Below are 72,089 nucleotides of genomic sequence, written 5' to 3' on the forward strand. Positions count from 1 at the left end.
ATAGTTAAAATTTATTGAAAAATCATGCTCTGATACCACTAAAACATGTCACACCTCACCCCTCTATAAGGCATGACATGATCCCGTAGAATACCTAATGAACTACCAAACTTCACCTACCGATAATTCATTAAGTACACTACAAGGGATTTTAAAATAATTTTCTTACATTTTGAAAGTGGTGAGCATTTTGGTAGGAATTAAAAACCATTTATTCAAAGTTTAAATACTAGTAAAAATTTTTGTCCATTTTAATTTTGCTGCAAATTTTATAAAAATTTTAACAGAGTTCCATTTGTATTTGGAGAAAAGAGTTCTTCAAATACCTAAAAAAAATACTTCCAATAATTTTCTCAACTCCCACCCTTCAATTAATCTCAATTCAACTCAATTCAATTCACTTCAAAATAATTCCACAATCCAAATCAAAATTTATCATCTCAAAATATTTAATAACTTCATTCACAAGGCATAGAGTATGAAATTCATAAGTATAAATATTAATTTACAGAAGGAAATCCAAAAATAATATTATTACAATTTATTTTACAACTGCTCAACTTTACATTGATACATAAAGCGTTATAATATTTACATCAAAATTAACTACAAGGGTATAAAATAATACCCGTACAAAAGATCAGTGTGGTCCTCAACTCAATAGCAGCTCACTCTGCTGCTTTTTCCTTGCTCTTATCTGCGACAGCAAAATAAGCTATCGCTGAGTATAAAAATACTCAGTGGTGCACAATAATAAATTTAAAATACAATACATAAATCATTCATTGATGAAACACAATTTAAATATTTCTCAATCACATTTCACAAATTATTAAAGCTCATAATAACACAATTTAGTCAAATAATTTAATAAATACAGTGTTGTCAAAATCATACACAACTTAAGCCATGACACAAAATTTCCGATCAATGCCGTGTTGTACACTACGACAAAGCAATCTACAACCTTACTAATCAAAATCAATGAGGGAGGTGGCTAGCTAGCTAATGAGTACTCATCCGATCTCAACCTCAACTGGCAAGCCAGAGAGGGAGGAAAATAAACGATCTCAACCCCATAAATGGAGGAGGAATAATGTGATACTGTCATGCTAAGTGTGAACACAAAATCAATTCAAAACAATTTATTTAAATAATTTATGAGAAATCTGATCAATTTCCAAAGTCATATTTGCGATTATAAAATGGCAACACAGTACATAATTAATCAGAGAAGTCAAATTTTTTAGAATAAAATATTTAAACAAGAATTATTGTGCACAGACCTGACGTGAGTCGCCTCTAGGCCTTGACTCAGTCTCTCCGAGTTTCCAAGTCTTTTTCAGCTGAAACACACAGTTTCATAGTGTTTCAGTACCATAACTTAGCATAAATCCAAAAATAAATTTAACTTCACTTTTATCTAGCTCTAATAAATCCAAAAATAAATTTAACTTCACTTTTACCTAGCTCTAACGTGCTAAATTCGACGTTCTCGAAGTTTTTGTGTTTCGGGTTACTATTCACTATACTATTCCAGTCAAATTGTTGACTTTCTAAGGCTTAATAGGTATGGGAACTCTAACTTCACCCACATACCACATTTTGGCCATTAAATTTGTTGGTTTTGGTCATTTTCTCAAAGCTTAAGTCCTTTAGGCAAAATTGTCAAATTTTCAGTTTTGGTGTCCCTAGTTGCACTGTTCCATTGGTAATTTTACTGTTAGAATTTGGCAAAACTTCCTTCATAGAAAATGTTCCTTATTGTCTTAAGTTTATTCTCATTTTTGAATCACCCCAATTGGAGTTTTGTAGCTCAAGTTATGACCATTTGAACTATGGCTGCCGGATTGGAAACAACCCAGATTTTTTGGGCAATTTTGGTGCTGGCAGTTTTGGGTCACCAAATTGGGGTGGCCAAATGACTTGGTTGCTGGCAGAATTTGGGTTTATGTTCTTCATGAAAGATTTAGGTCTATATCTCATCTAACCACTGGTAAAATTTCAGGTCATTTGGACCTGCCTAGCTCGAGTTATGACCAAATGAATAAACACTGTTCATTTGGTCAGTTTGTACAGGGCAGCCTGCACTTTTCCAACTTTGGTCAATTTGTTCACTAGGTTTTGGTCACTTTTTGGGCATGGTTCCTAAATGAAAATTGTGTCATTTTATGTCTATTTTCATTCCCAATTGGTCCCATATCAATTGGACTAGTAAAATTTCATTTTTGGTCCTTCAAAGCTGCTAGCAGCATGACCACACTCCCTCCGAATTTAGCTTTAATTCCAACCATTCCAACACAACTCATTTAAATCCATCAAACCATGCAAATTATATTCCCTCTTCAAGCTGGCCGAAATTTCAGTTTGGTCCTCCCCACATATTTTTTTTTTTTAAAAGTTTATTTACAAGTTCTTGATGCCATACATACACTAATTAAACTAAAAATTTGAAGTTTGCATTACTAACCTTAAGTGAAGTCTTTGATCTTCACTTCCTCTCAATTTTCTTCAATTCTTCTCCTTCTAATCTTCCTTCCAAGATTTGTTTATAATTTTTCTTCAAGAAAATCAAAGGATTTATGGTGAAATTAATATTTAGGAAGCTTAAAAATAAACTTTCATGGAGGAAAAGTTTGAGAGAGAGCTTGGGAGAGAGAGGCGCAACTAGGGAAGAAGATAATGAAATTTATTATTATTATTTTTTCTTTTCCTTTCTTTATTTATTTTGTTTTATGGAAGACCCCAAAATCCCATTTAATTTAATTTATTAATTATTACTTTTATGACATCATGCATGATGTCATGCATGATGTCATCTTCCTACACTTTTTCTTTTTCTTCTTTTTATTATTTATTTTTCTATTAGTTCTTTAATTTAATTTCAAACTCCAAAATTTTCTTTTCTCCGATTTTATTTGATAGTTAGGTCAGAAGTCAGCTCTTAGGGTCAATTGACCAAATTGCCCCTTGCCAGTTCATCCCTGTTTGTAAATAATTCAATATTTCTTCCGGCTCCCTGACCTAATTATTTGACTGACTTAACAGTCCTTTTTCATGATTTTCTCTTTTCCACTGTGTTCATAAGGGTCCTAAGGACCACAGCGTCACATTTTACGGTTCGAAATTTGAGTTTAAAATGACTTCGCAGTCGTTCCCGAGAAGGTCACCCATCGCCGTGACTCTCAGCTCGTTTAACCTCTTATGTTCTGTTTTTCTTATTTATACTTAACTAATTGAACATTACTAATTATTTGTGTTTATGGTTTCTCTAATTGACTTAAGTGTGGTTCCAATCCCCTTAATTGTCCGGACCGACTCCGGTCACCGGAACAGTGAAATATACCAGGCTATACTAATAGGGGTGTTACACAATTTGAGGAAGGTGTCTAAAACAAAGTTGGAGCCCTATTTCTTAGGTTTCCAGAACAATATGGCTCATCTCAATTGGAGTTTCCTAGTGGGAGATATAACTAAAAGACTGTTCTGGGGTCAAGTGGTCACTTAGGCAATTTCTAGAATTTGCATACTAAATTGACCTAGCCAATTGACCTAGTTCCCTTGATTTCTGGGTTTTGGTCAAAATACCAATATTGTAGATTTATGTCTTATGGAAATTTTTGGTGTTATTGCATTTAGATCTTTGTAGACTAAGGTATGGCCTTTTTGCCAAAACTGGTCGGGTAAGCCTATGTCCAGCAATTTCTAGGCAATATGGTTCTGGACAATTTTGTAACTTAACTTGGGCAGCAAATTTGATTTGGTTAAAGGCATTTTTGGGCTCTGTGTCCTCCATGAAAGTTGTATTCCTATGTCTAAGCTTTTCAATGGTATAAAATTTAGGTCATTTGGATCTATCTAGAGGGAGTTATAACCAAATGAATGTATACTATTTATTTGGTCATTTTTCCGAGTTCATTGTATAGTCAGCCAGATTTGAGCAGTAATTAGGTCAAGTTATGGACAAAATTTGAGCATAGTTTCTTCATAAAAAATGGAGAATTTTGGGTCTAGTTTCATCTCTAATTGACCTCAAACCAATTGGAGCAACACAATTCAAGTTATGTCTCAAAACACATACTGGACTTATAAAGTCCCAAACCTGCTAAGAAATATGCACTTCCAATTTCATTTCCTTCAACTCCCAAACTATAAATTGGCATTTGTAGACCCTTATTTTGTGATGAGTATGTGCATTGAGGCTGTGGGAAACCCGATGATGAAAAATTATATGACTGTAAGATGTAATTGGAGGTATGGAGCTGAACTATTAATTCCATAGCATGATCTTGAAAATAATAATAATAATAATAATAATATGTTTTTTTGAGAAATTAATTTAATTAAATTTAAATAATTTTTTTTATTTAAATTTAATATGGGTAATTTTTAAATGGACCTAATTAAGTTTAATTGGGCCCCATAAGCCTAAAAAAGCCTAGTTATGAATTTTAAATAGGACTCACTTAATTTATTTTCTGAAAATTAAAATAAGAATATATCTTTTTTTCTCTATCCCTCTCCCATACAAACTCTCCCTCCCACTTGGCCCCACTCTCTTCCTCACTCCGTATTAGTGCCTTCCCTTTTTCCCTGTCTTTTTATTGGTTAGAATACCTCACCCATATCCTAGTCCCACCCAAATTCCTCAATCCCAGTCTCACCCAATTTATCTGAACTTTATCACACTAGGACTTCAAACCCTATCACACCTCTTTCTCACTCCCTATTGGTGCCTTCGTCTCCCCCTCTCTTCCCATTGGTTGAAACACCTCATTCATATCTCAGTCTTACCCAAATTTTGTAATCCTAGTTGTTTAAGTTATCTGAACTTTATCACCTTAAGACTCCAAACCCTATCACACCTCTCTCCCAAAACCCTATAAATACCCTACTGGAGAAAAAAAAAAAAAAAAAAAAAAAGGAGGAGAAGACAAAAAAAATTAAAAAAAAAGGAAAAAATTTAAAAAGAGAAATAGTCAAAATTTCTTTTAGTTCTTCTTTCATTCTCGCGATATTTCTCGAAGGTTAATTCTTTTATTTTCTTTTCAAGATCTATGTCATTTAATGTTTAACTCTATGTTCTTTGTTTTTAATTTATTTTGTACATTCATGTAGATCATGTAATCATGTTTATTTTGAAGGGATACACAAATATGCACATATTCAGTTTTCTGTCTCAATACTTTTATTATTTTTTGTTATTTTTTGAATCCATAAAAAAATTTGTAAAAATTATATTCATATTCTAAACAAAATTGTATTAATTTTAGGCTCAAGAATAACTAAAAAGCTTTAATATTTTGTAAGTTATGGCTCTTTGAATTTAGAGTTCCTGTAAAATCCGATTTGCAGGATACTCAAATTTTGGAGCCCATATCTCCCTTGTTTCTTAATATTTTTGTGTAAATATGGTATCTAAAATTAATTTTGGAATCTTGTGAATCTTTTTCAATTAGAAAACATTCATATCTGTTATGGTGAGTAAGTTATGAATTTTACAAAAAAGTAGTGCGATTTTGTCATCAGGAAAATTTATGATTTGTGTAGATTATTTGGCTAGGGTTTTGTTTAATCTATAAATTTTATGATGTTGTATGATGTTTTGGCTGTATTCTATAATTTTGTTATAATTTTTAGACGTGTCTAACTATTTTTCAAAAATCAAATTTCTTGCTACTATCAATATGTCAGAATCTAAGAATTGTATATTTATGTATGTTCTTGTATGTTCTTGAGTTCTAATTGATATTTGATTTATTTTTCTGAGTTTTCTTAATTCAAGAAGTATTATGAAGTGTTTGGATCATGTTAGAAGACCTGGACCCTTAGGTAGTTATAACTAATTAGGAATCTTAACCCCTTATGATACTAGAGTTAGAATCCAATATAAATTGTTATTAGTATTTTCTTATTTTCTTTAATTTCTTTACCTTTTAGTTTCTTTATTTTTATTAATAACAAAATTGGTAAGTAGCCTTAAGGTAAGTACCAAAGAGGGCATTTGCATGGATTTTATATGGATCTAAATGGGAGTAAGCCAGGGATATCGTTGCCATACTAGAAAAGAAGACCCTTTTTTAAGGGTAGCTTGCCTCAATGGCAACTGCAATTACTAACAGGTAAGTAATCCTAAATTCCTAAAATAACCATTGGTATGAAATTATATTAATAATAGAATTTTTATTTGACAAATTAAAATTAACTTTGTTTTTAATTTAACCGACTTTTACATTTAATTAATTTAAATAAATACTTTGTAAATTAAAATTAATCTTGTTTGTAAATTAAACTAACATTGACATGTAAAATAAATTTAATTTATTACTTGGCAATTGTAAAATAAATTTGCATGTTAGAAATCTTTATTATGTTGTGATTGTTTGTACCTTATGTGATATTAGAATAAATTACACATTTACATAATTAATTTAGTTTGATTATCCTTAGGGTAACTTAGTGAAAAATTAATTAATTAGGTGAAATAGAAACTTAGGGTTATTTGAAATTAAATTTGTTTGTAAATTAAATTCTCAATAATAAATTAATTTTAGTCACCTGGTAAATATCATTTAAATAATTAGCAATCCCATAGATAGGAATTACTTGTGCATAAAAATTATTTATAAACAACAACCCTTTGTGAATTACTTGCGTGTGTAGGATTAGAATTGCATTTTTAGGATAAAGTATAATAAAGGAATAATAAAAAAGACTTCTAGAAACATTAGTAGAGAACTGGCATTCGAATTAACGAGGTTAGACTAGGCGTAAGAGGTGTCTTACACCTTCCCCTTACATACTCACTATCTTGAACCTAGACATTGGGCTATGGTAATGATGGTTAAGGAAACTCTGCAAGGAGTAAGTTGCCATCCATGACCCTCAGAAGAAACACTGAATATATTCTAGTTATTACCCGGGTGGCGACTCTTATCTATTTATGCCTTCGTGGCATAAATCCTTAGTACCATGGTAGTGTTATGAGAAGACGGTACTTACCAATGGTTTTGATTCTATTAGGATTGTATGAAGTGCATGTCTACGAAATGTTGTCTAAGGAGATGGTACTTAAGTGAGACCATTGTGACTCCACCATCTTTCCTGGGCATTACCTGGTGCATTTTATGCAATTCTAGTGGATGATATTTCGCCTCACGTCTCCCCCCTCCTACAGTTTGGCGACTCCACTAGGGACTAAATGGATAGTTACTCCAACATGTTTTTATTAGTTTAATATTATTCCTCAGTTAAACTTTTTGCATTGCACTACACTATCACATAGATCACCCTTACCCTTTTTAGCCCCGTTGGTACTAGCCAAGGAGACTATAGTTCCACTCGAGCTATGACAAATTGGTGAGTGCTAGCACCCCTTGCCCGTACCTTTGAGTATATAAAAGAGCCACAGCTCCGGTCGTTGTGCTTAATGGACAAGCTCTCGCATGGGTGACCCTTTTCCTACCCAATGAAGCCCATGAGCCATAGATTTCAACCCTAGGTACCCCGTAGATTTTTGTTGTACTGGATTTATAACCTTACTGTTCAAACCATAAGTTCTAGTGGTAGTTGAGATGAACCCAGGCCTATGCATAAACCCAATGTGTGTATAGGCCCAAGTCCATTTAAAAACCCATGTTAAGCAAGAAGCAAGAGGATGCTTACTTATGGTTAAACTTTAAGGATATAAATCCTTTGTTTGTAAGGGAAGGATCGTCCTGGACCACCCCCTGTTGGTGTCTCCAGTGTACATTAACCTAGGATAGAATTTGTTTTTACCTTGCACATGAGAGTTGAAGGTATAAGGGGGCGAAGATTTAGTTTTGAAGATTTTTTTTTTCGGTTTTGATGAAGATTCTGTTTTCGAGATTTTTTTTTTAATTTTGATTCAGTCTTTGGTCCAATTTTAGTTCAATTTATATGGTTTGGTTTTAGTTCAGTTTTGGTTCTATTGGTATGGTTCGGTTTTGGTTTTGTAAAGGTAAAGGTAAAAAAGAAAGATTGTCCATTCATGTATTGCATTCATATACATAGTATGTTTAGGTTAACCCCTAAATTTTTTTTTTTTTAGCAAACATAGCCTTGAAATACACCAAAGAGACTTCCGACTAGGTCACTTGGGTTAGGAAAGAGAAGAGACTAATAAGGATTTCACCTACACTATTTAAAATGGAAGAAACTATGGTTGTGCTTGATAAAATGTTGAACAACAAAATGTTTAAGCTAGAAGAGAAAATTGTGGTCAACTTTAGAAAGAGACCTCAAGGTAGGCCAATTAAGTGGCATTAAAGTTATTGAGGTTCAAATTGTGTCTCACACCCCAAGGAGATTTTTTCAATTCAGTCAACCCTTATCCGAAGTTTTGGAGCGTCTCAAAGCTCAAGACCTCCTATAGCTCTTAGCACCCAGACCACTACTAAATCCACTACCACCTAGCTATTATATCAACCAATGTTGTAGGTTCTACCAAGGCCATAGTCATGACACCGACTGATTCTTTCAACTTAAGCATGATATCTAAACTTAATTAATGTCAAAAGGATAATTGACCCAAAAAATCAACCAAAAAGCCCCATGCCTAATCAAAATTTCCACCTACACCAGGTCTCTACATGATCTCCATCACCCTTAATAACCCTAACAGAATTATTGACTTTATCCAACCCATCCAAAAGCCCAATGAACCTATCCAACTCATCCAAAAGCCCAATGAACCTCAGTCTATAATGATTGTTGACATTTGTGATAATTCTAGCTATGATGAAGGTCCTTTGGATGTCTGGACTAATTCTGATAAGGAGATAGTTGCATTATAACTAGATGGTTCAGTTCCACTAATGTTTGATTTTCAAGTTATTGGGATCTATGAAAACTAGATGGATCTAAAAGTGGCTACTATGAAGAAAGGGATGAAGTTTTTTCTTAGCATAGGCCTAGGAGAAAGTATAGATGGTCTGGTAACTTTTATTGAGATGAAGGGGCAAATCACGAGTCATGGTTTGAGCTATGAGCCAACAGAAGAGGAAGAAGAGCCAAACCCTCCTAAGTTCTTGAAAGAGGGGGCAATTACCTTGACATATGATTAGGGGTTACCACCTGTGAAAGAATTAGAGCAGAAAGTTAGCACCATTGATCTAAAGACTACATGAAAGCCAAGCACCTAAAGCTACACCCCTAAGTTTGAGTTTGTCTTTTGTAATGCTCATAGTAGTGATACTGATGTTTCCATTTCTGATATAATTGATGCTGATTTTAAGGCGAAGATCAACAACATGACCAGTCCTTCTGCTTACTTTTTTTATGTTTATTCTAATGGGCATATACATGGCATTCATAATCATTTAGAACAGTTTCTATTAATGCATCAAAATCGATCTCTATTAATTTGGGTACACCAAATAATCCTAAAGACATTAAGTTAGCTGAAAATTTACACAAGAAGAAAGAGATAAATTTATAGCCTTGTTAACAAAGTACCAAGAAGCAAATACCTTGAGCTTAGAATTAGATGGCCAATTCCCAAGTCACACTGGTATCCCCATAGGAAAAGGGTGATCAAGAGTTAACTTAGCTAGTTATCCTAATAAGGAGTAAAATTTCGTGCTATGAAGGATTAGTAATAGCACATGTGGACCTAGAGGGAGAAGGAAAATGTTATAAAGACATAAGGAGGTCTCTGGAAGTGAGAGAATACTCACAATAAGCTAACAAAAGAGATAGAGCAATAATTTATAGATTAGCCACTCAACTTACTTTAGCTGGGGTGTAATTCTACAAACTCTTATATTTGATAGAAAAATAAACTTAGCAAATAATGAAAGAAGCACATGCAGGAATGTGTGGTCTCCATATGAATGGAAAGATTCTAGTTAGGAAAAAAAGTTCAAAACATATAAGGATTGGCCTGAAAAACTCCCTTATATTCTTTAAGATTATCATAGTACTACAAGGACATCCACGAGGGCAACCCCATTCTCTTTAGTGTGTGGGACTAAAGTAGTGCTATCCATTAAACAAGAGGTCAAATCCTTAAGAATAATGTTAGAAGCTAAGATCCTAGAAAATTAGTGAGCTTAGAAGAGATATAAAGAGCTAGCTTTGATTGATGAAAAGAGGATGTGAGCCTTGTATCATATGCAGGCTTATCAGAGGAAGATAGCTAGAGCCTTTAATAAGAAGGTCAAGCCAAGAAAGATCAAAGAGGGAGACATGGTTTTAAAACAAGCTCAGCCCGTCCCTTTTGATTTAAGAGGAAAGTTTAACCCAAGCTAGGATGGTCCATACATAGTGAAAAAGATATTACTACTGTAAGAATATCAGACCTGAATGGGAATGAATTTCAAGAACCAGTCAATTTAGACAGACTCAAATGTTAATTTGTGTGAAACTGGCCCACTAGGCTGAAAACCTGCAAAAGGCAGTCTAGGCAAAAGTAAGGGTCAAGGAAAAAAAAAAGAAAAGAGAAAAAAATGCTAAATTGAAAATCTGTAAAAGGTGGCCTAGGCAAAAGGAGAAATGAGAGAAAATTTGGATGGAAAACCTAAAAAGGTTATTCAGTAGGTTATAAAGCTTATTTCTAACTTTGGAATGTTAAAAATTTGGTAAAATAAAATGTAAGAGGGAGTAATGGTGTACCTAAATAAATAAAGAAGTTTTTAATTGCATTAACTAGGAATAGGTTTTATTTAATTATGATTGTAAATATTTGCGTCTTAAGGGATACATCAAATGATTAAGTGATTGAACTGCATTATTTTGTAAGTATGGCAGAATAGGTGCTTGATATGAATGCCCTGGTAATTGTCTAATTTCAAAAAGAAAAAAAAAAAAAGGAGCTCGCTAGGTGAAAAACCCGAAAAGGCCTCTTAGGCAAAAGTTAGAGCAAGCCCGCTGAGATGAAAATCCAAAAGGACATTTCAGGTAAAAGTTAGAACACAGAGAATGGAGTTCATGGAAGAGAAATGAGTTAAGGCAGCAACCATGAGGGGAGAGAAGAAAAAGAAAAATCAGAGGGAAATTGTATTGTGACCCTAAGGAAGTCTTTTTTTGGTGAATAGTTCTTCTCAAAAATTTTGAGGTTATAAGAAAGTTTTTGCAAAAAGAGGTCCCCCAGTGGACTAAGTTTTTTTAGAATCTCTAGCAAAATCAGCATGCCCATGATAGGAAGTAGCATACAAGAAGCACAAAAATCACAAAAAGAGTTCTGAGACCCAGTCATCCCAATTTTTTCAAATCATGAAATATATGTTTTTTGGTAAGTCCTTAGACATTGTTTAGGGCACATGACATAGTTGTGTAAGGCATAGAAGAACATGCATCAACATGTCACCTGTAGGTGTGTAAGGCATAGAAGAACATGTATCACCACAGTTTCAAGTGTCAAACTATGAGGGGGTCAGATTCTTCCTCAGGATAGCGAGGGGGATACGTAGGTAGTTTAGGACTACGGTCCTAAATACAAACCCATAACATTTCATAACAGATATTTTTTGGTAAGTCCTTAGACATTGTTTAAGGCATATGGCATAGTTGTATAAGGCGTAGAATAACACGCATCAACATGTCACCTGTAAGTGTGTAAGGCATAGAAGAATATGCATCATCACAGTTTCAAGTATCGAACTACGAGTGGGTCTGATTCTTCCTCAGGATAACGAAGAGGATACGTAGGTAGTTTGGGACCGCAGTCCTAAATACAAATCCATAACTTTTTAAATCACACAATTGCCATTGTCATGAGATGGTAGCTAGTCTCATGATGCAGAGCGTATCGACAGGGCAAGATGCACTCGATTTTCACATGAACAATTATCACGGCTATGAGATCATAGCTAGTCTCATAACATAAAGTATGTCGACCAAGCAAGATGTACTCGATCCTTATAGCCAATGTTTCATAGTTATTAGAAGATTGAGTTTTACTCTGACGAAACTTAAGCAATGTTTTCGCATTGGTTTCAACTTTCGCCAAAGTGGAGGGCAAACTGTAAACCCTTATTTTATGATGAGTATATGCATTGAGGCTGTGGGAAACTCGATGATGAAAAATTATATGACTGTAAGATGTAATTGGAGGTATGAAGCTGAATTATTAATTTCATGGCATGATCTTGAAAAAAAAATAATAATAATATGTTTTTTTGAGAAATTAATTTAATTAAATTTAAATAAAAATTTGTTTTGTTTAAATTTAATATGAGTAATTCTTAAATGGGCCTAATTAAGTTTACTTTGGCCCCATGGACCTAAGAAAGCGTAGGTAGGAATTTTAAATAGAACCCATTTAATTTTTTTTTGAAAATTAAAATAAGAAAATATCTTTTTTTTCTCTATCGCTCTCTCGTACAAACTCTCTCTCCCACTTGGCCCCACTCTTTTCCTCACTCCCTATTGGTGCCTTCCCTTTTTCCCTGTCTTCCTATTGGTTAAAACACCTCACCCATATCCTAGTCTCACCCAAATTCCTCAATCCCAATCTCACCCAATTTATCTGAACATTATCACACAAGGACTTCAAACCCTATCACACCTCTTCCTCACTCCCTATTGGTGCCTTCCCCTTCCCCTCTCTTCCCATTGGTTGAAATACCTCATCCATATTTCAGTCTTACCCAAATTCTGTAATCCTAGTTGTTTAAGTTATATGAACTTTATCACCCTAGGACTCCAAACCATATTATACCTCTCTCCCAAAACCCTATAAATACCTTACTGGAGAAAAAAAAAAAAAAAGCAGGAGAAGACAAAAAATAAAAAAAAAGGAAAAAATTTAAAAAGAGAAATAGTCAAAATTTCTTTTAGTTCTTCTTTCTTTCTCGTGATATTTCTCGAAGGTTAGTTCTTTTATTTTATTTTTTTCAAGATCTATGCCATTTAATATTTAATTCTATATTCCTTGTTTTTAATTTATTTTGTATGTTCATGTAGATCATGTAAACATGTTTAATTTAAAGGGATACACAACTCTGCACATATTCAATTTTCTGTCTCACATATTTTTATTATTTTTTGTTATTTTTTGAATCTATGAAAAAATTTATAAAAATTATATTCATATTCTTCATGAAATTCTATTAATTTTAGGCTCAAGAATCACTAAAAAAGCTTTAATATTTTGTAAGTTATAGCTATTTGAAGTTAGAGTTCCTGTAAAATCTGATTTGCAAGATACCCGAATTTTGGAGCCCATATCTCCCTTGTTTCTTAATATTTTTTTGTAAATATGGTATCTAAAATTAAGTTTGGAATCTTGTGAATCTTTTCCAATTAGTTTCGTATTCATATCTATTATGGTTGGTGAGTTATAAATTTTACAAAAAAATAGTGCGATTCTGTCATCAGGAAAATTTACGATTTGTATAGATTATTTGGCCAGGGTTTTGTTTAATCTATAAATTTTATGATATTGTATGATGTTTTGGCTGTATTCTGTAATTTTTTTTTATAATTTTTAGGTGTGTCTAACTATTTTTCAAAAATCAAATTTCTTGCTACTGTCAATCTGCCAGAATTTAAGAATTGTATATTTATGTATGTTCTTGTGTGTTCTTGAGTTCTAATTAATATTTGATTTATTTTTCTGAGTTCTCTTAATTCAAGAAGTGTTATGAAGTGTTTGGATCATGTTAGAAGACCTGGACCCTTAGGTAGTTATAACTAATTAGGAATCTTAACCCCTTAGGATACTAGAGTTAGAATCCAATATGAATTGTTATTAGTATTTTCTTATTTTCTTTAGTTTCTTTACTTTTTAGTTTCTTTATTTTTATTATAAACAAAATTGGTAAGTAGCCCTAAGGTAAGTACCAAAGAGGGTATTTGCATGGAGCTTATATGGAGCTAAACGGGAGTAAGTCAGGGATATCGTTGCCATACTAGAAGAGAAAACCATTTTTTAAGGGTAGCTTGCCCCAATGGCAACTGCAATTACTAACAAGTAAGTAATCCTAAATTCCTAGAATAACCATTGGTATAAAATTGTATTAATAATAGGATTTTTATTTGGTAAATTAAAATTAACTTTGTTTTTAATTTAACTAAATTTTGCATGTAATTAATTTAAATAAATACTTTGTAAATTAAAAATAATCTTATTTGTAAATTAATCTAACATTAGCATGTAAAATAAATTTAATTTAATACTTGGTAATTATAAAATAAATTTGCATATTAGAAATCTTTATTAGGTTGTGATTATTTAGGCCTTATATGATGTTAGAATAAATTACATATTTACATAATTAATTTAGTTTAATTATCCTTAGGGTAACTTGGTGAAAAATTAATTAATTAGGTGAAATAGAAACTTAGGGTTATTTGAAATTGAATTTGTTTGTAAATTAAATTCTCAATAATAAATTAATTTTAGTCACCTGGTAAATATCATTTAAATAATTAGCAACCCCACAGATAGGAATTACTTGTACATTAAAATTATTTATAAAAAATAACCCTTTGTGAATTATTTGTGTGTGTAGGATTAGAATTGCATTTTTAGGATAAAGTATAATAAAGGAATAATAAAAAAGACTTCTAGAAACATTAGTAGATGACTGGCACTCGAATTAACGAGGTTAGACCAGGTGTAAGGGGTGCCTAACACCTTCCCCTTATGTACCCACTATCCCGAATCTAGACATTGGGCTATGGTAATGACGGTTGTGGAAAATCTGCAAGGAGTAAGTTGTCATCCATGACTCTCGGAAGAAACATTGAATATGTCCCAGTTATTACCCGGGAGGTGACTCCTGTCTATCTATGCCTTCGTGGCATAAATCCTTAGTATCATGGTAGTGTTATGGGAAGACGGTACTTATCAGTAGTTCGATTCTATTAGAATTGTATGAAGTGCATGTCTAGAAAATGCTATCTAAAGAGGTGGTACTTAAGTGATATCATTGTGACTCCACTATCTTTCTTGGGCATTACCTGGTGCATTTTACATAATTCTAGTGGATGATATTTCGCCTCACGCCTCCCCCCTCCTTCAGCACTCATGGCACTTCTAAACATCATCAACTCATCTCAACAAAGTCAAATTCCAGCAATTACACGAAATCTCCAATAGTTAGGTCAAAACCCTAACTCAAACTGTCAATCTCAAACATACACATGCAATCAAATTTCTAGTATATGTAACTTCATCACTCAACATATAACTCACATGTACTTATTCATCAATATCACAAATTACCATTTACATGCATGAAGTTATCAAACTCCCATGTTTCCCAAGGCCGCCGAATTCTAGGGTTCTCAAATACTCATCATTTTCTTCAATTTTCTTATCATACCAACTCATTTCAACATACTTAGCATAATTAAAGAAGAGAGGTAAGATAATTAATGCACTAACCTTGTTCAAGAATTTCCCAAGCTTGTAAAACTTCAAGATTTCTCTCTTCCTTGGCTGCCTAGAGCTTCCTTAAGATGTAGGAGTAACTTTTAATGAAAGAAGGTATGAGTTTTGAGGTAGAATTGCATGGGAAATTAAGTGAGAAGAAAAGAAAAGCAATGGTGGAATTTTCTAGGGTGGTTCGGCCATGAGGGACTTAAGAAGAAGAAGACCATTTCTCTCTCTTTGAAATTCCCTATATATTTAGGAAGAAAAAGACCATTTCTCTCTCTGTGAAATTCCCTATATATATATATATTTGTTAAATTTTAATTGGTTGAAAATTTTAATGATGTCACTATGACATCATGCTCATGCCATAATTCTATTTCTTTTTCATTTCTTTTCTTTTCCCTTTTCCATTCCATAATTCATTATTTAAATTCATTTTATATATTTTAAAACTCCCTTATTTCACTTGGCATTTAGGTCAAAATTCAACACTAAGGGTGAAATGACCGAAATGCCCCTCATTGTGCCTATTGAGTTATATTTGTCTGTACCGATTGACTTAATTTTTTAAATTTTCTTTGACATTTTTAATGTCATTTATATATCAGTAAACCTTCAATTAAGTCCCAAAAATTTATTTCATAGGATTCCTCACAGGTTTAGGGTCAGCAACTATCTTCACAGTCGCTTCCCAGTACGGTCATCTATCGCCGTGGTCCCGACTTCTTTAACTTAGTTACATTTCATTTCTTTTATTTTTCCTTAATTTTTCTTGGTCTTTATTTCATTAATTTATATCTTCTCACCCTAATTTAAGTGTAGTTCCAGATATTCTAGCTGTCCAAACAAACATTAGTCATCAGAACAGTAGGATGTACGGACTACCTAAGGTAAGGGTGTTACAAAATCTATTTCCAACTACCACACCATAGAGACATTAGTGCCATTGGAATTTAATTTCATTTGAGCAATTTGTGATTGAAGATCTTCTATGCTTGAGAGGGCATTTTGATCATGTAGTTTACACCTCTTAGTAAGTTCATGTCTACATTTTTTCAGTTTAAAGAAAACCTTAGAGAGATTGGGACTTGCATATTGCATTTGCCAAACTTCCAAAATAATTTGTTCAATGTTGACATTGTGCTTCCATCGACTATCAAATCTAAAAGGAGTTTGAGATTTCAACCAAGGAGGAGAAATGGTGATTAACAATGGCCTGTGATTTTATCCTTGATCTTCTAAATGGACAACAATAACTGTAGGAAAAGATATGAGTCATGATGATGTAACTAAGCATCTATCCAATCGTTCTTGAATATTATCTATACCATCTCTCATATTGTTCCAAGTAGCAGAAAGTCCCAGAAAACCAATGTCTGCTAACCCCCATTCATCCACAAAGTCCTTAAATATTTGCAATTTGCATTGAGAATAAGGATTTCCACCCACTTTCTCATTAGCAAAGAAAATAGAATTGAAGTCCCCTGCCACCATATATACAGAAGATTTATCCTATAACAGCTGTTGGAATTGAGTCTTGGGAATGTCATCCTCACAACTTGCATACAATAGGATGATATCCCAAATTTTTTGGGGATGTGGTTCAGAAATGCGATAGTGAAAGAAGAAGATTGTAGAATTCATCGCAGTAACCTGACATTGATCATCCCAAGCTAAACCCAAATCCTCAGAAGTGCCACAAGGATCAATTAAATGCATATGATAAAAAACCCAATCTACTTAATTTTTCTTCACAAAGCCCATTTTATTCTTTGTTTCCATTAAAAATAGAAAGGCAGGAGAATGTTGCTGGGATAATCCTTTAAGATGGTTGAAGGTAAGTGTGTTGCCCAGGCCTTGGCAATTCCAACACATAATCTTCATAGTGAAACACAGCAACACAATATTCCAACAATTACCGCAGAAGAGTTTGCCTATTAGAGTCATGCAGACTCACTTAGGACTTTGATCAAAAACCTGGTGTGCATTCAAAATAAGATAGCTCCCATAAAAAAGATCCACAATAACACCCAAAATAATAAAGCTTCACAACAAATGCCCCCAAGAGAGATACAAACAGATCAAAGAATGCCAAACCAAAATTGAAAAGAAAATCCTATTTTGAGAATCTGAAATCGAGATGTGAGATGCAAATAGAGAAAAAGGAAAGTCTAATTTGCACTTGATACACTTGAAGATGAGAAGTTCACCCTCTCAGTGAGAATGATGCCCCGTCCCATTGACGAGAGTTCCTGATGTAAGGACAACACTCGAAGCTGGTCCTGTTGACGAGATATAAGGTCTTAATCACCAACTTTTACTTTCTTTGTTGCTTAAAAAATGTATCTTGCTTAGACATCTTATGATGTGATTTTTCACAAATATTTACAAGATATATTTTTAACATTTAACATATTTTCTATATTTTTTAAATATTTTTTTTCAAATTTTCATATCTTATTATTATTATTAATTTAAAATTTTAAAATACCCGCACAATGCATGTGAATGTTTAGCTGCGACATACTTTTAGGACAAATAATCACCATTTTTTTTTCAATGGTCACCCTATTTTAAATTCCTATTCTTCGGAAAGTTTGAAATTTTCATTTGAATTTTTATTTCTATTTTTTTCCTCACTTCTTATAATGTATCATTTTAGTCCTCATTTATCTCTCCCCACTTTCATCCTACCAAAAAAAAAAAAACGCAATCTCTCCCTTCAATTTCCTTCCCATTGCTTCCCAACCCGCAAAGCATAAGAATAAGGGAGAGCAAATATTGGCCCCTTCACCATACATAGTTTTGCCGAGGCTAAGATAAACGAGAGACAGGGTCCTACTCAGAAACAATCAAATGATGATCGCTAAAATAGATTTCCCTCAGCATAAAACAAGGAAACTAGGAATTACAATTCTCTTAACATTCCTACACCGTCTCTAGCTGTGGAAAGCTTAATACAAATTATCCAGCCAACATCTAAAATTACATACAGTATTAGCTTTTCCCTCTGAATTATAGATATTGGGAATCGCTACTATTTATATTGTATACCTATAACAAAGTAATTTTGGGCATCAAGGTTGAAAATTCACCTCTCTTAAGTAACAGCCTCAATCGTCGATGATTTTAAGGCTACTTGCTGACCTGGAAATCCCATTACCATTCTCAAACTTAAGTAGCTCAGATTCAATGGTTTCAGCGATTTTGGTTCCTTCAGCAGCTGCCTCAGGCAGATCAACATGGAAAGACCCCTGCTTAATTGGTTTGTCAGGTTCATTGATCAAGGACTGCTGCTTGATGTAGTTGTAGAGCTGTTGATGAAAGGGATGATCCAAGGAATAGCAACTCTCAGTTGCATTCTCCGCATGTTGTGAAGATCCAGATCCTTCCTTTGTACAGAAATGTGGAAGAGATGTCAAATCCATTATCTACATTGAAAATGAACAACAAGATCAGTCCTCAAAAAGCTATGCTGATAACTGTGGGGAAATGAAAAATGTGCTTGTAAGGTTTCTAGAGGTCACTAATCAAACATAGTGAACTGCACAGAACATGTAATAGTCAAGTTTCTGATACCTCAAGAATCATGGAGAAAATGTCTTACCTTCAACAACTCATCTCGCCCATTACCTGGTAACACCTGAACTTTTTTCCTTGTCCTCTCTTGCAGTAGGGGCTTGACTACCTGCCAAAAATTTCAGGTATCATGACACACAGTTCAATGCCATGGTCATTTTATATAATTCTGAAATCACTATTCCTAATACAGTAACAAGGGAGAGCTTACCTTCCAACATGCTGAAAATATATATGGGGCATTTACAATGTAATATGTTTTTGTTTTCTCAGGATAATTCAAGTCATCAACAGTTGATATGATTGTCAGCAACTGTAGCAACACAAAACAAAGAACTCAGTCAATGTGACAATGCAACCACATTGTCAGCACATGAACTTTTAAAATGCAACCGCCCATTATAGCAGTGATGATTTGCAAATATTATATGCTGGTCAGAAACTCCGCCTAAGTAGTTTGTGCTTAGCCGGTCCCAAGCCCGGATAAAGGAGGAGGGTTGCGGTAGGTGACAACCAGCGTAAAAATTTCGTCACACCCTATGATATGGATTCAAATGATATAAACGTTGGGGCGTCCTCTACTAACGACGCGCTACATCGGAGCCCGGGTGTAGTGATAAATATGCAAGGGTGTAGGGCGTTCACCGAAAGCGACGCGCCATGCCGGCGCCCGGGTGTGGTGTTAAGTGAGCAAGGGTTCCCAAATCATGGACGGGTGTGGGTAAAGAAGTTAGTCCATAAGACAGATAATAGAACAAATAGTGGAACAGAACACAAGATAGACATAGAAAATAATAGAAGATATCATAGAAGGAGACCAATTAGGAAGGAGCAGGATAGGAGGAGGATCAGGGTTGGTACTTGGAATGTTGGATCACTTACAGGAAAATTAATGGAGCTTGTGGATACCTTGGAAAGGAGAAGGGTGAATATTGCTTGCATTCAGGAGACTAAATGGGTAGGAGAGAAAAGTAAGGAAGTGGGTAATTCAGGGTATAAATTGTGGTTTACCGGAAAGGAGAGAAACAAGAACGGAGTGGGTATAATCATAGACAGGACATTGAAAGTGTGAAAAGAGTAGGAGATAGAATTATACTAGTAAAGCTAGTACTAGACGGAGAAACAATAAATCTAGTTAGTGCTTATGCCCCACCAATAGGACTAGAGAGTAAACAAAGGTTTTGGGAAGATATGGATGATTTAATGCAAAGCATACCGAATGAAGAGAATGTTTTCATTGGTGGAGATTTGAATGGACATGTAGGAAGTGATAGGCAAGGTTATGAGAATGTTCATGGAGGTTTTGGTTTTGGCAGTCGAAATGAGGAGGGAAAAAGCATCCTGGATTTTGCTATGGCATACGACCTAATACTAGCAAATACCTACTTTATAAAAAGAGTCACATTTAGTGACTTTCAAAAGTGGGCAACATAGAAGCCAAATCGACTTCCTCTTAACCAGGAAGACAAATAGAGCTCTATGCAAGGATTGCAAGGTCATTCCAGGAGAGGCTTTAACAAGTCAACATAGGTTGGTGGTCTTGGATGTCAAGTTTAGGAACAATTCAAGTAAGGTCAGAAGAAATAGTGTAGCTCGAACAAAGTGGTGGGAGTTCAAAGGAGTAAAGCAAGTGAAGTTCAAAAATGAGCTTCTTGAGTCTGAAGTATGGAAGCTAGATATGGAGGCCAATGATATGTGGATACAGATGGCATCAAAGATTAGAGAAGTAGCTAGAAAAGTACTTGGGGAGTCTAAAGGACATGGACCACCCTCAAAAGAGAGATGGTGGTGGAATGAGGAAGTACAAAGTCAGCAAAGAGAAAAAGGGAATGGTATTAGATATTTCCTTAATGTGTTAATAATGAGGCTTATGAACAGTACAAGATAGCAAAGAAAGAGGCAAATTAGCCAAGCAAGAGCAGCCTTTGAAAAGTTATATGAGAAACTTGGAACTAAAGAAGGGGAGAAAGATATTTATAGATTAGCAAGGAGTAGAGAAAGGAAATGTCAAGATCTCAATCAAGTTAGGTGCATTAAGGATAAAGAAGGAAAAGTGTTGGTAAAAGATGAGGACATTAAAGAAAGATGGAGAAATTATTTTAATGATCTCTTTAATAATAGTCAAAATGGAAATAGCGTAAATATAGATTATAGAACAATAGAAAAGAATGTAAATTATACTAGAAGGATTAGATCTTTAGAAGTAAATGAAGCACTTAAGAGAATGAAAGTAGGTAAAGCCTGTGGACCCGATGAAATACCAATTGAAGTGTGGAAGTATTTGGGAGATATGGGAGTGGCATGGTTAACTAAATTATTTAATAAGATTCTAAACTCAAAGAAAATGCTGATGAATGGAGGAAGAGTATTTTAGTACCTAGTTTTAAAAATAAGGAGACATACTGAGTTGCTCAAACTATAGGGAATTAAACTCATGAGCCATACTATGAAGTTGTGGGAGAGAGTTGTGGAGCATCGACTACGTCATGATACTTCTATCTCTCTCAATCAATTTGGTTTCATGCCTGGTCGTTCAACTATGGAAGCGATCTTTCTCATTAGAAGCTTGATGGAGAAATATAGAGATGGGAAGAAAGATCTACACATGGTTTTTATTGATTTGGAGAAGGCTTATGATAGTGTTCCAAGAGAGGTCTTATGGAATGCGTTAGAACAAAAGAGGGTATCTATTAGGTACATACAAGTATTGAAAGATATGTATGAAGGAGCAACTACTATTGTGCGAGTGGGAGGGACACAAGAGATTTTTCGATCTCAATTGGATTACACCAAGGATCACCATAAGCCCTTACCTTTTACATTAGTTTTAGATGAACTGAAACATATACAATAGAGTAGTCCTTGTTTCATAATGTTTGCGGATGTTATTGTTCTGATAGATGAGACACTAGTTGGAGTCATTAGTAAGCTAGAACTTTTGAGAAGTACTCTAGAGTCATAGGGTTTTAAGTTAATTAGAACGAATACATGCATTGCAAGTTTGAAGGCCAAGCGGTGATAGGGAAGGAGTTAGTTTGAATGGAGTGGCGTCCCAAAGTAATCACTTTAAATATCTAGGCTCTCCTTCAAGTAGATGGGGATGTGAGGAGGATGTTAGTCATAGGATTAAAGCGGATGGTTGAAGTGGAGACGTGCCACGGAGTTTTATGTGATCGTAAGATTCCCAATAAATTAAAAGGAAAATTTTACCTATGCTATATGGTAGTGAGTGTTGGGCACTGAAAGAGTCGTATGCATCTAAGATAAGAGTTGCAGAGATGAGAATGTTAAGGTGGATGAGTGGTCATACTAGACTAGATAAAGTCCGTAATGAAATATTAGAGAAAAGATAGGAGTGGTGCCAATTGAAGATAAGTTGAGAGAAGGGAGATTGAGGTGGTTTGGTCATGTGAAGCGTAGACATACGGAGGCTCCAGTTAGACAAGTAGAACACATTAGGCTAGAGGATAGAAAGAAAAAAAGGGGTAGACCTAAATTGACTTGGAGGAGAGTAGTACAGCATGACTTAGAAGCATTACACATTTCTGAGGATTTAACCCAAAATCGTTCAGAGTGGAAAAAGCGAATCCATATAGCCGACCCCAAATTTTTGGGATAAAGGCTTAGTTGAGTTGAGTTGAGTATATGCTGGTCAGAGGTTTAAAAGTAAAGATAAAATATGGTTGACCGAGTCACTTATCCTGCTGCTTCAGAAAAATATAGTTAATTAAGGTAGGAGTGCTGTTGATCTCTTGATACACAAGTCTACTCAAACTTGAAAGAAAAAACTGAAAGTAATTCATAGAAAGACCTGTGGAGAAAACCAAAAACTTCCAGAATGGCAAGTTATACCTTTATTTGGCTAAGTGCTGACAGCTTCAAACCAGTCATATCCAAAACCTTCACACAGGTGGTTATTGGTCGCCCATATTTTTTTGAAGCAGAAGGCTGCATAAATGCATACAGGTCAGATAACCTCTTAAAACGCTCAGTAGACATAAATCTAATACTCACCAGAATTATACGGTCCCGATATTCATTTATTTGAATGTGTGATTGAACATAGTAGTGGACCTGAGATGAAACAAGAAATAAAACCCAGTGTTATAATTATCATACTTAAAAGTCAGAATACTCCAAAAAGCCTGATTAATATTTAATTAAAGTTACTAAAAAATTTAACAGGTCATCACAATAAAACATCAGGAAGACATTTATCCTGATACTTACAGATGCTTTATCAAATGTGCTGAGCCCAACGCCGATAGCGAAGACTGGAAGCCCCTGCAGAAGATGGAAGAAGTTACTGGAATATCTGAGAGTATAGATAATCTTCTTGGAATGTAAACAAGCATTTTTGTGCATCATTGACAAGATACAGAATCATCAGAATTTTTCTAAACTAGCAGCTAGAAACCATAAGCATGATAAATTTGAACATAGAATGAGCACCTCTCTTGAGTAACCTGACATTCCTATGAGCTGTGAATCACGCACTGCTCTGTACAAATCGGTTGGAACTATAGGTTTCTGTACAAAGAAATAACATCCAGATCACACATTTAAGAATTCATTGACTATGTAATAATTAAAAATTCTAGCTAAAGAACCCAAAAGAACTTGATATAAGTGTAAAGCCTTCTCTTTCCCCCTAAACCACCTTGCAAGTAAAAAAGGAGATAAAATGGTTGTCTTTAATCTTGATAGTAAATATGCACATACACGGTGGGTAGTTGTAAGGGGGTGTGCGTTTTTGTGTGTGTTGAGGATCCGTTTGTGCAATTGTAATTTAAAATTTATTCCTTGTGGAAAACAAGTTTGAATTATAGCAGCTCAATAATACCAATATTGGAATCAGATGAACTATCAGTCTGCATTCCATGAAGTGAATAAGCTCATGAGTTATCCATTTTCATTGAAGGAACAACTATGAATCAGTCTCATACCATAGTGGTCCAATCTCTAGTTTCAATAGCCCATGTTGTCATGCAAAATTTCATAATTGATAATAACTGACAATAGAAGGTTATGAAGAAAGACAGAATGAACAACAAATAATGCTTTAACTCTAATGCAAACTTTGAGATGACAATTGATATCAGTGGCGAATGCGGCTTGTAAAATGGGGGGGAGATGTCAATTGACCCCTCTTTATTAAAAATATCTTTATGTGGGGTATTCTATGGTTACTTGGTTATATTACAAAGTAAAATTACTTTATTACAAAAAATGAAATGGTTTAACAAAATTTTACAATTTGTCTCGTGAGATTTTTGTAAACTAATTTTTTTTTCGTAAAATAGTTAATTACAAAAAAAAAAAAAAACTATTAACGAAAAAAAGTAAAGTTTCCTCGCATAAAAAGAAAAAGCATAAATTATCATATTTTTCGCAACTCTTAAATTTTAGTTAAAATCATAGATTTTAAATGTGAAGTGCTAGATAACTATACCATATTTAGTGTTCTCTATAATTAATACTTTTTTAATATTATTAAAAAATATTGTGTTTTTTTAGGTGAGAAACTTTACTTTTTTACCGTTAAGTTAATAAACATTTCATAATTAACTATTTTGTGGAAAACAGCATCAGTTTACAAAAATCTCATGGGACAATTTGTAAAATTTTGTTAAATCTTTTCATTGTCTATAACAAAGTAATTTTACTTTGTATAAATCCAACTGGAAGACACTGTTATATATGTCTATATTGACCCCTCATAAATTTAGTTATTAAACCCTCTTTTTGATAAAAGTTAAAAACTAGTTGATACAAAAAGTAGGCAGTGTATCCACATGTTTATTTATTTTTAAATTTTGCACTTATTCCACCAGTTGCCAACTGTGGAACAAACTTTCTCATCAACAAACTTTTTCAACACAAAATTGTGCAATTACATACGTGATCAATTGATGAAAGACTATTTAGTTATTTAAAAAAAGAGAAATGTATTTGATGGTATTAATAATGATATAATTCTTAATATTTTTTAGGATATTGGATCTCGTCAAGTTTGATTGTAAAATATTAATATTATATGTTTTAGTAATATTTTATCATTTACTGTCTATATGTTGATCCAATAAAAAAATTTTTTCTGGATCTGCTTATCCGTCACAATTTATTTAATTCCAGGCAATTGCCAAAGTAACTTTTGCACCACATCAGATAACAAAACACGGAAAAAGAAAATCACATAAAGTCCAACCTTTAACCAGAACACTAAGGCTCTATTTATTTCACAGAAAATGACTTGTTTGTATGAAAACAAATTATTTTTATGTTGTTTGGCTATATAATAGAAAATCAGCAGGAAAATATTTTCTGACTTTTGGTGCACATTAATAATAATCAATTTTCTGTATATGAAATTCATGTCCAAAATTAAACTAAACCATAATTTATCAATAGAAGGATGATATATATATATATATATTATAAATAGTGACATTTTTAACTTAACCCAACAACAACAACAACAACAATAATAATAATAATAATAATTCCAATTATCTTTTTAATTTTGGTAAAAAATAGAAAAATCGGTTATAGAAAAAACTAATTAAATTCATGACAAGATATCAATTAAATAAAAGTACAGAAAAAAAATAAATTCATTGTCAAAAAACTAAGTAAAAAGAAAAAGAAAAAAACAACTATCGACACTAATTGATCACTAGCCTCAGTGATCCAAAAGCCTAAGTGGACCCACAACCAAAACAAGGACCAATGATAGTAAAGTAGCATTTGGGAAAATGACTTCACAATCTTGAAATAGGAAGCCATTTTCCCAAACTTGTAGAGGATTTTCCCATGACCAGGAAAATGATTTCCTTTCAGTGTTTTTAATTTTTGCTCCTAAACAAGAGAAAACATGGAAAATATCTTCCATAAACGAACAAAGCCTTAATCACACAGCCATTCCATATTTGGGAATAAATAAATAATGATAAATGAAGCACCTAGATACAACGAAAAAAACTTACCATTAATATATTGTCAATCTCATTTTGTATCCTCCAATGCAAACAATCAATCAACTAGAGCATCATACGGGCACCAAATCAGCAAATGGTGATTGAATTATTTTAAGTATAATTCAAAGAATTAAAAATGAAAATCAATATATTAATGAAGCATTTCAACTGAAAAGGGAACTGCTAACCATTTTATGGGTCTTGGCAACGTTCCATTCTCTAGCTTTTAGGAAACGCATCAAAGTTTCGGTTTGATATCCTTGATGAATATTCTATAAATAAAGAAACAATAATTTAGACAACACAGAATCAACAACCAACAAAGATTTTCCCACAAGAAGTTCATAAATCTCCAAGTATACTAATAGAACATAAAACAAATCAAGAATTCTTCCACAGATCAGAACCAAAACAAATTCAAAGCTGGGTGCTCACGGTATCACTGTCATTTACTGCGAGGACCACTGTCATACCTTCAACCAAACATAAATTAAAATTTAACATAAAACTAACTCAGTGTTTATTCCATATCCCTCATGGCTGTACAAGCACCTAGGATGCAGTGCGTAAATAAAATTAAAATGGAAACTGTTATGGATAGTGATGACCCTTGCATATAATTATATAGATTTAGATTCCTAATTAGTTATGATAGCATAATTACACGTTTTGATAGGAAGACAGGTGTATATACATATTTTATGCAAAATCACTGTGAAATACAAGAGAAAATTTTCCCACAACAGAAACTAACTCTAATAAAATAGATATAGGAAAAAATGATAAACTCAAATTCTCTATATATTGAATTGGATACTTACAAAGATTGGTCCAAATGAACTTCTTGGTTACAAGCTATTGAAATGAAAAGAGGAAAACTATAGGAGTTTTAAGGTAAGAAAAGGACTTAATGCTAAAGGAAAAGCGCGCGCGCATGCGCGCACACACATATATATATACATGGATTAGGTCCTACCCTTCTTTTCCGTCAAATATACTCTTTATATGGATTTTTGAGAAGAACCTTCATCGACACTTCTCTTATTGTCTTTGGTCTTGTCCTTTTTAGAATTAAAATATAAATTTATGCTTTCCAAAGGCATCTTGATTTGTTTTGACTAGTTTGGTCTTCCCAAAAAAAAATAATAATAATATGCATTTGGTATTTAATTTTAGAAAATTAATAGGGAAAATTATTATTTAGTCACTGCATTTTAACAAAATTAACTACTTGGTCCCTATATTTTGAAAAATATACTATTTAGTCCTTATATTTTGCTTCTGTTAAATTATTTAGTCTCTCCGTTAATTTTTTGTTAGTCAATGCCAATCACACTACTATTCAGTCCTTTTATTTTAGTGAAACTAATTAGTTAGCCCCTTATATTTTTGAAAAACACATTAATTACTCTCTGTAATTTAATTTTATTAACTATTTAGTCCCATAATTATTTTTTATATCCAAACTATCATAATCCTCTCCCATTATTTCTCTCTTACTTTTTCTTATTTCTCTCTCATGTTTCTTCTCCTCTACACTCACACCTTTCTCCCACTCACTTTCTCTCTATTTTCATCTTTTAATAAAAATGGTATAAATTGTTTGCACAAAAAAGTTAATTAGTTTCCATAAATCTCTAAGTAATCAAGGAAAATTATTTTCCGACAGAAAAAACAAAAAATAATATCCAAGGAATTGGATGATAAATACTTGAACAATTTAAGAAAAATGTAAATTCAGATTTAGTCTTCACTTAGCAAAATTTTTATTTTTATCTAAGAATATTTTTTTTAAATATTATATTTTTAAAATACAGAGATCAACTAATTAATTTCAATAAAATAGAAGACTAAATGGTAGTGTTTTTCAAAATATAGGAATCAACTAATTAGTTTCCTTAGAATAGAGAGACTAAATAGTAGTTTGACTAGCATTGACTAACCAAAAATTTAATAAAGAAATTAAATAGTTTAATATAAAAAAAAATTAGGGACTAAATAGTTTATTGTTCAAAATACAGGACCAAATAATTAGTTTCATTAAAATACAGATACTAAATAATAATTTTCTCAAATTAATAATTACTTTCAAAAGCAATCATTTCATTGGCTTGAGCATAGGCAATGCTACTAACTTTAGAGCTATCTTCCTAATTTTCTTCATTTTCATCATCTTATTGAGAAAGAATCTATTTTCATGTTTGCCTACATAATTACTTGTTAAAATTATAGCTCAAAAATTCTAGTGGGATTTGGAGAAAGACCTTTTTCCTAATTTGAGTGGGAGAAGTATTCCTCAATAGGATGGAGGAATATTTTCTATTTAGAGTAGAACTCTTATTTTAGTGTTATTCCTAAATTGAGTGAGACTCCTAATTAGATTAGGATTGAGAGAATTAACACTATAACTAAGAGAATTGTGGAAAAGTTATTTGGGTTCATCTATTGAAGAGAGTGGCTTTGCCCATTAATAAGAGGCTCTTGCCCATTACAATCCATTGAGGAAGAGAGATTTCGGTCTAAGGTGGAGAAAAGACATACAATTCAAGAGGAAGGAATTCTTATCCATTAATAAAAGGGCTCTTGTCCATGTAGTTAAAGACACCCTTTGTGGTGTAGTAGTTAAAGTAGTAAATATATTTGGTTATGTCTAGAAGAGACTAAGAGGACTAGCTAATATATTTAGTATGAGCAGTTATGTACTGTGGATTCTCTTGAGTGTAATTGGGTTGATAGATAGTATCGCTTGAGCTTGTAATGATGATTTTTTGTTATTATTATTAGTTGAAAATGACATGCTCGTAGATGTAGCCCTATATAAAAAGGGTGAACCGCATAAATATTGTTGTTTTATATATTTGCTTTATTTCTTTACAGTTTATATGCTTCCACCGTGCACAATATTACCTTTATGGCTCTAACTAATTAATGCAATTATTGCAATTAAAACAAGCTTGGTGGAGTACCTTCTACGTTTAAAGGCATTTATGGTTAATTTACTTTTCTTATGGTATCGGTTTGCCTTTCTAAAGATATAGCTGATCCCAAATGAAACGAAAAAAAAAATGAAAAACAAATTCACATAGTTAATCTGAAATGGTTTAGGATTAATAGTTAGTTAAGTTGAGTCAAGAAATCTAATATTACTGTTATGGAAAGTCAATCACTATATTATTTCTCTGTATATTCTATATTCTCTATTCCTATTTAGGATTTCTTTCTAATTAGTAGAACACAATTATAGGAATCAATTGTATATATAAACCCATGTGCAGATTAATTGAAATTAAAGGAGAATCATCTCTTTCTACATGGTATCAGAGCAAGTCATCTATCTAGGGTGACTATTTGTTCTTACCACCCAGCTCAGGAGAGACCTTGGCCGCCGACCGGCCGTTTCAACTCCAATCAACATCGCCGGTATCGCCTCAACCCCCTCATTCCACCACTGTGTGCTGTTGCGTAATCCAGTACACCATTAAAGGACTTCTGAGGTTTGGCTCTTAGATCCTATTTCGGTATTTGCTTAATTTATGATTTTAGGTTATTTTGCTGCTGTAAGCACTTTGGATTAGCATTTCGGTTAGTTTTCTTTGTCTCAACAAATAACAGATAATAAGAATGTTATTTTTGATGTAATTCCGGTGATAACTAAGATCACGAAATACAAACTTAATGGTTCGAATTACCTGGAGTGAAGTAAGACTATTAGGATCTATTTGCGTAGCATTGATAAGGATGATCACCGTACTAAAGATCCACCTACTAATGATACATGACAAACTTGGCTAAGGAAGGATGCTCAGTTGTTTTTGCAACTTAGGAACTCGATTCACAGTGAGGTAATTAGTTTAATTAATCACTGTGAATTTGTTAAGGAACTGAAGGATTACTTAGATTTTCTGTATTATGGTAAAGGGAATATCTCCCGTATTTATGATGTTTGTAAGGCATTCTACCGTGCTGAAAAAAATGATAAGTCTCCCACGGCTTATTTTATGAATTTTAAACGGGTATATGAGGAACTTAATATATTGTTGCCTTTTAGTCCTGATGTAAAAGTTCAACAGGCCCAACGAGAGCAATTGACTGTTATGAATTTTCTTGCAGGCCTTCCTTCAGAGTATAAGACTGCTAAATCTCAGATTCTCTCCAGTTCTGAGATTTTCTCTTTACATAAAACATTCACACGGGTCCTTCGTACAGAGAGTACCCAATCTTCACAGCCTGCCAGTAATGGTCTTATTAGTCGTAATCCAAATGGACAACAGGATAATAGAAGAGGAAGTAGAGGAGGAATTACAGGCAACAGAAGTAATCAGCGTAATGGAGAAGCTAGTTCTAATCAGGACTCAAGAGGAGTCATTTGTTATTATTGCTATGAGCCTGGCTATACAAAATATAATTGTCCGCAACTTCAGAGGAAAAACCAGCGATTACAAATGGCAAATATGGCAGCAAATAATTCTACAATATCTTCTTCTAAGAAAACCGTTTTGGTATCTGCAGAGGATTTTACACAATTTTCCAGTATTAGGCATCTCTAAAGCCTACCAGTTCCCCTGTCACTGCGATCGCTGAGTCAGGTAAATCCACTACATGCCTTGTGTCTTCCTCATTCAAATGGGTTATTGATTTTAGTGCAACAGATCATATGACAAGTAATTTTAGTCTTCTATCTGCTTTTCAGTCTAATCTCACTTCCTCTACTGTTACTTTAGCTGATGGTTCTACTTCTTGTGTCATGGGTTCTGGAACTGCGAACCTGACTTCGTCAATTTCTTTGTCATCTGTTTTGTGTCTACCAAAATTCTCTTTTAATCTACTTTCTATTAGTAAACTTACTCGTACCTTAAATTGTTCTGTTTCCTTTTTTCCTGACCAATGTTTGTTTTAGGATCTTACGCCGAAACAGATTATTGGTAGAGAACGTGAGTCAGGTGGTCTTTACATTCTGGAAAATCATGTACCACGGTCGCTTGTTTGCTTCAGTACCATAACACCTCTTGAAGCTCATTGTAGATTGGGCCATCCTTCTTTGTCTACCACAAAGAAGTTGTATCCTCAGTTTCAGTCTTTATCAGTACTAGAATGTGAGTCGTATCAGTTTGCAAAACATCATCATTTGCCTTCTGTGTCTAGAGTCAATAAACGGGCTTCATCCCCTTTTGAGTTAGTTCATTCTGATGTTTGGGGTCTTTGTTTTGTTACTTCTAAAACTGAATTTTGTTATTTTGTTGCTATTGTTGATGATTACTCTCATGTTACCTGGTTATATTTAATGAAGAATCGTTCTGAGTTGTTTTCTATCTTTTGTGCCTTTTGTAATGAAATCAAAACTCAATTTAATATTTTTGTGCGCATATTAAGAAGTGACAATGCCAAAAAATACTTTTTAGCACAATTTCAGTCTTATATGACACAAAATGGCATTCTTGATCAGTCTTCCTATGTGGGTACCCTATCCCAAATGGCGTGGCCAAAAGAAAAAATCGACATCTTCTTGAGGTAACTCGTGCTCTTCTTTTTCAGATGAAAGTTCCTAAACACTTTTGGGCGGATGAGTTTCTACGGCATGTTTTTTGATCAATCGTATGCCGTCTTCTGTCCTTAATGGAGATATTCCTTATACTGCTTTGTTTCCTACAAAATCTTTGTTCCCTGTTGAACCCCGTATTTTTTGTTCTACCGTTTTTGTACATGATGTTCATCCACAGGTTACTAAATTAGATTCAAAGTCTCTCAAATGTGTCTTTCTTAAGTACTCTCGACTCCAAAAAGGGTACCGTTATTTCTCTTCTACTCTTAATCGTTATTTTATTTCTGCAGATATCACATTTTTTGAGTCCACTCTATTTTTTCCTCAATCATCTGTGTATGAGAGTCAGGGGGAGGAGGATGATCTCTTAATATATACTGTCCAACCAATGTCTAGTCCTCTCCTACAGCCTATTCCTTCTGTCTCAAAACCTACTCGACCTCCCGCTGTTCATATTTATTCCAGGAGATTGGAAATTCCTAACTCAGATCCTTCAACAGCTACTTCGTTGGGAGATCCTGTACCTCATACTGATAATGATTCTGATCTAGACTTACCCATTGCTCTTCGTAAAGGTAAACGTTCATGTACTTACCCTATCTCTTCTTTTGTTTCTTATAATCAATTGTCTTCTTGTTCTCGATGTTTTGTTACTTCTTTAGACTCTGTTTCTATCCCTAATACTGTTGGTGAGGCATTGTCTCATCCTGACTAGTGTGCTGCTATGAAATAAGAAATGGAGGCTTTAGATGCTAATAGTATATGGGAACTGTTGCCTTTACCCACTGGTAAGAAAGCTATTGGTTACAAATACGTATTTACAGTAAAAGTAAACCCCGATGGTTCTGTGGCTAGGTTAAAAGCACGCCTTGTAGCAAAAGGATATGCTCAAACATATGAGGTTGATTACTCTGACACTTTTTCTCCTGTAGCTAAACTTACTTTTGTTCACTTGTTTATCTCTTTAGCAGCTACATATGATTGGCCCCTGCACCAATTGGATATCAAGAATACTTTCCTTCATGATGATCTTCAGGAGGTGGTATATATGGAGCAACCACCTTGGTTTTTAGCTCAGGGGGAGTTGGGTAAAGTCTGTAGGCTTCGAAAGTCTCTTTATGGCTTGAAACAAAGTCCTAGGGCTTGGTTTAGGAGATTCAATGAAGCAGTACAGGAATTTGGTATGCAAAAGAGTAAGTGTAATCACTCAGTATTTTATAGGCAATCTGAGGCTAGTCTAATTTTCCTGGTAGTCTATGTAGATGACATTGTCATCACTGGGAGTGACTCTACTGGTATTTCGTCTCTTAAAACCTTCCTCCAAACCCAGTTTCAGACCAAAGACTTGGGATTGTTAAAGTATTTTTGGGTATTGAAGTTATAAGAAGTAAGAATGGTATTTTCTTGTCTCAAAGAAAATATGTCCTCGATCTATTGACAGAGACAGGAAAATTAGGTACTAAGCCTTGTAGTGCACCAATGACTCCAAATTTACAACTGTTAGCAGAGGATAGTGAGTTGTTTGAAGATCCAGAAAGATACAGGAGATTGGTAGGAAAATTGAACTACCTTACAGTCACTCGTCCTAACATTGCTTATGCCGTTAGTGTGGTAAGTCAGTTTATGTCTTCCCCAATTACTAGGTGAGACAGGTTTTAAGACCTCCTTGCCTGCGAAATTGTGGTGTGATATTCAAGCTGTTCTCCATATTGCTTCTAATCCGGTGTTTCATGAGCGGAACAAACATATTGAGATTGATTGTCACTTTATTCGTGAAAAGATTCAACAACAGATCATCTCAACAGGACATATCAAAACTGAAGAGCAGTTAGGAGATATTTTCATAAAAACTCTGAATGGAGCTAAGATTGACTACATTTGTAACAAGTTAGGCATGATTAACATCTATGCTCCAACTTGAGAGAGAGTGTTATGCAAAATCAATCACTATATTATTTCTCTGTGTATTCTGTATTCTGTATTCCTATTTATGATTTCTTATTTAGGATTTCTTCCTAATTAGTAGAACACAATTATAGGAATCAATTGTATATATATACCCATGTACAGATTAATTGAAATTAAGGAGAATCATCTCTTTCTACAATTACAAATTAGTTCAGTAAACAAGGGATGCTCTTGGGCCAGCTATAAAATCTTACCAAAATTGGATTTTGGAGGCAACCAAATTTTCTTATGAAAATACCATCTTAGCAATTAGCACGATATTTATTTCCCTTATCGATTTTTCAATAAGTTCAATTTGTTATGGATCATAGCTCGGAATTTTTATGCAATTGGGCCAATAGTCCAGTGGTCAAGTGCCTACTCAACACTTGTAATTTTCCGACAAGTCTATTTGGGCAATATTTGCAAGTATTCAGTTCAATTCAATAGATCAAGAATTTCAATTCATAGCTGTACCCTGCATCTATTTTATTACAATTAATTTCAATTTAACCTTTTCATTCACATTCTGATTTTCTAGGAGATTATGGTGTGTCTTGTATATATTTCTCACAATTTTTTCAAATGTTTCATGCAAATTCAATAACAGTAAGAAAGAAATGAAAGGTAGTTCAATTACAGCTTGGAGGTTACAGTTTCAAAATCCTCTTTGCAATGTAAGGGAAAGGCCCAAAATGCATAGAACCTCTTCCACTATGGCAACCTTATTTCATTTAAATTCAAAAATTAAGACAACAGAGAATTCTTTCTTAATTAAAGACAGAACATTTTCTCTGACATCTTGTAACCTTAAGGCAACAACCATCTCAACAATTCTTGATTATTTCACTCTCTTAAAGCATCACCACATCCTAATCAACTCCATCCTTAAATTCTACTTTTTTTGTCAAGAATAATATATCCTGAAAACTAGTTATGGGAAGCAAAGGTATCCAATAGAAAAATGAAAAAGCGTATGTGTGTGTGTGTGTACGCAGATGATGTTTTTCTGGTAGATTCTCTTGAAGTTTCTTTCTATTGTTTTTCCCTGTGTCTATTATCTTCTTAATTTCCCAAAAGATATTTTTATGATTATTCTGTATATTTTCTTGTCTTGTATGTTTACTTGACAGAGAACTTTCTTCTTGGTGTTCTGTTTACCCTACTGGTTGAACTTATGAATTAAAAAACGTTACATTTCAAGATTGTTCCATAGCTTAAAAAGCACATAGAGAACTACATTCTAAGTTTGAACTGAACCAATAGATAGAATATCCAAACTAAAAAAATCTAAATTAGTTGACTTCAATAACTCTTGGATTGGTTTTGGTTCCCATTCTTGAACTAATTAGTCACGATTAGCATTTTATTTTAACCCATAGCCTGCCTAGCCTGAAGGACACCCCTACACAATACCATTGAAGCTTTTGCCAAAATGGATATAAACAAGATGACAACAGTGAAACCAAGATGCAAAAGCATCTTTCAAAAAAAAAAAAAAACTTATTACATAGATGGCCATCTATAACACATTAGGGTTTTGTTGGTTATAATTCACTATCAAGCCACTAATCCAACCTCTTTAATATGATACGCACATAAGTAGTGGTTACACACCAAGATAAAACTCACATAATAATGACCTTCTAGAATAGAAAGAGCAGAAAATTCTCAGAATTCCTGTGGAGCCATTGTATTGTGTCATGCAATTTAAGACATTCAAATTAACCAGAAAGGGAAATCAGAGAGAGAGAGAGAAGACAGTTCTATTTGGCCAAGGCACAAATGTCATAGTTGCTATGGCATAGTTGTTTTAACACAGCATCAAAAGGATGGCAACAAAAGGATTAAATCAAGCTTATAGTTTAAATGATACAAATGACCAGAAGGAAGAAAATATAACTGAGCAAGTGAAAACAAATATTAAAACTAACGGTCTACTGCAGGAGCATTCTTCTCAATTAATTACCCAGCTTCATCAAGGCTACTAAAATGTTTTCACTTTTCAATACTATAATGAAAAGCCCTCTGCCACTTATTACCCAAAAGTACAAACAAAAATGCCCATCAATCCATCTATCACTTGATTATTCATTAAAAATGGCCAAATCAGTTGGTTAAATGGAAAAACTTCAGGCATAAGCCTTATCGGAATTCAGGCATTGACTAAAAGGTTTAGACTCTCTCTATCCATAGGGAGGAAATGGTTGTGTACAGAGAAGCAAAGGAGTGTGCAGATTGGCATGCTAATGCTGCACTAAATTTGGATGTAGGATGCCTGAAAACCCTTCAAATGGACTACTAGATAGAAATGTACAGGATTTTCATTGCTTCTTTACCTGTATGCTTAGGTGTTGTAGTTACCTGGAACATTTGGTCCCTTTTGTAACCAAAAAAAAAGTGAAAAATAAGTTTATTTTATATTTTTTCAGTTTTAGAGGAAAAAAAAAATTATATTTTGTCCCAAACATAAATATTTTTTTTTTAAATAATCCAAATATACACTTATTCATATAAAAAAACTCACTACCAGAGACAAAGCCTCCATCAAACAGCCTTGAACATGAATTCATTCAATACACCAACCCCAACTTCTCAGTAAAACTTGAAAAGAAGACTCAGATCAAAGTTTCGTTCAATTACCCAGAAACACAATAAGCAGCCCATCTACCCAAGTCAAACCTTACTAGAATTTCACATCACAATCTTTTTATCTTTTTTATTCATTTATTTATTTTTGAGCCAAACCTTTTGCTTGATTCGAGATTTGGCTAACATTTTTAACATCCAAAAAATTTCCAATTATGCAACAAAATAAAAAAATAAATAGGGCAAGAAAAATGAGTGGATCAGCGTCACAACATGCAGCTGATACCAACAAAATCAGCAAAGTACCCATTGAAAATTGAAATACCCTTGAAAAACTTCAGACCCAAGTCGAGAAAAATAACAATAACTAATGTAGGGAGTAAAATACATACTTGATATGTCCTCTTCAATGGCTCCTCAACTGCCATTACATTCAGAAAAAGCAAACAAAATAGAAGTGAAAAACAGTTAATTAAGGCAATATCTTTAGATTAATAGATATGAATATAAAGAAAAGACATTAAATTAAGTGGAGATCAACCTTGATCCATTAGTGCTTTGAACTGAATGATTGCCTCATCTGGAACAATACCCATTTCTCCTCTCTCTCTCTCTCTCTCTCTCTCTCGAAAGTAGGAAAAAGAAATGCAGGAGACCCAAATTTAGGAACGCCTTCAGCTTCTCTTGGTTGACTCTCTGTGCACTAGTAGCATCCTATCTAACACTGGATTTTACAGAAACAAGAGAGACATTGAGACAGCTAAAAAAGAATGGTTCTATGAATGTGTTTATATTAAGAAAACAGGAGCAAATCATTCAGGTTTTAGAGGTCAATAAAGCTGGGTCTACCAGCAAGTCCATAGCCCGCCTAGAAAATTAAGAAAAACAAATACCCGAAGCTTTTAAAAGGAAAACTCTCTTTTTCATTGTCCCTGTGTGATTCACTTACGTAGAAACACCACACATACTATGAATTTATTACAGAAAATAAAAGGTTTTGTTTTGTAGTGCTTCTTTTTTTATTATTGATTTTTCAGTTTTTGTATGATATTAATTGTAAAAGGGAGCAGAAAAAACTAAAAGCGAAACTTTCAGAACTTCCAATAATGGTGAGTGAGAGAAATTTAAAGCCTCTCATAGTCGGTGGTCCTACACTTGCAGATCTATCTAATTCATCGACCGTCCGATCTTCACTACCCAACCACCTTCGTTAATTCCTAAATTTTTTTTATAACTTCTTATTTGTTTATCACATTCTTAAAAAAAAAAAAATATATATATATATATATATATATATATATATATATATAATCTTAAAATTTAATTTGTAACGTAAAATTTTTATATTTAATTTAAATAATAAAAAATTTTCTTTAATTTTTAAAAGTTTATTTTTATATTATTTTTACTGTTTTAAATCTTATTAGATAATTTTTTTCTTTTTGTTAATTTGATATTTTTAATAAATTTTAACAATAGTTTCTAAACTTATACAATTATAATATTATAATTTTTTAATTTATAAATGTAAAATAAAACTTTCTCAATTTTTAGATTTTATACAATAAAATTTATCTAACTTTCAATCACAGGTTTCTCAGCTAAATACTGACATAGACAAATCCAACATAATGCTTAATTAGCAATTTTTCCTCTTCTCCTATGCCACGTATAATAAGATCATACTTTAACTTTATAAATTGTAACACTATTATTCTTTAATTTTATCATTTGTAACACTATTGTCTTTTAACTTTGTTATTTGTAATACCATTATCCCATAATTTTACATCAATGTAACACAACCATCAATGTAACACCATTGTAATTTAAATTTGTACAATTTATATTGCATGGGATCATGGGAATGTGGTTTTAAATTACAATGGTTGTTTTAAATCACAATAGTGGTATGTTGATATAAAGTTGTGGGATAATAATATTACAAATAACAAAGTTGAAAGACAATGGTGTTACAAATGACAAAGTTGAAGAATAATAGTGCTATAGCTAGTAAAGTTAAAAGATTATCTTGGTACACGTAGCAAAAGAGATGAGAGAAAAATGTTAATCAAGCATCGTGTTAGATTTGTCTGCATCAGCATTTAACCGAGAAACTGGTAATTTGAAGTTAGAGAGATTTTACTATGTAAAATTATAACACCCCGAACCTCCGAGCTTTGAATAATACCATTTTTATATCTGTGAATAGTACTATCCAAAGTCACCTTGAGTACCAAAAATAAAAGAGAAATTTATTGAGATGGACACTACAAAATTTAAGTGAACCAAAACCTAAGGATTCATCGGGTACTATGGAAAAGATGGGTTATAACCCGATGAGAGGCATTTTGGTCAATTCACTTCAAAAGTTAATTTTTTATCAAACTGTCAATTAAATTAAATGAAAATAAGGTATTGAATTATGAAGAAATTTTTGAGGAAAAGTTCAAGTATAAATGTGAAAAGAAAAGAAAAGAATATTTCTTTTCTTGATGGTTGTGTTACATTGATATAAAGTTGTGGGATAATAATATTACAAATGATAAAATTGAATGATAATGGTATTACAAATGACAAAGTTGAAGAATAATAGTGTTATAGCTAGTAAAGTTGAAGGATTATCTTGTTACACGTAGCAAAAGAAATGAGAGAAAAATGTTAATCAAACGCGCGTGTTAGATTTGTCCGCATTAGCATTTAACCGAGAAACTAGTAATTTGAAGTTAGAGAGATTTTATTATGTAAAATTATAATACCTCGAACCTCCGAACTCTGAATAGTATAATTTTTGGTATGTGAATAGTACTATCCAAAGTCACCTTGAGGACCAAAAATAAAGGGAAAATTTATTGAGATGGATAGAACAAAATTTAAGTGAACCAAAACCTAAGGATTCATCGGGTACTATGGAAAAGATGGGTTATAACCCGATGAGAGGTATTTTGGTCAATTCACTTCAAGAGTTAATTTTTTACCAAAATGTCAATTAAATTAAATGAAAATAAGATATTGAATTATGAAGAAATTTTTGAGGAAAAGTTCAAGTATAAATGTGAAAAGAAATGAAAAGAAATTTTCAAATTTTTTACTACAATTATGACATAAGTATGACATAATTAAAATTATGAATTAAATAAATTAAAATTTGGGTTAAATATAAATAGGAAAAACAAAACCCTCTTCCCTTCCCATGTAGGTTGGCCGCCATTCTTTCCCCCCCACACTCTTTCTTTTTCTCTTCTTTCCTCACTTCCACCATTGATAACCTTTCTCAACCCTTGATTCCCCATTTTCCTTCCATGGGTTTTCTTGTAACAATCCTATTTGTATAGCCTGGTATATTTCACTGTTCCGGTGACCGGTGTCGGTCCGGACAATTAAGGGGATTAGAACCACACTTAAGACAACTAGATAAGCCATAAATATAAATAATTAGTAATTGCCAATTAGTTAAGTATAAATAAAAAAAACAAAACATAAGAAATTAAACGAGCTGAGAGTCACAACAATGGGTGACCTTCTCGGGAACAACTGCGAAATCGATTTAAACTCAAATTTCAAACCATAAAATGTGACGCTGCGGTCCTTAGGACCATTACGAACACAGTGGAAAAGAAAAAATCATGAAAAAGAACTGTTAAGCCAGTCAAATAATTAGATCAGGGAGCCGAAAGAAATATGGAATTAATTGCAAATCGGGAAGAACCAGTGAGGGGCAATTTGGTCAATTGACCCCGAGAGCTGACTCTTGACCTAAATGTCAAATAAAATCGGAGAAAAGAAAACTTCGGGATCGAGAATTAAATTAAAGAACTAATAGAAAAATAAATAGAAAAAAAAAAGAAAGAGAAAATGGAAAAGTCAAAAGGTGATGACATCATGCATGACCTCATGTATGATGCCATAAAGAATAAAATTAATTTATTTACTTATTTGGATTTTTGGTCTTCCTAAAGAGATAAAAGACAAAAGAAAAGAAAAAAAAAAATTAAAAGCCTCATCTTCCTCAAAGTGCCGCCTCTGTCACACCTTACCCCTCTGTAAGGCATAACATGATTCTGTAGAATACCTAATGAACTACCGAACTTCACCTACCGATAACTCATTAAGCACCCTACAAGGGATTTTAAAACAATTTTCTTACTTTTGATAAGTGGTGAGCATTTTCTAATAAGTACTTAAAACATTTAGTTAAAATTAAAACTAGTTAATATTTTTGGCCCATTTTATTTTTACGCAAATTTTATAAAAATTTTGACAGAGTTCCCTCTGTATTATGAGAAAACAGTTCTTCAAATACCTGTAAAAAGCACTTCTAAAAATTTTTCTCAACAACTGCTTCAATTTCATACTCAATCTCAATCAATTTCTCAACACATTTATCAACTTTCAAATTTCAAATCCACTATCCAATGACCATCAAAATACTAGCAATCCATTTAATTCAAATTAAATAAAATAGTTCCATTCATATTTCATTAGAAACAAAACACATCATTACAAAATTTACATTAAGAGAATTTCAAACTATAATATATATTATGTCACACCCCGGCTTAGTGGGCCCCAGCTCAAGCCCCTCTATGGGTGGCCATCTTGCCAGCGTACCCCTCTAGAGGCCGGCGATGCGACTCAAATCGATACTGTCCGCTTTGGTGGAGTTCAATCCCTTCGCCTTGCAGAGCTAGGATTCGAACCCATATCACCTCACGGATTTGCTTCGCCTCTTACCAATTGAGCTCCCTGTAGCAACTCCGTACATTCTACTGTTCCGGTGACCGGTGTCGGTCCGGACAGCTAGAACGTTCGGAAAAATATTTAAACTTAAGTGAGAAATCAAAATTAACTCAAATATTAATAAGAAAAATTTAGTAAAAATTTTAGAAATAAAATACAACCAAGTTAAACGAGCCGGTGCCTTAGCGAGGGATAAACAAGAGGGAAGTTGCGGTTCTCGCAACGAGGAGCCCTAGACCCGGGGAAAAATTCATAAAATAATTTTTGGGACTCCAGAGAAGGGTCATTGAGGTTCCTATGGCATTAGAATGCCGAGAAAATATTTAGAAAAATTTTTCAATCGTTACAGACAATTTTGACTCGTTAAGCCAAACGGAGGGCATTTTGGTCATTTCGCCTTCAGAGGTGATTTTTGGCCGACTTGTCCAGTTGAGTAAATAATTAATATGACATAAAATATGGATAAACATTACTAGAAATTAAATTGAAGATGAGTAGTGGAGGAAAGAAAAGAAAGTGAAGAAAAAGCTTATTTATGACATCATTGTGATGTCATTTAAAATTGCCAACCAATCACCATTAAGTAACCATTTGACTAACTAATAAAAGAGCTAAATAAAGACCAAGGAAGACCAAAAACCAGCTGCCTTTTCTTCAGCCAAAAACTTGAGTTTCTCTTCTTCCTCCCTTCATTGATGTTCAATCAAGCAAGCTTAATTTCCTACCTTGTTTCACCATAAAACCCTAACCCCACTTCATTAAAATTTTACCCTACACCTTAAACAAGCTTTTGGCAGCCAAGAAGAGGAAAGAAAGAGAAGTTTGAGTTGGGAAAAAAACTGCCATATTCAAGGTTAGTGCACTCTATACCTAAAACTCTTTAATTTCATGAAATGGAACTTGAATTTAGTAAGAAAATGTAATTTAAATGAACAAAATTCATGTGTATGTGTACATGAGTTTTGGCTGCCCTAGTGAAGGAATAGGAAGGAGTGTTTTTGATGAGCTTGAAGTGAACTAGAATCATGTAGGAAGTTTATAAACATAAGAATAATAAGTTGGTATGCTAACTAAGGCATTTTGTAGAAAACCTAATGTGAAGCTAGGGTTTTGGGGAGTGAAAATTGACTTGGCTTAGGAAATTGTTAGAGCAAATTTTAATGGTCAATTAGTGACCATCTTAGGTAAGTTGACCATAAAATGGACTGAAAAATAGGATTGCAAAGTGAAGTTGCAGGCTGCCCTAGGACAGCAGCAGAGGGACTGAAAATTCAGTCCACTTGCACTGCCATAACTTGGTCTGTGTTGGTCCAATTGGTGTTTGGCCAATTGGACATGAAACTAGGCTTATAATGGCACATTTTTGCTGAAGAAACCATGCCCAAAAGACCAAAGCAAGAGGACCAAAACTTGGCCCCAATCCGGACACCCTGCAACAGCCCCTGCAGAATTGACCAAATGAACAGTAACTGTTCATTTAGCCATAACTCACTGTAAATTTGGTTAATTGACCTGAAATTTTTATAGCAACAAGATAAGATATAGACAAACAACTTTCTTGAAGAAACCTACCCCAAATAATGCCATTAACCCATTCAAATGATTGGGTAAAGTTAAGTTATCAAACCTGCAACTCTGCAGATTTACATTTGAACAGTAATGTTTGGATGACTATAACTCCCTCTAGAAAACTTGAATTTAGGCGATTCTTGAACCGATGGAAACCTAAGGTATGGTAGAACATGTCATATGAAGAAAGTTAGACCAAATTATGAACTTAACTTGGTCAAATTACTGACCAAAGTTGGACCAAAATCTATCAAAACCCAAAATTTCAGCATGAACAGTACACGTGAACAGTAAACTTATTTTGGCCATAACTTGAGCTACAAAACTCCAAATGGAGTGATTCAAAAAATGAAATTCAACTAGACAAAATAAGGAACAACTTTCATGTTTACCATTTCCTCAAATTCCCACTGTAGAAATATCAAATGGAACAATAAAGATGAAGCACCAAATCTAAAAATTTTGTTCAATTAGCATTAAGCTTAGAAATGGTATTGGCAACCAATACCAACAAGTTTTAAATACAAAATGTGGTATGTTTGGGGTGTTAAAACCAATACACCTATTTTCTATCCAAAAGTCAACATTTTTGTTGACCAATGAGGTGAATAGTGACACCAAAACCAAAAATTGGCAATTTTGCCAAAATGACCTAAGCTTTGAGAAAGTGACCAAAACTAACAAGTTTTGAATACAAAATGTGGTATGTTGGGAGTATTAAAACCAATGTACCTATTGTTTATGCAAAAGTCAATATTTTAGTTGACTAATGAAATGAATAGTGACATGAAAACTTGAAATTCAAAAATTGTGAAACTTAAAAATGCAAAATGCCCTAGTAGGCCTAATGTGATTGGTTTGGATAGTTTGGCATGCCAATAGGGTATTGTTTTAGCAGTACTGCGAAAGGAAAGACTTTATGCCTGTATTCATGGCTTTATGCCTGTATCCATGGCTTTTATGCCCGTATTCATGGCTTTTATGCCGATTATGTGATATCATGGCTTTTTAGCCATCTTTATCACGTGGTTGACGTTCTGCGTCCCATGGTATGACGGCCCGAGGCACCGCGGTGTCCAGTGCCAATGACCCATTATCCAGTCCAGTCATCCAGTATAGGTTACTTGGGCATGGAAAAGTATAATTGTGATTGAACTGATTATTAAAGAAAATACGAAAATTAAGTATCAGGAATGATTACAAAAATACAAAGAAGCTCAATATCATGAAGAAAATAATTAACGAAATGCATGAAGAAGTTAATATCATGAAACATGATTAGCCCTCGACTACACAATAAGTTAGTAATTATTCATTTCTTATGAACACAATAGCAAGGAAATTATTATTTTTATTTGCATATTGTATTTTCTTGTATTATTGGCACCACTAAGCTTTATGCTTAGCACGTCGCTTTTGCAACGCGTAGGTACTGAAGATTTGAACAGAGGGCCCAGTATACCACAGATTGGATAAGGCCGTTCACAGTTCTGCATAGTGTCCGTGTCACCTCAACTTCTGCAGTGCATTGGTAGGAAACTAGGTGTCATTTTGGCATTCTGTAATAAATTTTGATTTTCTCATATGTAATGAAACTTATGTAATGTATTTTGATTTTCATGTAAATAATGCAAATTTGTGTTTGTAAATGGAAAAGTGAATATTGATCTGTGATTGTTACATGACTATCAAATGAGATGAATGATTGAGAAATGAATGATTGACAAATGTTGAGATGATGATTATTGGAGTTTGAGAGTAATTGAATACGAATATATGAATATTGGAAGTGTTTTTCATAGGTTCCGAAGAACGGTTTTCTCCATTTTTAGCCGGTATTCTGCCGGATTTTCTATAAAATTCTCGGAACCTCAAATAAATTATAATTTCGATAAATGGCTTAAATAAATTATATTTCACAAGTTATATTCAAAAGGAAGAATAAAAATGAATTAAGATAAAATAGAGTGCTCGGCACACTGAGTGGCATAACTTGCTCGGCTACACTGTAGTCGGGTAAGGGGTGTCACATATTACAACTTTATACAAATTTTATACAAACTGCTGAAGACCCATTTTTACATGTCCATACATTTATGTGCAATATATACATCAAAAGAAATATTTACAGTCAGGGTATAAATTATACCCGACAACTTCCAGCAGGTAGCTCCCCTGTCCTCAGCAGCTCAATCTGCTGTTCCTCTAGTCTCTATATCTGCGACAGCATACAAAGCTATCGCTAAGTGGTGAACTCAGTGGTGCACAAACTAATAATTTAAAACTTAATGCAATTTATGCTTGACAATTCATAACAAATAGAATTTTGAAATTTCTAAATTCTTCAAAATCCATGACCTTCAGAAATCAACATTTTCATTCATGCAAACTATTCATTCGAATAACATTTTGATCAAATAGTAACTATTTATTTACATTTCTTTTAAATTCCGAGACAATGAAAAAATTTTTGAATCATTGACAAATTATTTATTTCAATCACAATTTATCAAATCATGCATAATTTAAAGGGCATTGCCAATAATACACACAGTCGAACCCATGACCCAAAATGCGAATAGATGCCATGTTGTACACCACAACATTTCACATTCTCCCAATAACCGAGGCTAAAAGGGAGAAACAAAGACTAGCTAGTATATATGAGTACTCATTCACATCATTCCCCAACTGGCAAGCCAGAGAAGAAGAAACTCACCCCATCAAGTGGAGGAGTTATCTCACTAGACAAGCTAATGAGAATTCACAACATATTTTGTCATGTCAACTGTGGTTTCAAATCATATTCAAAATAATTTCTATTTGCAAAGTATTTACAAATCAACATATTTAATCATCATAAATTCATGCTCAAGGTTGGCAACACATCAAACTTAAAATTTACAATCCTCAAAACAATGCAATAAATCCTTAAATGCATAAGAAAATTTATATTCAAATTATACAATTTCATTCAATAAGTTAAAATTCTCAACACAACAAAATCATAAATCATACAATAAATTTATTTCAAGTCAATTTGGAATTGAAAAATAACAAAAGAGTCAGTTGTGCACAAATCTCAAGCGAGTCGCCTCTTGGCCTTGACTCGGTTCCTCGGGTTCTTTCCCGGTATTCTTTCCAACTGAAACACACAATTTTACAGTGTTTCATTACTAGAACTTAAAATAAATCCAAAATAAATTTAGCTTCACTTTTACCTAGCTCTAACACGCTTAACTCGATGTTCTTGAAATTTTGTGTTTCGGGTTACTATTCACTACACTATTCAAGTCAAATAGTTGACTTTCTAAGGCTTAATAGGTATGAGAACTCCAACTTCACCCACATACCACATTTTGGTCACTAAACTTGTTGGTTTTGGTCATTTTTTCAAAACTTAGGTCTTTTAGGCAAAATTGTAAATTTTCAGTTTTGTCCCTAATTGTACTGTTTCATTGATCAGTTTACTGTTGGAATTTGGCAAAACTTTTTTCATAAAAAATGTTTCCTATTGTCTCAAGTTTATTCTCCTTTTTGAATCACCCCAATTGGAGTTTTGTAGCTCAAGTTATAAGCAAATTACATTTACTGTTCATGCTGCATAATTTGGTTCTGTAGATTTGTTGATCCAACTTCATTCAGTAATTTGATCAAGTTAAGTTCATAATCTGGTCTAATTTTCTTCATATGAAATGTTCTAACATGTCTTAGGTTTCCATCAGTTCAAGAATCGCCTAAATTGGAGTTTTCTAGAGAGAGTTATAGCCATTGAAATTTTACTGTTCAAATGGCAAATCTGTTGTCTGCAGATTCAGTGACCCAACTTAGCTCAGTAATTTGATTGGGTTAATGGCATAATTTGGGTTGGTGTTCTTCATAAAAGTTTTAGGTCTATATCTCATCTAATCACTGGTAAAATTTCAGGTTATTTTGACCTGCCTAGCTCGAGTTATGACCAAATGAACAAACATTGTTCATTTGGTGCAGCCTGCGATTTCTCAACTTCGGTCACTTTGTTCACTAGGTTTTAGTCACTTTTTGAGCAGGCTTCCTAAATGAAAATTGTGTCATTTAGTGCCTATTTTCATCCCCAATTGGTCCCATATCCATTGGACTTGTAAAATTTCATTTTTGGTCCCTCAAAGGAAATTTTGGTCATACTGCCAGCACATGACCTTATCCAATCTGAATTGGCTTTTAATTCCAACACTTCTAACACACCTCATTTGATCACAAATGACCATTTTTCACTTCACATTAGGTCAAATATATCATTTACCAATTTCTCCAAAATTTTTGCATGAAAACCCTAGGTTTCAAACCCTAACCACACTAATTCATTGTAATTAACTAATTCAAAGCATATAAACACAATCTTTTAACTCATTCAAGCATTTTAACATGTTTAACTCAATCAAACTCATGCAAATCACTCTCCCCTCCCTGCTGGACGAATTTTAGTTTAGTCCCTCACACATATTTTTTTTTATTTTAAGTTTATTTACAAGTAATTCAAGCTAAAAACACAATAATTAATCTCAAACTTTCAATTTGATGTGCTTACCTCAACTTTGATATCCAATCTTCAATTTTTTTCTCCTCTTTTCTTCTTTATTTCTTGTTAAATTTCTTTCTCAAGGGAAGGGAATAAGGTTTTATGGAGTGATTATGGAAGAAGTTGGGATTTGGTAAGGGTTTTAAAGCTTGAAGACAAGCTTTAATGGAGGTTTAACTATAGAGATATGAGGAAGAGGGAAAGTGACGTTTTGAAGAAGAAGACTTTGTGTTTTATTTTTTTTTTCTTTTCTTTCTTTATGTCTTTTGTCTTATGGAAGACCCAAAAATCCATTTAATCAAATTATTAATTATGGGATTTATGGCATCATGCATGATGTCATTTCCCTACACCTTTTTCATTTTCCTTTTTTTTTCTTTTTTTTATTAGTTCTTTAATTTAATTTTCAATTCCGAAATTTTCTTTTCTCCGATTTTATTTGACAGTTAGGTCAGGAGTCAGCTCTCGGGGTCAATTGACCAAATTGCCCCTCGTTGGTTCATCCCGGTTTGCAATTAATTCCATATTTCTTCTGACTCCCTGACCTAATTATTTGACTGGCTTAACAGTTATTTTTCATGATTTTCTCTTTTCCACTATGTTTATAAGGGTCCTAAGGACCGCGGCATCACATTTTACGGTTTGAAATTTGAATTTAAATCGACTTCGCAGTCATTTCCGAGAAGGTCACCCATCGCTGTGACTCTCGGCTCATTTAACTTCTTATGTTGTGTTTTTCTTATTTATACTTAACTAATTGATAATTGCTAATTATTTGTGTTTATGGCTTATTTAGTTATCTTAGATGTGGTTTTAATCCCCTTAATTATCCGGACCGACACCGGTCGCCGGAATAGTGAAATATACCAGGCTATGCAAATTGAGGTGTTATAATTCTCCCCCCCTTAAAATAATTTTGTTCTCGAAATTTTACCTGGTATCAGTCTCTGAACAGTTGTGGGTGCTGTCTCCTCATATCCTATTCATGCTTCCAAGTAGCTTCCTGGCCTGAATGATGGTTCCTTAGCACTTTAACCAATACTATTTACTCATCGATTGTTCACCTCGTGTGCCAAATTTCTTATGAGCTTCTATCATAGGTTAGATTCAAATTCATTTCAATTTTAGATGTAAACAAATCTGTGTGCTAGTGGATCCACTCTTTCTAGGACCTCGTATGATCCTTTGGGTGAGAACTTAGTTTTACTCTTTTCTTATCAAATCTCTTGATCATTTGATGCAACCTTCAGTTTAGTTTAGAATATTTTAGTCTTTTCTTGTTGTTATTTTAACAATTATTTTTCTTTGTAGTCTTTTTTTTTTAAATGACCTTGTTGGTCGTATATGAACTGCTTATCTCTTTCTTGGCCATAGGTCCATAACCATTATCTTACCATTTCCATTTATGACCACGGCCTATGTGCCATTTTGCACTATCTTGTTTGCTTTTATTTAACTTATTTCCTTCTTGATAAAATAGTTCGGGATATCGTTACACATCTTAAGTAAGTTGTTTACCTTAGTGGCAATTCCTCATCTAGTGTTTTTCTCATTTCTTAATGTTCTATTTGTTTCCTTCTTTCATTCCACAACTTAACTTTAATTATTTTATTCCTCAATCTTATCTTCTTCCTTAACTTGGCTGTCGAGTCGTAATTTAGTACCTCTTATCGTCCCTAATAAATCCACTATACTTCAATATTACTTTGATTTGGTCCTCTGACCATTCTAGTCAACACTTTAACTAATATTTATAACGTTTCTTTATTACATTTGCACCAACTATTCTAATTTTTACTTCTATATTTTCTTTTATCTACCGATATTCTATAGCTTATTTTCTGCTAGTTTGTGATCATTACCTTTTTTTTTTTTAACCATAAACAATTCTTTAATCTTAAGAAGCAAGTCTACCGGACTCTTGTATTTCCCATGCTATTCAAAAGTTCCACTTGAATTCTAATCTAATCCTTATGATCCGCACAATAAAATTGTGCTCTTCCTAAAGAATACCTGGCCAACTAGTTCCTATCGAATTATTGTTATCAGTAGAATATTATTTCTTAACTGTTTTATAAGTTATAATTGTCATCCATAGCATCCTGTCTCTTCTAGGGAAACAAAATTATATTTTGTGTCTTACCGTTACACAAATAGAATATTGTTCCTTACTAAACTTTGAGCAAAAGATCCATTGCAATACCAGAACAATTATAAACCCCATATCGGAGACTGGATGACTTAGCCCTATAGGTGTTATTTTTAAATTTTTACCATGCTAAAATCTCTAGTCCCATAACAATTCCTGATGTACTGTAATTCATGCTAGGGTAACGGAGTCTTTAACTCTCACTACCTTGCAACCATGATATTTTGATATTCTAATTATAGAGTTTTAAATCCCGAATTAGGATTTTCAAACTCAGTTCTAGTAATAAAACTCTATTCTGGTATATTTGTACCAGAGCGAAAATCATTTATAACTATTCTTATCCTTATGTACTATTGGGTAGTATGTAGCTCTACACAATAAATCTCAAGTCAATACTGTAATCTGCAACTTACAGCACAAACATCAAGTATATTGCATAGTTACTACTATACATCCCAATAGATCAAACTTCCCTATGTCTTATTTCTTTCAAATCCACTAATATCTTAAACTTATTTTGATTATGGTACTTACTGACATCTATCAACAGTAATACCTTTACTTCCATCTAGGGCAAATATATTACTACAACTTACTTTTAGGTCCTCTTGCCTTACCTAATTAGGTTTACTAATTAACTTTATAATTTATCATAGTTTAGGAGATGTGTCTCACTAGAAACTTTTCCAAAATTAATTCCAATCATGCTTATTATCGCAATTATTATCCTAAAAGACTAATTACTAACACATTAAAATTTATCTCCATGCAAGGGAATAGCAGTTGAACATATAATTTTAGCATTAGCATATAAACAAGTAGAGCCGGAATTAAATAGTACATAATTATTCCTTTCACAAGTTAAGGACATACCGGCAACTACATCTGAAGTCTCTGCTTCTTCCCCTCAATGCACGGCGTTCCCTCTTTTTAGTGTATTCCTCTGCTCGGGTTGGTCCATTGTACGAGGATTACCCGAAGTGTTGTCTCTACTTCTGCCTTTGCCCCTACTGACTATTAATGAGCCTCTAAAATCAGAACCTTGGACTGATTCCTTTGATGTAGTATGTGGCATAACTCGACGTGCGCTAGTACAATCTCGGGCGAAATGTCCAATTCCACCACAATTGAAGTAGGCTCCAGTGACCCTATGGCATATACCTCCGTGTAATTTCCCACAAACATCACAGATACGGGTAGGGTAGGAACTTCTGGTTCTTTGACGAATGATTATTGATTGCTTCCGCCCTGAAGGTCCACCTCTGTCATACTTAGGAGCTCGGGGTCCCTCTAAATCTTTTCTCTTTCCCAAATTACTACTCGAACTTTGACCGATGGGTTTCCCACTTTTCTCTTTTTCATTATGCTCTTGAGGGGGTTGGGTTTGTACTTGGGCCTGGGCTGACAGATTATCAGCCATTTGCTGAAAGAACATGGCCATCTGCTGGGCCGTTTGTGCAGTAATTTGTATAGGAGGGATTAGTGCAGTTGGACCCCAACGCTCTGTGAAACTGGGGCCTCTCTTTGTACGTTAGCTATATCAGTCTGCTCTACAATTTTATCCCTATTGTCCATATCTATTCACAGGATTTTTTTCTATTTCCTGTACACCCAACACAAGGAGATTTCTCCCCGTTAGTTCATATTCATGATGTAATGCACGGTATGTAACAATTATGGAGATTGAGCAGTTGTACTTAACAAGGAAAGACACAAATTCACAATTTAAAGCGTACTTCAAAAACTTGCTCTGATACCACTAAAACATGTCACACCTTACCCCTCTGTAAGGCATAACATGATCCCGTAGAATACCTAATGAACTACCGAACTTCACCTACCGATAACTCATTAAGTACCCTACAAGGGATTTTAAAACAATTTTCTTACTTTTGATAAGTGGTGAGCATTTTCTAATAAATACTTAAAACATTTAGTTAAAATTAAATCTAGTTAATAATTTTGGCCCATTTTATTTTTACACAAATTTTATAAAAATTTTGACAGAGTTCCCTCTGTATTTTGAGAAAATAGTTCTTCAAATACCTGTAAAAAGCACTTTTAAAAATTTTTCTCAACAACTGCTTTAATTTCATACTCAATCTCAATCAATTTCTCAACATATTTATCAACTTTCAAATTTCAAATCCACTATCCAATGATCTTCAAAATACTAGCAATCCATTTCATTCAAATTAAATAAAATAGTTCCATTCATATTTCATTAGAAACAAAACACATCATTACAAAATTTACATTAAGAGAATTTCAAACTACAATATATATTACAACTTTATACAAATTTTATACAAACTGCTGAAGACCCATTTTTACATGTCTATACATTTATGTGCAATATATACATCAAAAGAAATATTTACAGTCAGGGTATAAATTATACCCGATAACTTCTAGCAGGTAGCTCCCCTGTCCTCAGCAGCTCAATCTGCTGCTCCTCTAGTCTCTATATCTGCGATACATACAAAGCTATCGCTGAGTGGTGAACTCAGTGGTGCACAAACTAATAATTTAAAAATTAATACAATTTATGCTTGACAATTCATAACAAATAGAATTTTGAAATTTCTAAATTCTTCAAAATCCATGACCTTCAGAAATCAACATTTTCATTCATGCAAACTATTCATTCGAATAACATTTTGATCAAATAGTAACTATTTATTTACATTTCTTTTAAATTCCGAGACAATGAAAAATTTTTTGAATCATTGACAAATTATTTATTTCAATCACAATTTATCAAATCATGCATAATTTAAAGGGCATTGCCAACAATACACACAGTCGAACCCATGACCCAAAATTCGAATAGATGCCGTGTTGTACACCACGACATTTTACATTCTCCCAATAACCGAGGCTAAAAGGGAGAAACAAAGACTAGCTAGTATATATGAGTACTCATTCACATCATTCCCCAACTGGCAAGCCAGAGAGGAAGAAACTCGCCCCATCAAGTGGAGGAGTTATCTCACTAGACAAGCTAATGAGAATTCACAACATATTTTGTCATGTCAACTGTGGTTTCAAATCATATTCAAAACAATTTCTATTTGCAAAGTATTTACAAATCAACATATTTAACCATCATAAATTCATGCTCAAGGTTGGCAACACATCAAACTTAAAATTTACAATCCTCAAAACAATGCAATAAATCCTTAAATGCATAAGAAAATTTATATTCAAATTATACAATTTCATTCAATTAGTTAAAATTCTCAACACAACAAAATCATAAATCATACAATAAATTTATTTCAAGTCAATTTGGAATTGAAAAATAACAAAAGAGTTAGTTGTGCACAAACCTCAAGCGAGTCGCCTCTTGGCCTTGACTCGGTTCCTCGGGTTCTTTCCCAGTATTCTTTCCAACTGAAACACACAATTTTACAGTGTTTCAGTACAAGAACTTAAAATAAATCCAAAATAAATTTTGCTTCACTTTTACCAAGCTCTAACGCGCTTAACTCGACGTTCTTAAAATTTTGTGTTTCGGGTTACTATTCACTACACTATTCAAGTCAAATAGTTGACTTTCTAAGGCTTAATAGGTATGGGAACTCCAACTTCACCCACATACCACATTTTGGTCACTAAACTTGTTGGTTTTGGTCATTTTTTCAAAACTTAGGTCTTTTAGGCAAAATTGCAAATTTTCAGTTTTGGTTTCCCTAATTGTAATGTTTCATTGGTCAATTTACTGTTGGAATTTGGTAAAACTTTTTTCATAAAAAAATGTTCCCTATTGTCTCAAGTTTATTCTCCTTTTTGAATCACCCCAATTGGAGTTTTGTAGCTCAAGTTATAAGCAAATTACGTTTATTGTTCATGCTGTAGAATTTGGTTCTGCAGATTTGTTGATCCAACTTCATTCAGTAATTTGATCAAGTTAAGTTCATAATTTGGTCTAATTTTCTTCATATGAAATGTTCTACCATGTCTTAGGTTTCCATCGGTTCAAGAATTTCCTAAATCGGAGTTTTCTAGAGAGAGTTATAGCCATTGAAACTTTACTGTTCAAATGGCAAATCTATAGTCTGTAGATTCAGTGACCCAACTTGGCTCAGTAATTTGGTTGGGTTAATGGCATAATTTGGGTTGGTGTTCTTCATGAAAGTTTTAGGTCTATATCTCATCTAACCACTGGTAAAATTTCAGGTCATTTTGACCTTCCTAGCTCGAGTTATGACTAAATGAACAAACAATATTCATTTGGTCAGGTTATGCAGGGCAGCCTGCGATTTCTCAACTTCAGTCACTTTGTTCACTAGGTTTAAGTCACTTTTTGGGCAGACTTCCTAATTGAAAATTGTGTCATTTAGTGCCTATTTTCATCCCCAATTAGTCCCATATCCATTGGACTTGTAAAATTTCATTTTTGGTCCCTCAAAAGAAATTTTGGTCATGCTGCCAGCACATGACCTTATCCAATCCGAATTGGCTTTTAATTCCAACACTTCTAACACACCTCATTTGGTCACAAATGACCATTTTTCACTTCACATTAGGTCAAATATATCATTTACCAATTTCTCCAAAATTTTTGCCTCAAAACCCTAGGTTTCAAACCCTAACCACACTAATTCATTGTAATTAACTAATTCAAAGCATATAAACACAATCTTTCAACTCATTCAAGCATTTTAACATGTTTAACTCAATCAAACTCATGCAAATCACTCTCCCCTCCTTGCTGGATGAATTTCAGTTTTGTCCCTCACACATATTTTTTTTATTTTAAGTTTATTTACAAGTAATTCAAGCTAAAAACACAACAATTAATCTCAAACTTTCAATTTGATGTGCTTACCTCAACTTTGATATCCAATCTTCAATTTTTCTCCTCTTTTCTTCTTTCTTTCTTGTTAAATTTCTTTTTCAAGGGAAGGGAATAAGGTTTTATTGAGTGATTATGGAAGAAGTTGAGATTTGGTAAGGGTTTTAAAGCTTGAAGACAAGCTTTAATGGAGGTTTAACTATGGAGATATGAGGGAGAGGGAAAGTGATGTTTTGAAGAAGAAGACTTTGTGTTTTATTTTTTTTTTCTTTTCTTTCTTTATGTCTTTTGTCTTATGGAAGACGCAAAAATCCATTTAATCAAATTATTAATTATGGGATTTATGGCATCATGCATGATGTCATGCATGATGTCATTTCCCTACACCTTTTTCATTTTCCTTTTTTTTTTCTTTTTTTTTCTTATTAGTTCTTTAATTTAATTTTCAATTCCGAAATTTTCTTTTCTCCAATTTTATTTGACAGTTAGGTCATGAGTCAGCTCTCAGGGTCAATTGACCAAATTGCCCCTCGCCGGTTCATCCCGATTTGCAATTAATTCCGTATTTCTTTCGGCTCCCTGACCTAATTATTTGACTGGCTTAACAGTTATTTTTCATGATTTTCTCTTTTTCACTGTGTTTATAAGGGTCCTAAGGACCGCGGCATCACATTTTACGATTCGAAATTTGAGTTTTAATCGACTTCGTAGTCGTTTCCGAGAAGGTCACCCATCGCTGTGACTCTCGGCTCATTTAACTTCTTATGTTATGTTTTTCTTATTTATACTTAACTAATTGACAATTGCTAATTATTTGTGTTTATGGCTTATTTAGTTATCTTAGATGTGGTTCTAATCCCCTTAATTATCCGGACCGACACCGGTCACCGGAACAGTGAAATATACCAGGCTATGCAAATGGGGGTGTTACAGCCTCCCATCCTTCTCTCTCCCTCACCATTGCAAATCTCATTTAAAGCTTGCATCAAGCTTTGAAACCATCATTAAACCCCAAATCCTCCTATACTTGATTCACAAAAACTTGATTTAATCACTTGAGAGGAAGATTGGTCATCAAAGAATTGAAGAAAATTGAGAGGAAGTGAAAGTTCAAAGACACCTAACATGGTTAGTAATGCAAACTTCAAGTTTTTAGTTTAATTAGTGTATGTATAGCATCAAGAACATAGAAACAAACTTAAAATGAAAAGAAAAATTAGTTAAGGGACTAAACTGATTTTTGGCCAGCTTGGTTATGAGGATGATTTGCATGAATTGAATGGTTTGAAAGGGGTGTATAAACCTTAGTTAGTTGAATGATTATGGTTAAAGGCATGGAATCAAGTAAATGCAAAAATTAGTGTGAATTAGGGTTTAGACATTAGGGTTTAGGGACCAAAAATGTGAAGAAGTGCTAAATGATGTCTTTGACATAGTTTAAGGAGAGAAATGGTCATTTGTGACCTAATTAAGTGTGTTAGAAGTGTTTGAATCAAAGCCAAATTCGGATTGGGTATGCACCATGACCAAAAGTCAACTTTGAGGGACCAAAAATGGAATTTTACAAGTCCAATTGGTATGAAACCAATTGGGAATGAAAATAGTCACTAAATGACACAATTTTCATTTAGGAATCATGACCAAAAAGTGACTAAAACCTAGTGAACAAATTAACCAAAGTTGAGAAATCACAGTCTGCCTCTACACAAACTGACCAAATGAACAGTGTTTGTTCATTTGGTCATAACTCGAGCTAGGCAGGTCAAAATGACCTGAAATTTTACCAGTGGTTAGATGAGATATAGACCTAAAACTTTCATGAGGAACACAAACCCAAATTATGCCATTAACCGAATCAAATTATTGAGCAAAGTTGAGTCACTAAATCTGCAGAACTGCAGATTTGCCATATGAACAGTAAAGTTTCAATGGCTATAACTCTCTCTAGAAAACTCTGATTTAGGTGATTCTTGAACTGATGGAAACCTAAGACATAGTAGAACATTTCATATGAAGAAAATTAGACCAAATTATGGACTTAACTTGATCAAATTGCATAATGAAGTTGGAGCAATAAATCTACAGAACTAAATTCTGTAGTATGAATAGTAACTGTATTTTTGGCTATAATTTGAGCTACAAAACTCCAATTGGAGTGATTCAAAAAGGAGAATAAACTTAAGACAATAGGGAACATTTTCTATGAAGAAAGTTTTACCAAATTCCAACAGTAAAGTGGCCAATGGAATAGTGCAACCTTAAACACCAAAACTAAAAATTTGGCAATTTTGCCTAAAAGACCTAAGTTTTGAGAAAATGACCAAAACCAACAAATTTAGTGATCAAAATGTGGTATGTGGGTGAAGTTGGAATTCCCATACTTATTAAGCCTTAGAAAGTCAACAATTTGACTTGAATAGTGTAGTGAATAGTAACCCGAAACACAAAATTTCAAGAACGTCGAGTTAAGCGCATTAGAGCTAGGTAAAAGTGAAGCTAAATTTATTTTGGATTTATTTTAAGTTCTAGTACTAAAAAATTGTGAAATTGTGTGTTTCAGTTGAAAAGAATACTGGGAAAGAACCCGAGGAACCGAGTCAAGGCCAAAAGGCGACTCACTTCAGGTTTGTGCACAACATCACTATGCTTTAAAATTCATTGATTAAGTGAATGAAATATGCATTTTACTTTTGCTTTGAATTGTTGAAAGTATTGTGACCTTATTTATGATGTTTTGATTTAAATTGTGAAAGTTATTGTGTATATTTGAAATGACAATGTTTAGCAAATTGTTAAGATAAGTTTTGAGACCACAGTGTCATGACCATATATTTGAACACCTTACTAGCACGACTAGTGGGGGTAATTAGTTTTGAATTTTGATTCCTTCTCTGGAGAAGTGTTGACGTGTGCCAGTAGAAGAGGATGTGAATGGATATCCATATTTTTTTTGAGCTAGCTAGCCTTGTGATGTGATTTCTCTTTAGCCTCTGGCTATTAAGATTTTATTTATTTCGAATGGCATGATCTAACTGTGGGTTTTATGAAATGTGATTTGATACTTCAAAATGAAATTGTTTGGGATTAAAATCTTATAAATTATGTTTTGTGTTTAACTCGCATGCTCAGTTCAAATTTTGAATAAATGTGATTTTATTTCTGCATAAAGATTATTTTAGTATATTGTGCACCACTGAGTCCTAGTACTCAGCGATAGCTTTTATTGCTGTCGCAGATACAGAGACTAGAGGAGCAGCAGACTGAGCTGCTAAGGATTAAAGATCATTCAGCTTGAAGTTATCGGGTATAATTTATACCCTAATTGTAAATATTTCTTTTGATGTATGTATTGCATATAAATGTATGGACATGCAAATGTGTCTTGAGCAGTTTGTACAAAATTTGTATGAAGTTTGTAATAAAGTTTAGTTTGTATTTCTTTTGATGTAAATTTTGTAAGGATGTATATAAATTGTTTTATCTCTAATGAAATATGAGTACAACTATTTTTTTTAATTTGAATGAAATGTATTGCTAGTATTTTGAGGATTATTGAATTTTGAACTTGAGAAATTGATTGAAATGATTGTGGAGTTGTTGAAATGGATTGAGTTTGATTGTGAAATTGAAGTAGTTGTTAAGAAAACATTTTTAGAAGTGCTTTTTACAGTTATTTGAAGAACTGGTTTCTCAAAAATATAGATAGAACTCTGTCAAAATTTTTATTAAATTTGCGGAAAACTAAAATGGACCAAAAATGTTAATTAGTTTTAATTTTAACTAAATGTTTTAAATTCCTATTAGAAAATGCTCACCACTTATCAAAAATAAGAAAATTGTTTTAAAATCCCTTGTAGGGTACTTAATGAGTTATCGGTAGGTGAAGTGCAGTAGTTCATTAGGTATTCTACGGGATCATGTTATGCCTTACAGAGGGGTAAGGTGTGACATGTTTTAGTGGTATCAGAGCAAATTTTTGAAGTATGTTTTAACTTGAGAATTTGTGTCTTTCCTTATTAAGTACAACTGCTCAATGTCCATATTTGTTACATACAGTGCGTTACATCATGAATATGAACTAACGGAGGGAAATCTCCTTGTGTTACTTGTTTAGGAGATACCCTAACTTCAGACTGAGATGGAAGAAGGGGATCGATCAGTTGAGCAGTCTGTTGAAGCTGAGGCACAAGGGGAAGCCCCAGCTTTACCGAATATCAGTGGGTCAATAGCACCAGCCCCACAAATGCCGCAGTTTCCTGCACAGTTCGCACAGCAGATGGCGGCAATGTTTCAACAAATGGCTGGAGGTATGCCTGCTCAAGCTCTACCCCAGACACCTGTGACATAACTTGTCACACCCTACCCCTCTGTAAGGCATAACACGATCCCGTAGTATACCTAATGAATTACCAACTCTGTCGACTGATAACCCATTAAGTACACTACAAGGGATTTTAAAAACTTTTCTTACTTCTTTTACAGTGGTGAGCACTATTTACAGGTGTTAAAAACCTTTTTGAACTGAAGTGATAGAACTAACATATTTGAATTATTTGGAATTTCTGTAAAAATTTTGGCAAGGTGCCATCTGTATTTTGGATAAAATAGTTCTTCAGAAAACCTGTAAAAGCACTTCAATATATTTCCAAATCTCAACTCCAACATAATCTCAACACAACATTTTTCTCAACTAAAATCCACAGTGATTTTTCAAAGACTGAGATAAAGGAAATATAATACAATTTTTACAAGTCAAAATAACTCATAATTATTTTACAACTTTAAGGTACAATTTGAATTTACAACTGCTCAAAACCAAAAACAATATGTACATACACTGGTCATACATTACAGTACAAAATGCAAAATGTTGGTATACTCATTATACCCGGTAGTCTCTCGCTGGAGGTACTAGCAGCCTAGTCTGCTGCCCTGTCTGTCTGTCTACCTGCGACAGCAATAAAAAGCTATCGCTAAGACAATGTCTCAGTGGTACACAACATTAACCAAATACAACTTAAATCGCAATTCATAAATCATTTAAATGATGGATATGTTAAATCATAGTTAAATTCAAGACAGTAATTGTCAACAAGAATTTAAACTCCATTTCTCAATATCACAATAAATTTCAATAAGTTAGATGATGGTTGAATTCAAAAGACAGTATATGTCAATAAGAGTTTAAATTCATTTTACAATCTCACAATACATATCAATAAATCACACACAGCTTAATCATGTTCCAAAGTTCAATTCGTCCCAAAAGCCGATGGCTAATGAGGTATTCAATTCGTCCCAAAAGTCGATGACTAATGAGGAAAAACATAGCTAGCTAGCAAAAATATGAGTACTCATCCAATTCATCCTCAACAGGCACACACCTCAACACTTCAGCCAGAGAGGGAATTCAATTCGTCCCACTAGACAAGCTAGCGAGGAATACAATCAATATACATGATAGCTGTGGTTTCAAACCATTTCTAATGCTTTTCAATCAATAAGTATCCATCAATATCATTCAAACAATTTCTCACAGTTTCAAATCGTTTACAATGCTTTTCAAGCAATAAATATCCGTTCAAACACATTTCCACAATTTAAAACAATAATGTACAAATAGTCATAATTCATTTCAATTGAAAAATTCAAAAGAAATAGTTGTTGTGCACAAACCTCTGATGACTGTCTCTTGGTCTGGACTCAGTGTTTCCTTCCCTTTTTCTGAGTCTTTGGTAACTGAGAAACACAATTTGAAGTGTTTCAATACTAAATTAAATTGTCTCTAACGATAATGTTCGATAAGTAATTCACTGAAGGCTATTATTTGCTTAGTCACCTAATATACCGACCCTCGATGCGTTCTAGGTAAATTAGGTTTTAGTGTCATTAATATGTCACATTCGATAGAGTTTTAGGGTTGGTACACGTTACCAATTTCATTTCCTTGTTTAGTGCATTTTCTTGCAATTTGCTGGATTCCGGGATACTAGTTTGACCTAGCCGGATGACCTAGTTCCCTCAGTTTTCGGGTTTTAGTCAAAACTATAAACTTGTAGATCTATGTCTTATGGAACCCGGGGCAAAATTTTAGGTCATTCTGAGTTATGTAGACCAAGTTATGGTCATTTTACTATTGCTGGTCAAATGGCATCAAATTTGGTCAATTTAGGTCAATTTGGTCAACTTTGGTTCGGCCAGTTTTTGGACCCGAACTTGTGAAAGCTGTTTGACTTGCTTATGGTCATTTCTGGGCTTTGGTGTCTTCATAAGACTTGTAGGTATGGGTCTTAACTATTCATGGATAAAATTTCAGGTCAATTGGACCTGTTTTGAGTGAGTTATGGCCTAAACACTAACTGCTGCCCAATTGGTCAATTTTCAGGCCTCAATTGTACTCAATCCGAATTGGTCATTTTTCATGCTACCTTGCAAGCAGAATTTTGGTATGCTTTCTTAATGAAAGTTGGCACATTTTGTGCCTAGTTTCACCTCCAATTGGTCTCATACCAATTGGAGTTACACATTTAGTTTTATAGGTTAAAATGCACACTGCCCTTAATTACATTGCTTAAACATCTATTCATTACACATTTACCTTGCTACAAATCCACCTCTCATCCCCATTCTGTTTTGGTACATTACCAAAGCCATTTACCACTTCACATTAAAATCATTTTGGGCAGAATACAAACATCCTCAATACACCAAATAAAACTCTAATTCATAAAGTCCAAATACAATAATATACTCACATAAACACTACTCATTATTACATACAATTTTCACAACCAATTTACATACATTTTCATCAATCTTCAATGTCACAATTCACCTAATATCTTCATGAATTAAAACACTCATTAAAGAGTCCCAAGGCTGCCGAAATGCTCCACAATGCCAAAGTGTCCATAATTCGTCAACTTCAATCCCAATTGTACAATCACCACATATACATGGAAATAACTTACTAGGACATTACATTACCCTACTCAACATAAATTCTCATCAAATATATGTATGAATATTTCATTAAACATACAACTCCATGGCTGTCCAAACTGGATATATCAATAACTCCTCAAACTTGAAAATTTTCTTCACAAATCAAACACCCATAACATGTATACAAAGTTTAACAAAGCAATATTCAAAAATACAAACTTACCTATGGTTGGGACTTCTAAATCTTCACTAAAACTTCTTAATGTTGGTATCTACTTCTTCCTTGTGATGTGGGGACAAATTTTAATGAAGATAGGTGTGGGAAAAGAAGGCTTGATCATAGGATTGTGAAGGTTTGAAGGTGGGCGGCCATGGGAGCTTTTTGGAGAAATTCATTCGGCCATGGGTGAAGGATTTGGAGAAAATGAATTTGCAGATTGTGTAATAGGTGTACACCTGCCCATTTTGTTTTTAGTTTATTCCTTAGTGGTCCACTTACTCAAATTAAATCATATAATAAGTTTAACTCCCATTTATTCCACATTAAACCCTTCATTTTTGCTATTTACTTTAGGTACCACCAATTTAATTTTTCATTATATTTTCTAAGTGTAATATTATTTATTTTTAATGGACATTTAGGTCAAAAGACAATTCGGGATGTCAAATGACCATAATGCCCCTGTTCGGGTTGCATTCCCGATTTTTCGGTAACACCGAGTTTTGTCTGTTTTTCGATTTCTCACTTTTCTCTGTACCAATTATTTAATTTTTCTTTGATATTTCTAATGATGTTTATACTTCAATAGGGGTCTCTTTAAGTCCTAAAAATATTTTTCAGGGTTCCCCGCAGTCCAGGGCTAGTCAACGGTCCATGCCGTGACTTCCCGGTGCGGTCACCCATCGCTAGGGTTCTCGGCTCGCTTAACTTGGTTACATTTCTTTGCTATTATTTTTCCTTTGTTTTTCTTGTATTTTCTTCTATTGTATTTCATTATTTTATGTCTCCTCACTCATATCGACGTGTAGTTCTAGGCATCCTAGCTGTCCGGATAACACTGGTCACCGGAACAGTAGAACGCACTATCGAACTTAGGGGTGTTACACAACCACTGCCTCCAGCCAGACAGTATGATAAATTACTGAAGTATGGGGCTGTAGAATTTAAGGGTATAGTGGACCCTTTAGAGGCAGAGCAATGGCTTGAAAGAATGGACAGAATATTTAAGAAGCTGCACTGCCAAGATGAATTACAGTTTGAGTTTTCCATGTCGCTACTGTAAGGGGATGCGTATGATTGGTGGAAGACCATTCCCCACAGCTTGGCTGAACTACCAGTGCTAACCTGGGATGACTTCATCAGAGAGTTCAAAAAGAAATACATCCCAGATGCATATGTTGATCAGAAGTTACAAGAGTTTCTGAGTCTAAAACAAGGCAACAGAACAGTGGCAGAGTATGAGAGGGAGTTCTCCCACTTAAGTCATTATGCTGGGAGTCTCCTTACTACCAGCAAGGCAAGGTGTAAGAGATTTGAGACGGGTTTGAAGCCCAGCATGAGGATGCAAGTTGTGGGATTCTGACACAGTAACTTCTCAGAGCTCATGTCTCAAGCACTTGAGTTGGAAAGAATAGAATCAGAATCAACCCCAGTGAAAGAAAAATCAGAGAAAGCTTAGAAATCAGAAAAAGACAAGGGGGAAAAGTTAGTAGAACAGAGTTCTAGTGGGACTTCTGGGAAGAAGAAGAAATTTAGTGGACCCAGCAGGGGTTGAGGAGAAAGATTTGGTAGGGGCAGATTTTTTGGACAGAGACCCCCTAGGTCTGGTCAGCAGTCGAGCAGGGGTTCACATTCTGCCCACCCCTGTGAGACTTGTTGCAAGATTCATGGGGGGAGTGTTATTGGGCCACTGGAGCCTACTTTAACTACGGAGGCAAGGGTCATTTAGCAAGAGACTGTACTAGTGCTCCGTCTCTGAGATATGGTCTAGCTCCTACTACTGCCGAGAGATCTATTCAGAGTCCTGCTTCTAAAGGTTCACAGTCAGTTGGCAGAGGAAGAGGCAGAGGTAGAGGCACTGCTTTAGGCAGTCAGGGCATAGTTGGTCAATCAGCACAAGGAAGTGCTTTAGCCAGAGTTTACACGATGAGACAGCGAGAAGAGGCTGAGACTTCAGATGTGGTAGCTGGTACATTTTCTATCTCTGATCAAGAAGTATTTGTATTGTTTGATCCGGGTTCAACCCATTCACATGTTAGTGCTAGCATAGTCTGTTCACTTGCTGTTCCATGTGTGCAAATGGGTTTTGAAGTGCTAGTAACTAGTCCATTAGGACAAGAGGTCCGGGTCAACAGAATTTATAGGGACTGTCCTTTGGTGATCCAAGGACATGTTTTCTTATCAGACTTGATTGAAATGCCCTTCAGAGAGTATGATATCATCTTGGGCATGGATTGGTTAGCCAGGCATCACGCCATGATTGACTGTAGATTGAAGACAGTTACTTTTGGTCTCCCTCTATACGGTGATGTGGTAATACACGGGGAGAGGCATTTACTGCCATCAAACATCATTTCGGCTGCACTAGCCAGAAGGATGATCAGAAAGGGGTGTGAAGCATACTTGGCACATGTGATAGACACCCAAGTGGGGAGTCCAACACTAAGAGACATCCCTACTGTATGTGATTTTCCGGATGTGTTTCCTGATGAATTGCCAGGATTACCTCCAGAAAGAGAGGTGCAGTTTGAGATTGATGTTATGCCTGGTGTGGACCCAATCTCCATAACGCCATATAGAATGGCACCTGTAGAATTGAAAGAATTGAAAATGCAATTACAAGAATTGCTTGACAAGGCCTTTATCCGCCCTAGTGTGTCACCTTGGGGAGCACCAGTGTTTGTAAAGAAGAAGGATGGCACTCTCCGCTTATGTATTGACTATCGACGGTTGAATAAGGTGACAATAAAGAATAGATATCCATTGCCCCGCATTGATGACTTGTTTGATCAGTTGAGGGGTGCAGTTGTGTTCTCCAAAATTGACCTGAGATCAGGTTATTATCAGCTGAAAGTATAAGAGCAGAGTATTCCTAAAACTGCCTTCAGAACCCGTTATGGCCATTATGAGTTCCTAGTTATGCCATTCGGGTTAACTAATGCTCCGGCTACTTTTATGGATTTGATGAACACTATCTTCAAACCATACCTCGACCAATTTATTGTGGTATTCATCGATGATATATTGGTCTATTCGAGGAGTGTAGAAGAGCATGATAGACATCTGCGGATTGCACTGCAGATTTTGAGGGAGAAATAACTATATGCCAAATTGTCGAAGTGTGAATTTTAGCTGAAAGAAATATCTTTCTTGGGGCATGTAGTATCAGAAGAGGGCATTAAGGTAGATCCAAGTAAGATTGAAGCTGTACTTAATTGGAGGCCACCCAGAAATGTCATAGAGATTCGTAGTTTTCTGGGTTTAGCTGGATACTTCCGTCGGTTTGTGAAGGGATTCTCCATGTTGGCATCTCCATTGACCAAGCTGCTTAGGAAAGATGTGAAATTTCAGTGGATGGGTAAATGCCAATAGAGTTTTGATGAATTGAAAAAATGTTTGACTGAAGCTCCAGTCCTGACTTTACCTACTCCAGGTAAAAAATATACAGTTTATAGTGATGCTTCTCACAATGGGTTAGGTTGTGTATTGATGCAAGATCAAAATGTCATTGCCTATGCATCACGCCAGCTGAAACCGCATGAGAGGAACTATCCGACACATGACTTGGAGCTTGCAGCCATTGTGTTTGCTCTTAAGATCTAGAGACACTATTTGTATGGGGAGAAGTGCTACATCTACACAGATCATAAGAGTTTGAAGTATTTGGGCACTCAGAAGGAGTTGAATTTGAGACAGAGGAGATGGTTAGAGTTAATAAAAGACTATGATTGTCTGATAGACTATTAGCCAGGGAAAGCTAATGTTGTGGCTGACGCCTTAAGTCGCAAGACTATGGTAAGTCTACGGGTTACTCCTTTGTCTTTGGTACATGAGTTAAGATCATTACATGCCAGCTTAGAGATTAATGATGATGGGCAGACAGCAGTTGCATGGCATGTACAGCCAGTGTTGATTGATCGATCGTAATGGTCGCCGTAATGATCAGAAGTATCAGAAGCTATTGGAAGTAGTCAGGCAGGGCAAGAAATCAGAATTCTCAATAAGAGATGATGGTCTACTACTATACCAGGACAGAATGTGTGCTCCTAATGCTGTCGATTTGAGGCAGATCATTTTGAAGGAAGCACATGAGTCTCCTTTTGCCATGCACCCTGGTGGCACAAAAATGTATAGAGGGCTAAAGAAGCATTACTGGTGGATGGGTATGAAAAGAGATGTGGTAGAGTTTGTTTCCAAATGCCTAACTTGTCAGTAAGTAAAGGCAGAGCATCAAGTACCCACTGGGTTGTTACATCCACTACTAGTACCAGAATGGAAATGGGAAAGAATAACGATAGATTTTGTGATGGGACTTCCGAGGACACAAAAGAGTCATGATGCAGTATGGGTCATTGTTGACAGACTGACCAAGTCTGCTCATTTTCTGCCAGTCCGGATGGACTATAGTTTAGAAAGATTGGCCAAGTTGTACATTAAATTAAAGAACTAATAGAAAAATAAATAGAAAAAAAAAGAAAGAGAAAATGGAAAAGTCAAAAGGTGATGACATCATGCATGACCTCATGCATGATGCCATAAAGAATAAAATTAATTTATTTACTTATTTGGATTTTTGGTCTTCCTAAAGAGATAAAAGATAAAAGAAAAGAGAAAAAAATTAAAAGCCTCATCTTCCTCAAAGTGCCGCCTCCCATCCTTCTCTCTCCCTCACCATTGCAAATCTCATTTAAAGCTTGCTTCAAGCTTTGAAACCATCATTAAACCCCAAATCCTCCCATACTTGCTTCACAAAAACTTGATTTAATCACTTGAGAGGAAGATTGGTCATCAAAGAATTGAAGAAAATTGAGAGGAAGTGAAAGTTCAAAGACACCTAACAAGGTTAGTAATGCAAACTTCAAGTTTTTAGTTTAATTAGTGTATGTATAGCATCAAGAACATAGAAACAAACTTAAAATGAAAAGAAAAATTGGTTGAGGGACTAAACTGATTTTCGGCCAGCTTGGTTATGAGGATGATTTGCATGAATTGAATGGTTTGAAAGGGGTGTATAAACCTTAGTTAGTTGAATGATTATGGTTAAAGGCATGGAATCAAGTAAATGCAAAAATTAGTGTGAATTAGGGTTTGGACATTAGGGTTTAGGGACCAAAAATGTGAAGAAGTGCTAAATGATGTCTTTGACATAGTTTAAGGAGAGAAATGGTCATTTGTGACCTAATTAAGTGTGTTAGAAGTGTTTGAATCAAAGCCAAATTCGGATTGGGTATGCACCATGACCAAAAGTCAACTTTGAGGGACCAAAAATGGAATTTTACAAGTCCAATTGGTATGAGACTAATTGGGAATGAAAATAGGCACTAAATGACACAATTTTCATTTAGGAAGTGTGCCCAAAAAGTGACTAAAACCTAGTGAACAAATTAACCAAAGTTGAGAAATCACAGTCTGCCTCTGCATAAACTGACCAAATAAATAGTGTTTGTTCATTTGGTCATAACTCGAGCTAGACAGGTCAAAATGATCTGAAATTTTACTAGTGGTTATATGAGATATAGACCTAAAACTTTCATGAAGAACACAAATCCAAATTATGCCATTAACCCAATCAAATTATTGAGCAAAGTTGAGTCACTGAATCTGCAGAACTGCAGATTTGCCATATGAATAGTAAAGTTTCAATGGCTATAACTCTCTCTAGAAAACTCCGATTTAGGTGATTCTTGAACCGATAGAAACCTAAGACATAGTAGAACATTTCATATGAAGAAAATTAGACCAAATTATGGACTTAACTTGATTAAATTGCTGAACGAAGTTGGATCAATAAATCTGTAGAACTAAATTCTGCAGCATGAATAGTAACTGTATTTTGGCTATAACTTGAGATACAAAAATCCAATTGGAGTGATTCAAAAAGGAGAATAAACTTAAGACAATAGGGAACATTTTCTATGAAGAAAGTTTTTCCAAATTCCAATAGTAAAGTGACCAATGGAACAGTGCAACCTTAAACACCAAAACTGAAAATTTGGCAATTTTGCCTAAAAGACCTAAGTTTTGAGAAAATGACCAAAACCAACAAATTTGGTGACCAAAATGTGGTATGTGGGTGAAGTTGGAATTCCCATTCCTATTAAGCCTTAGAAAGTCAACAATTTGACTTGAATAGTGTAGTGAATAGTAACCCGAAACACAAAATTTCAAGAACGTCGAGTTAAGCGCGTTGGAGCTAGGTAAAAGTGAAGCTAAATTTATTTTGGATTTATTTTAAGTTCTAGTACTAAAACATTGTAAAATTGTGTGTTTCAGTTGAAAAGAATACCGGGAAAAAGCCCGAGGAACCGAGTCAAGGCCAAAAAGAGACTCACTTGAGGTTTGTGCACAACAGCACTATGCTTTAAAATTCATTGATTAAGTGAATGAAATATGCATTTTACTTTTACTTTGAATTGTTGAAAGTATTGTGACCTTATTTATGATGCTTTGATTTAAATTGTGAAAGTTACTGTGTATATTTGAAATAACAATGTTTAGCAAATTGTTAAGATAAGTTTTGAAACCACAGTATCATGACCATATATTTGAACACCTCACTAGCACGACTAGTGGGGGTAATTAGTTTCGAATTTTGATTCCTTCTCTGGAGAAGTGTTGAGGTGTGCCAGTAAAAGAGGATGTGAATGGATATCCATATATTTGAGCTAGCTAGCCTTGTGATGTGATTTCTCTTTAGCCTCTGGCTATTGAGATTCTATTTGTTTCGAATGGCATGATCTAACTGTGGGTTTTATGAAATGTGATTTGATACTTCAAAATGAAATTGTTTGGGATTAAAATCTCATAAATTATGTTTTGTGTTTAACTCGTATGCTCAGTTCAAATTTTGAATAAATGTGATTTTATTTCTGCATAAAGATTATTTTAGTATGTTGTGCACCACTGAGTCCTAGTACTCAGCGATAGCTTTTATTGCTGTCGCAGATACAGAGACTAGAGGAGCAGCAGACTGAGCTGCTAAGGATTAAAGATCATTCAGCTTGAAGTTATCGGGTATAATTTATACCCTAATTGTAAATATTTCTTTTGATGTATGTATTGCATATAAATGTATGGACATGTAAATGGGTCTTGAGCAGCTTGTACAAAATTTGTATGAAGTTTGTAATAAAGTTTAGTTTGCATTTCTTTTGATGTAAATTTTGTAAGGATGTATATAAATTGTTTTGTCTCTAATGAAATATGAGTACAACTATTTTATTTAATTTGAACGAAATGTATTGCTAGTATTTTGAGGATTATTGAATTTTGAGCTTGAGAAATTGATTGAAATGATTGTGGAGTTGTTGAAATGGATTAAGTTTGATTGTGAAATTGAAGTAGTTGTTGAGAAAACATTTTTAGAAGTGCTTTTTACAGGTATTTGAAGAACTGGTTTCTCAAGATATAGATAGAACTCTGTCAAAATTTTTATTAAATTTGCGGAAAATTAAAATGGACCAAAAATATTAACTAGTTTTAATTTTAACTAAATGTTTTAAATGCCTATTAGAAAATGCTCACCTCTTATCAACAATAAGAAAATTGTTTTAAAATCCCTTGTAGGGTATTTAATGAGTTATCGGTAGGTGAAGTGCGGTAGTTCATTAGGTATTCTACGAGATCTTGTTATGCCTTACAGAGGGGTAAGGTGTGACATTTCTATCCATGGGTTTTCCATCTAATTAGTAGAAAACATTAAAGTAATCTTTGATTGAGAGATTGAAGCAAGAAGAATAAGAGATTTAAAAGAGAAATTGAAGATTGAAAAAGTCACTATTGAGGTAAAGTCATTATTCTAGCTAAATTAATTATGTATGCATGGGATTAGGGTTATTATGAGGTGATTAACTTAAGAAATTGAAGAATCATGTATGGAACCTAAGCTAGAATTTTCGGCCAGCCATAGAAAACTAGGGTTTTGATGTATTTAATTTAAATTGAACATGAATTCTAGCTTAAAAGAGGAAGTATGTAAGATTTGTGAATAGAAATTTCATGAAATTTGCATGAATTGGAAAATGGAATATTAGGGTTCACAGGAAATTAGGGTTTTTGTGCTATAAAGTGTTATTGATGTGTTTGATTAAAAATTGACCTTGAATCCTAGTGTAGATGAAGTTATATGCATACTATGGTGTTGCAATTGCATGGAATGGTATAGATTGGAGAAAATATACAAATAGGGTTTTGGAAAATTGGGAGTTTTGTGCTATGAAGTGTTATAGATGTATTCATGTTAAATTATGGTCATTTGTAGTAAATTAAATATGAATTGATATTGGTTAGCAGAAGTAATTAAGGGAAGTGACAATGGAACCTTAGGTTTAGAATTTTGGACACTTGAGTCCAGTTTACATAAATGCTCATAAGTTGAGCTACATAATCCCAATTAGTGTGAAACCAATTGGAAATAAAACATTAGACATAGGGCTAAAACTTTTATGAATAATAGTTGCCCAGAAAATGACCATAAGATACCTCAAATGAGCTTTGAATTCGGAATTTTGATTCTAGATATGACAAAAATGACTAAGTGAACAGTACTTAATAAATTAAGCATAACTCACTCTAGGAAACTCTAATTTAGGTGATTCTTGAACTTATGGAAACCTGAGACATAGGAGGATAGTTTACCTGGAGACCATAGAGCTAAATTATGACCTTAACCCAATCAAATTGCTAGACAAAATTGGGTTAACAAATCTACCTGAGCCTGGACTAACTTGGAAATTCTGGAAAAATGGCAATCTGACCAGTTTTGGAAAAATTATCATAACTTGGGCTACAAAATTGAAAATATAGTAATTATAAAGCTAAAATTCTCATACGATATAGAACTAAAAATTTCATGTTTTGATCAGAACCCAGTTCCTAAGGTAAATTAGAGAAAATATTAGATTAATTTAGAAATGCCAAACTTGGAAATCCCTGCATATTAGTTTTTGGCCTGTGACCCTAGCATGGTTATCAGGTCATAATTTCTTCTAAAAAACTCCAATTTAAGTGATTCAAAATGATTTGGAAACCTAAGACAAAGACCTAAAACATTGTTTTAGGGACCTAATCCTAATTTTGGGCATTAAAGGCTCGGATGTTAGATGTAAGATTGGGGAAATTATGGAAAACCTGGAATCTGCAGAATTTGTACACTTGAATCATAACTAGTAATTTGACCACACCTTGAGCTACAAAACTTCAAATTAGGTGATTCAAAAAGAAAAATAATGTTGAGACCTAGAGGAACAATTTTCATGAAGAACACCTTATCAAATTATGATTGAAAGATTAGGGCACTAAGCTGTCCAGAATCCAAAACTCTTTGAAATTGCAAAGCTAACTTAGTGATGCATTAGATATTTATGTAATGAGTTCTTGGTAATAGTTGGGATAAGTATTGAGACATTCTACTTGTGTGTTTTCAGTAGAAAAAAAGGTTGTGATAGACAAGGAGGGGTAAGTAAAGAAGAAGGAGACTCATTAAAGGTTTGTGCACAACTAACTTCCTTCTTTGTTTTTAACTTAAAATTGTTTTGAATGAGCTTTATATGAATGAAATATGATTTTTCTCTTGTATTTGGGAAATTTGTGTATTGCCAACTCTTTATGAGTTTTATGATGATTTAAATGTGTTTATTATTTTGCAAATGTGATTGTTGGTTGAGAAACTCTTGAAAATTTATTTTAAAACCACAGTTAGCATGATAGTCCCTTTCGGAATTCCCCAGTAGTAATGGCTATTTGAGGTTTGATAATTGATTATGATTATGTCCCCCATTAATAACGGTTAGTGGGATGAAACTATATGAGTACTCATTAGCTAGCTAGCCCTTCTCTCATTAGTGAGATTGATTTGCTTTATCATGCTGTATAATACAACATTGATTTGCTTTATCGTGGTGTATAACACGTCATGGTCTAAGCTGTGTATTGATGTTGGCAACACTTATGCTTTATCATTTGTGATTTGCGAATTATGATTTCTTAATTGAAAGTTAATTTGAATAAATGGTTATTATGGACTTGGAAATTATTTATGATGTATTCATGATTATGGAAAATGTGATTTGTTATATTTTGTGTAATACCCTCACTTTAACTAGTCCGTGCATTCGACTATTCCGGTGATTAATGTTAGTCCAGACTGTCGAAATATCTGGAACTATATATAAACTAGAGTGAGGAGTCATAAATAACCCAAATAATAGTAAGGAAAAATTTAGAAAAATTTAAGCAATGAAATACAATAAAGTTAAATGAGCTAGTGCCCCGTCGATGGGTGACCCAACGGGAAGCGACTATAAAGACAGTTGTTAACCCTATACCCGTAAGGAAACCCTGTGAAATAATTTTTGAGACTCCAGAGAAGAGTCATTGAGGTTTCTATTGCATTAAAATGCCAAAAAAATGCTTAGAAAATTTTATTAATCGGTACAGACAATTTTAGCTCGTTAAGCTAAATGGAGGGCATTTTGGTCATTTCGCCTTCAGAGATGATTTTGGACCAACTTGTTTATTTAAGTAATTGAGAATTATGACAAAAAATATATACAACTATTGCTAAAAATTTAATTAAAAATGAGTAAAAGTAAGAAGAAAAAAAAAAGAAAACAAAAAGGAATTAAAATTCAATTATGACATAGTGCATGATGTCATTAAAACCTCTCCCACCAATCACATTTAGACAAATCCATTATAAGAGATAAAATAGAGATAATTAAAACCAAGAAAATTAGCTTCTTCTTCTTTCCATTCAAGTTGGCCGAATCCCACCTTCAAAGAGAGACCACCATTGTTGTTTTAAACAAGCTCCACTCCTAGCCAATTTCACCATAAAACCTATAACCTTCTTCACTAAAATTTGTCATCTAACCTTACTAAGGTGATTGGTTGCCAAGAAAGTGAAGGAAAATCTAAGTTGGGCTAAAAGAAAATTCTGCCACTAAGGTTAGTGCACTATCCAAGTCTTCTCTCTTCTATAAGTGTTGTAAGTATGCTAAACTAAGTTAAAATCTTATGGAATTAAAAGAATATAAGGAGGAATTGAAAGATCAATTTTTGGCAGCCATAAGAGGTTTAGGGTTTTGAAGGTTTAGTTGCAATTAAACTTGTAGATTAATGTTAATT

General features: G+C 33.9%; 1 protein-coding gene across 2 annotated transcripts; it reads right to left on the reverse strand.

Annotated features, from left to right (window-relative positions):
- Nucleotides 1–18,206: 18,206 nt before the first annotated feature.
- LOC110660345 (phosphatidylinositol/phosphatidylcholine transfer protein SFH9) lies at nt 18,207–36,905 on the reverse strand. Of its 2 annotated transcripts, XM_021818616.2 has the most exons (11): nt 36,519–36,905; nt 36,370–36,398; nt 26,091–26,174; nt 25,912–25,965; nt 23,378–23,455; nt 23,156–23,209; nt 22,940–22,999; nt 22,778–22,873; nt 19,137–19,238; nt 18,954–19,034; nt 18,207–18,777 (listed from the first exon to the last, which is right to left on the reverse strand). In XM_021818616.2, the coding sequence occupies exons 1-11, from the start codon at nt 36,571–36,573 to the stop codon at nt 18,460–18,462; spliced, it is 1,011 nt and encodes a 336-aa protein (XP_021674308.2). In that variant the 5' UTR covers nt 36,574–36,905; the 3' UTR covers nt 18,207–18,459. The 2 variants fall into 2 exon arrangements, with proteins under 2 accessions (XP_021674308.2, XP_021674310.2); XM_021818618.2 differs by lacking the exon at nt 25,912–25,965.
- Between the last annotated feature and the right edge of the window lie 35,184 nt (nt 36,906–72,089).

This window comes from Hevea brasiliensis, chromosome 5, assembly GCF_030052815.1.
Source record: "Hevea brasiliensis isolate MT/VB/25A 57/8 chromosome 5, ASM3005281v1, whole genome shotgun sequence".
Classification (NCBI taxonomy): domain Eukaryota; kingdom Viridiplantae; phylum Streptophyta; class Magnoliopsida; order Malpighiales; family Euphorbiaceae; genus Hevea; species Hevea brasiliensis.

Bases quoted from the DNA above. Each gene is read 5' to 3' on its own strand.
- LOC110660345 (XM_021818616.2), bottom strand. From the start codon at position 36,573: ATGGGTATTGTTCCAGATGAGGCAATCATTCAGTTCAAAGCACTAATG. The intron at 22,874-22,939 runs GTGAGTATTAGA...GCATTTATGCAG, and splicing joins ATCGGGACCGTATAATTCTG to CCTTCTGCTTCAAAAAAATA. The intron at 18,778-18,953 runs GTAAGACATTTT...TTTTCAATGTAG, and splicing joins GGCGAGATGAGTTGTTGAAG to ATAATGGATTTGACATCTCT.